At 37.7% G+C, this 72,089-nt stretch overlaps 3 protein-coding genes across 4 annotated transcripts; 2 read left to right on the plus strand and 1 right to left on the minus strand.

Annotated features, from left to right (window-relative positions):
- Positions 1-13,808: 13,808 nt before the first annotated feature.
- Positions 13,809-16,438, minus strand: LOC129923077 (uncharacterized). Its single transcript, XM_056012113.1, has 2 exons — positions 15,787-16,438; positions 13,809-15,735 (listed from the first exon to the last, which is right to left on the minus strand). Exons 1-2 carry the CDS (start codon positions 16,336-16,338, stop codon positions 15,184-15,186), a joined length of 1,104 nt encoding a protein of 367 aa, XP_055868088.1. The 5' UTR covers positions 16,339-16,438; the 3' UTR covers positions 13,809-15,183.
- A 7,757-nt stretch (positions 16,439-24,195) lies between these two features.
- Positions 24,196-58,136, plus strand: LOC106060226 (uncharacterized). Its single transcript, XM_056012114.1, has 5 exons — positions 24,196-24,610; positions 28,713-28,855; positions 46,691-46,867; positions 50,136-50,258; positions 52,178-58,136. The coding sequence occupies exons 1-5, from the start codon at positions 24,408-24,410 to the stop codon at positions 52,357-52,359; spliced, it is 828 nt and encodes a 275-aa protein (XP_055868089.1). The 5' UTR covers positions 24,196-24,407; the 3' UTR covers positions 52,360-58,136.
- A 2,990-nt stretch (positions 58,137-61,126) lies between these two features.
- Positions 61,127-70,707, plus strand: LOC106060228 (uncharacterized). Of its 2 annotated transcripts, XM_013218027.2 has the most exons (3): positions 61,127-61,351; positions 61,488-61,553; positions 67,024-70,707. In XM_013218027.2, the coding sequence occupies exons 2-3, from the start codon at positions 61,503-61,505 to the stop codon at positions 68,464-68,466; spliced, it is 1,494 nt and encodes a 497-aa protein (XP_013073481.2). In that variant the 5' UTR covers positions 61,127-61,351; positions 61,488-61,502; the 3' UTR covers positions 68,467-70,707. The 2 variants fall into 2 exon arrangements, with proteins under 2 accessions (XP_013073481.2, XP_055868801.1); XM_056012826.1 differs by having other exon boundaries at positions 61,127-61,553.
- The last annotated feature ends 1,382 nt before the right edge of the window (positions 70,708-72,089 follow it).

Raw genomic sequence — 72,089 nt, forward strand, 5'->3', positions numbered from 1 at the left:
GGGAAATAATGGGGTCGCACGACACAAATAGTGTAACGCTTAAAAAATGACATTAAAATAGCCACCAATTGGAAGATGTGGCGAAAATAAAATATACTAGGGCTACTACTTAAACCCAAAATGACTGGCTTAAAAATTCGATATATTGAACTATCTCGCGTGAGAAACCAGTCTATCTACATCAATATATATAGGCCGGTGTGACAGGTGGTATATAAGCTTATTTGCCTATGATGATGAGAGGGGGAAAAAAAAGGCAAGGGGAGGCTAATCTATCCTACACCAGTACCAAACGTGGCGGTGGGAGTGGGAACTTCAAACTAAAATGGGACACAGGAAGGCGGCCTCGTCACTCCGTCGGGCTCAGCAAATCACTTTGTTCGGTCCTGACCCCCTTGTTGTAAGCCTAGCCTGTGATGAGGCACACCACGGCCTCTGTATGTGTGTGTGTGCGTGTTTTTGCGCGCGAGCGTGTAGTATTTTGGGTAACACAGCCACGTGACACGCGAAAGTAAAACAAAAAGTTTTTCGGCTTCTCGAAGCGCAGTTGTTGTTTGTGTTGATTTCTTTTGGTGGATTACAAACGACGTGTGCCTCTTTTTGATATTTCTAACCATTTGGATGTGTTGTTACAGCTAGAGTGGCATTCTAGTCTAGATCTAAATCTCAATTATTTTGTGTAGCTATCCTACTAGCGTTTACTAGCTAGAGTCTAGTAGAGTGTGTTAAAGTTAAATTGTTATTGTTGTCAATTTCGTTTTAGGATAATAAGGCTGAGGATCTTTACCTGCACATGACATTTGTACAGAATTAGTGAGTGTAAACTACATGTTTTGGATATCAACTCTAGATCTATCAGGTAGGGATGAGTTCGAATCTAGTCTATCTTTTATTTAGATCTAGATCTAGATCTAATTTAGATTTAAAAAATTTAATCATTTAATCTAGATCTAGCATTCTAGCTAGATCTAGATCTAGAGATCTAATCTAGATTAGAATCTAGATGTAGACTCATCTAGATCGCTAGATTCTAGAGACTAGGACTAGAGTATTCTAGAGTCAAGACTAGTAAAGATTCATGGCAGTCTACTAGATTATTCTAGATTATATACTCTACGACAAAGTCTATGAGTAGATTTGACGTAGAGATTTAGATATACAATTCTAGAAGTTGTAGAACTAAATTATAAATTTTTGCTCGGATTCTAGCTCTAGATTCTATTCTCATTGTACACTTTTCTTATCTAATCTTAAATCTAAGTCTAGTTTATATCAATATAATCAGTAGATCTATAGCTAGGTTGACCACGCTAAAGCCCTTAGAGGTCTCTAAACTCGTCTCAGTTAAAGGTCTTTGTCTGTGAGGCACACGCGCCATTAGGTATCGGTTTTCTTTGTGCTTAAAAAAATTCGCCTCACAAAGTCCTGTCCTGACATTGCGTCCTTTCGTTTCGTTTGCTGCTCTAAGTGAATTATTAATGTATTTGTTGCCCTTTTCTTGTTGATGTTTTGAGGACATGAATGAACTTGATTTGTTAACCAGAAGGCGAAAGATGACTTGTTTGACTCACGTGTCCAAGTCTGAAAGCACACATTACGTCATTAAGACATAGATCTAACTTTTAATGAGATCTATAATATATAAAACCAGGGGCGGCATTTGACCGATTTCTCCAAAAAAAAAAAATTATTGTAGAAATTTAATTAGTGAATACATTTTCAGGTTATTTTATTATATTAGTATTAAATACTTTTTATTTAAAAACCTATATTTCTATGGGTTGTTCATGGAGAATGGGGGAGGGGGGGGTGGCGTCGCCAATAAAGTTTCTTGCCCCGGGCGCTTGTTTTGCTAACTACGCCTCTGCTAATAAGGATTACATTATTTAGGTAATGATTATATTATATTGAAAAAGTTCTGCGTATTCTCCAGTAACTACTTAACTAGATATGTTTATATATACCGGTATATTAATTCACTCACAAATATTATATCTATTTCAATTACATTGTCAATGTACAGTACAATAATATGAGAATACAAGCAATTAAAAAGCATATATACATGTGTATGTCATTTAATTTGCATATATTGTGTCGCGTGCTTCTCTAAAGCTATGATTTTACTTTATCCTCTCTTATGTATGACATAAGCACACACCCCTTCTCTCGAGGATCAAAGTGAACATGTTTTTGTCTGTCCGAGACTCAAGTGGGGGGGGGGGTGACTGAAACTATTTCATTTCGTTTACTTAGTGTGGGTCGACCTGACATTGAATTCTAGTTTTTGACATTTGTATTCTATTAGTTCACGTCTGCTGTTGCCGCGCAGACACGAGCAGTGCTGTTCCACTCTACTTAATTCGTGTTCGGCTATTTTCGCAGCCAACGCCCCCCCCCCCTTTTTTTTTTTTTTTTTTTGCTGTGGCCTCTTTACCGTAATACTCAGCTGGCGATACTTAACACGGTGGATAGGCTAATTAATTATTGGAGGGCGGGCACACGTAAACTATGCAACGGTCACAAAGGTCGAAGTGTATACCTCTCTGGCGAGCTGACCTCGCATGGCTTTGATTTCGGAATGTGTCAATCACCACTATTCCCGGCCCTTTATCCAGGCGAACGTTTTTTTTGGGGGGGGGGGGGGGGGGGAGTCCGGACACGTCATGAAATTTGTTTTTGATGTGTAGTCCGAACGAAGGACACTCCTTCCTCCCTCCCCCATCTTCTCGTTTTGCAGCTTCTTCATTGATGTGTTCAAACGATGGGACAAGTCAGGACCGGAGAACAAACGGTGTAAGGCTAGGCGGCCACCCAAACAGCACCTCCTCCCGAAACGGGCTCCCAACATTTCAAAAATTACATTTTAATACATATTAAATATAAGTCCATTTATGCACTGAATAGATCCACAAGGAGAGCGAGCATAAATGAAGGGTGCAGGATTGCAGATGTCATACACAACAGTAGTAGAAAGATAAGTGAAAGTACAACAATCCCAGGTGATTATAGATATCCAACCTGTGACCACAGCTTGTGTATCGAAGATTGGCCTCTTTAGTCACACGAGAAGTTGCAAAGTTAAAAGAGTATCTCTCCCAGCGTAAAATGCCACAGATATGGGAACTGAGATGAGATTACATTTACAAGTACTCTTGTTTTGTTTTTTTTTCCTCACAAATATGACATGCTTTTAGATTTACTAATATTATTATATTAAGATCATGATTTATAATGAAGCTTGAAGAAGGAATTCGCTCCACTAAATTCCTGGCCAGGGCTTCCCAATGACTAAAGTACGAAACGGGATCTAGTCTACAAGTCTAAACGTATCTTGAACCAATGTATCTCTTTCTGGGTTATCTGATCTGTACTTTGTTTAGTCTAGGTCTAATTGATCATGCTGGGACCTAACACGGTGTGCCCAGGCAGCACACACACCATCTTATCAGCGATGATAATGAAACCTGTATCTTACACAGCGTTCAGTCTAAGCCAGTGATACCCAATCTACGACCCGAGGACCATATCCGGCGATGTCCACTACCGAAACCTCTGCTCTTACTGCAAAATTAAGCCACTTAGGTCCGGTTTCATTGAACTGGTCGCTCTTTTTTGTTTTTCAGGGATGTCCATTAAGGTGGGTCGGAAATGTATTCTGGCTCCAAGGATAAAAAAAAAAGGTTGAGCACCACTGGTCTAAACTTTAAAGGCGCGTGGATCTCAAACTAAGAGTTGTGGGGAGCATCAAACATGGGTGAGAAAAACGTGGACAGTACAAAGACTTCTTTACGAGACAAAGCCTTGATTAAGAGAGAGAGATGTAAATGCGAGCTTCGTCTGGAGAAACTGTTCAAATTCATAGTACAGTGTCGAATTTATCAGTTTAGCACGTGATTAGGTCGACCATTGTTGATCCTGGTATGTCTATCTGCTTAGGTCGACCATTGTTGATCCTGGTATGTCTATCTGCTTAGGTCGACCATTGTTGATCCTGGTATGTCTATCTGCTTAGGTCGACCATTGTTGATCCTGGTATGTCTATCTGCTTAGGTCGACAATTGTTGATCCTGGTATGTCTATCTGCTTAGGTCGACCATTGTTGATTCTGGTATGTCTATCTGCTTAGGTCAACCATTGTTGATCCTGGTATGTCCATCTTTTAACTTCCACTTTCTACATTCTTATGTGGGAAAACCAAAAGGTGGGCTACGTAAAGGAATACTTGAATACCACGAATCACATTGTCTATAATGTAAAGGCGGAGAACTTAGACTTACTTCATCGCAAAGAACAGGAAGAGGTCTGAATGGTAAGATGTGTTGAAGCAGGCCAGGTTCCTCCTTGGAAAGTAGCGCCACTAGAATGGATGGGTTGTTGGAAAGTAGTGCCACTAGAATGGATGGGTTGTTGGAAAGTAGTGCCACTAGAATGGATGGGTTGTTGGAAAGTAGCGCCACTAGAATGGAGGGGTTGTTGGAAAGTAGCGCCACTAGAATGGATGGGTTGTTGGAAAGTAGCGCCACTAGAATGGAGGGGTTGTTGGAAAGTAGCGCCACTAGAATGGAGGGGTTGTTGGAAAGTAGCGCCACTAGAATGGAGGGGTTTATGGAAACTAGTGCCATTAAAATTGTCGGAAAGTGAAGAAACTATGAAGTAATGTTTTAAAGGAAACTGGAGTGCAGTGACAACAACCCCCCCCCCCCCCCCCCCCCGATGCAATGTTATCCCAGTGCCACTAATAAACAAACATTTGATGACCTTTTAATACGCCACTGCGGAGTGGATTGTCGTACTGAGTTCCCTTCTCTTTGCGTATATTTTGATTGCTTGATATCCTGTTTAGATTGAAAACAAGTTGTTGTTTTTTTAAAAGCAATATAATACTGTGAGAGATAAAGAAGAGAAAGCAGTATAGAACAGCTTGGGAACAGTGCCGTATTTAGACACTCCAGATGTCATATATCAGTGCTAAATATTAATGGGGGCCCTAAGTTTTAGCTAGTGTAGCCTGTGTCATATGTCTGTGCTAAATAGACAAAGTAAACTCTCTTGAGTAGGCTAAATTAGAATACCATTGTTCGTCATTTAAATATTGATAATTACTTAGTGCATAAGATAAATTTGGTATAACTGACATAAGATAAGCTCGGTATAACTGACATATGATGAGCAAAGTATAACTGGCGTAAGCTTGGAATAATTGACATAAGATAAGCTTGATATAACTGACAATAAGGTTTGTCTTCGAGTCCAAAGATGAATGAGGAATGCAGTATTTCCCGTGGCTAAGCAGTCCCAGATGGCATAACCATTGTCCGCCGGTGACAAAGGATAAGTTAGGTATAACTTGATATACAGATAAACTTGGTTTGACTGACATACGATAAGCATGGCATAATTATAAGATAAGCTTGACATAACTGAATAAGATAAGTTTGACATAACTGAATAAGATAAGCTTGCCACAACTGAATAAGATAATCTTGACATAACTGAATAGGATAAGCTTGCCACAACTGAATAAGATAATATTGACATAAATGAATAGGATAAGCTTGACATAACTGAATAAGATAAGCTTAACATAACTGAATAAGATAAGCTTAACATAACTGAATAAGATAAGCTTGACATAACTGAATAAGATAAGCTTGACATAACTGAATAAGATAAGCTTAACATAACTGAATAAGATAAGCTTGACATAACTGTAGCTTTGTAAAACTGACATATTAATAAGATAGGACTGTAAAAGTAAAGTTCCCCTTTCAGACATTGTGGTCTATAGGGCAGATGAAGTAAAGGTCATCTATTTCTGTGGCAGACGGTTAACGAGGGTGTCATGTGGCCAGCACAACGACCAAACGCTAAGATAATATAAGCATTGTAAAACTAACATAAGATAAGCCTGGCTAAGCTGAGACTTCCTTACGTAGAGATAGAAACCGAAACTTCCAAGCAGACAGCAGGGACATTGTTGTTGCTTTTAACTGCTCAACCGTGACAGATTGTGACGTCAGTGTCCCTATGTTCTTTCGTAGGAAGGCTTTATTCTTCTGGTAGCTTGAGTCAGAACTTTTTGAACCGATATGGTATCGCGCCACCAATTTGATCTAATCAACATACATTAAATGAACGCACTATTTTCTTTGTTTTGTCCATGCCGGGGTACCACTCGTTGTGTTGTATTTATCTGGAGATACTAGACTGTCCACGCCAGCGACACACTTGATATTCAGATATTGTTGCTGTAGCGTTTGGGTGGGTGGGTGAGAGAGGGGTCCTACCCAAATGGTAAAGTCTTGTGAGGTCTTGACAGCAAGAGAAAATAACAATGATAAAATGTATGCGTCTCTGTTGCACAGTTTCTCTTTCACTTTCTTTCTCTCTTTTATTTTTCTCTCTTCCTAATTTTTTTTCTTTTTTCTCTTACTATTTGTTCTCTTTATTTCTCAATGATTCTTTTTTCCCTCCGTTTTTCTTTAATTTTTCCCTCTCTCATTATCTACGTTTTTTTTTTCTATTAATCTTTTTCTAGCTATTCTCTTTTTTTTTCTTTTTTATTTTTCATTTATTCTCTTTCTCTGTTTCCATCTCTTTCTTTCTTTCTTACATTATTTGTTGATTTTCTTCTCATTTGCCTTTATTTTTTGGTTCTTTATTTTATTCTAGCCATCTCTCTTTCTCTCACCTCCTCTCTCCTTTTCTCTCTCCCTCTCTCTCTCTCCCCCTGCTCTCTCTTTTTCTATCTCTCTCCCCTCCTCTCTCTTTTTCTCTCTCCCTCCTCTCTCTCTCTCCCCTCGCTCTCACCCTCCTCTCTCTTTTTTTCTCTCCCTCCTCTCTCTCTTCCTCCTCTCTTTTTCTCTCCCTCCTCTCTCTCTCCCTTGTCTCTCTCTTCATCTTCTCTTTTTCTCTCTCCCTCCTCTCTTTTTTCTTTTTCTCTCTCCCTCCTCTCTTTTTCTCTCTCCCTCCTCTCTTTTTCTCTCTCCCTCCTCTCTTTTTCTCTCTCCCTCCTCTCTTTTTCTCTCTCCCTCCTCTCTTTTTCTCTCTCCCTCCTCTCTTTTTCTCTCTCCCTCCTCTCTTTTTCTCTCTCCCTCCTCTCTTTTTCTCTCTCCCTCCTCTCTTTTTCTCTCTCCCTCCTCTCTTTTTCTCTCTTCCTCCTCTCTCTTTTTCTCTCTCCCTCCTCTCTCTTTTTTTCCCTTTTTTCTCTCTCTTTCCGCTCTCTTTTTATCTCTCCCTCCTCTCTCTCTCCCTCCTCTCTCTCTCCCTTGTCTCTCTTCATCTTCTCTTTTTCTCTCTCCCTCCTCTCTTTTCTCTCTCTTTTTCTCTCTCTTTCCTCTCTCTTTTTCTCTCTCCCTCCTCTCTCTCTCCCTCCTATCTCTCCCTCCTCCCTTTTCTCTCTCCCTTGTCTCTCTCTTTCTCTTCTCTTTTTCTCTCGCCCTCCTCTATTTTTCTCTCAGTCCTATCTCTTTCCCTCTCTTCGTCTCCCTTTCCCCCTCCCTCTTTCCCTTCTCCTATCCCTCTCCACCCGCTCTCTCTCTCTTCTTTTTTTCTTTGACGTTATTTTGTTTATATCTTTCTACTTCTCTGCCTTGTTTCTCTTTTCGACTCGTTTCTCTCTCTCTCCCTCTCTCTCTCTATCTCTCTCTCAACTGCGATGTAAAATTAGGCAAGCGTGTGTTTTACTAAGTCGCTATCCTGTATGTTTATCAGTATATCAAACTTGAGTTTACCAAACAATGATCGTATCAGTAAACGGACCAGTACGAAACTCTTCAATATCAGCCACATGGTAAAATGTAGAGCCTGGTGTTTACCATAGCAGATTCCCGGAATGATAGTCACGGCAGTGTGTTGTCAACGTTTTGCTTCACTCTGTCTGGTGCAATATTTGTTCACGTTATTTCGCCCACACTCATTCTTGGATTAAGCTGAAACTTTACACAATTATTTGTTTTAATGATCAAAACATAGATCAATAAAAAAAAAACAATAACAATTCTTAAATTAATTATTGGTAATTAATTATTTTGTTTGGTATCGAAAAAGTGAAATAAATGCTACTTGTTGTGAAATGTGGCTGTATATGTTATTCCCCTTTAAAATTTTGTACACGTTTTTCTCCCACTTCCCATTCTCGGATCAAGTTGAAATTGTAATTATTTATAGTCTGATGAGAATATAGGAAAGAAACAAATTCGTTAATCGATTAGTGGTAATTAATCTTTTTCTTGTATAGAGGTTTATGGCTGTGATTTTGCAGTTCTTTTCCAATAGATACACTTTTTTTTTTTATTTAAAAAGATTTTAAAGAATAATTATGCTTGTTTTTTATTTGCACTGCGACCAAGTAGCCGCTTTAGGCCCTATCTAAACGTTTAGGGGACCACGTGACTAATTGCAAATTTGAATGTACTGGTAATTGAAATTAAATGAATTGAAACTCCAAAAAGTCATAAAGAAAACACCAACGATCAAGCAATGAAGGATACTGTTTAGGATTCCACTATGGGTAATAGTTTATCATCCACGCTGGAATTGTCTCGAACTGTTTGTCTTCTCTAGCGGGTCTGGTGGCCGAGTGGTAAAGTGAGGGATCTCAAGTTCGAATCCCGGTGAAGACTGGGGAAATTTGAATTTTGTTTGTGTTTTCGGGACGCCCATGAGTCCACCCAAGTCTAATGGATACCTGGGTGGGGGGGGGATTAAATGAAATTGGTCGTTGCGTTGGCCACATGACACCCTCGTTAACCGTAATCCACAAAAATAGAAGACCTTTACATCATCTGTCCCCCCAAAGGGGTGCATTTAATTTCCTATATCTTCTAACTCTTTTAAGTGTATCTCTGTGTCCCCCTCTGTCTCTCTCAGTCGCGTCGCTCCTTCTCTCTGTGTCTCTCTCCGTATATCCATATACACATCCACATCTCTCATTAAGTAGCAGTTATTCACCTTATTTCGATATCAAACTATAATTAATCAACAATAATTAATTTACCAATTGGTTCCTTTTTTTTTTATTGATTCATGACTTATGCAAAGTTTTTTTTTAAACTTAATTCGAGAGTGAAAATGGGAGAAAAAACATGCTCAAATATTTGACCAGACAGACAGAGTGAGTTGATATAAGCTTTGTTAAAAAAAAAACCCAACACAATTCAGTTAGCGTTATGACCAATACAATTCTCACGTCAGCATCGTACAAATAAATTTCCGTAACAGAACAAATTAAACAAATAAGATCTACACGTAACCCTTGTCAAGGTTAAACTATTCTACAAGGGAAATATTTTATTAACTGCTATGCTTCACTCCATTCGGTTTGCCCCAGGCGAATGTCTGTCGCTCATTCCAACCCGACGTAGGGGAAAAAAATGATGATGCTAATTACTCATGAATATTTTAGTTGAATTCATAGCGCTGCAGAAAATATTCCAAAGCCGACTTCATGACGTCGGAGCCCGGCTAGAGTGGGTCTCTGGAGGGTACGCATAGCTAAGATTTCATGGCGCGTTTTTTTGTTTTTTTTTCAGGTCTAGTATTGGTGCACTTAGTAGGAGGCTTAATTGTGAGTAGTGTGGGTTCATGTTTTTTTTTAGAACGAGGGGAATTCGACCAAAACATTCCCAAAACATTCTTCTTTAGTTATAGGTACGTACGGAAGGCGCGGTGGCTGAGTGGTAAAGCGTTAGGCTTCTGAACTCGGGATTGGGGTTCGTATCCTGGTGAAGACTGGGATTTTTTAATTTCGGGATCTTTAGGACGCCTCTAGTTGGAAAAAAAAGAAGTAAAAGCGGTTGGTCGTTGTGCTGGCCACATGACAACCTCGTTAACCGTGAGGCATAGAAACAGATGATGTTTACAGCATCAGCCCTATAGATCGCAAGGTCTGAAATGGGAACTTGACTTCTTTACTATAGGTACAGACAATTTATTCCTTGCAGAGAAGTGTGTAATCTGAGTTAAGCTTCAGATCTTGTCAGGGGGGAGGTATGGCGAGAATGAATATGTGACTTTGATATTTTGGTATGATAGTTATATTTCCTTGTTTGTGTACTCCCAGGTTATGAATGTAAATAGTCTGAATGATTTAGTCTTCCTTGAATGTGTGAGAGAGTGTGTTAGCAGTGAGGTCTTTTCCCCGGTTCAGGAAGGTTGGACAGTTGCTTACTGGACTGGTGTTTGTGTATATATTCTTCATGTGTATAGGGTAACATTTCTTGAGAGTTGTTATAATTGTGTGCTTTATTAAATATTAAAGCATTATCGTTATTCACGGATAGTTGGAGTTGAGGTGTGTTTAGTAATAACTGTTATTAAAAGTAATATTTAATTGTAACCCCCTAACAAGCCAAGCCAAGCAATACAAAGGAATCCGACAGATCTACACAGATACTATTGCATATGAGTGCTGTCTTGTACACAGATACTATTGCATATGAGTGTTGTCTTGTACACAGATACTATTGCATATGAGTGTTGTCTTGTACACAGATACTATTGCATATGAGTGCTGTCTTGTACACAGATACTATTGCACATGAGTGCTGTCTTGTACACAGATACTATTGCATATGAGTGATGTCTTGTACACAGATACTATTGCATATGAGTGCTGTCTTGTACACAGATACTATTGCATATGAGTGATGTCTTGTACACAGATACTATTGCATATGAGTGCTGTCTTGTACACAGATACTATTGCATGTGAGTGCTGTCTTGTACACAGATACTATTGCATATGAGTGTTGTCATGTACACAGATACTATTGCATATGAGTGTTGTCTTGTACACAGATACTATTGCATATGAGTGCTGTCTTGTACACAGATACTATTGCATATGAGTGTTGTCTTGTACACAGATACTATTGCATATGAGTGTTGTCTTGTACACAAAGATAAATTGCAAATATATGTCGAGGAGTACGGTGGCTCGGTGGTTAAGCGATAGGCTTGTAAACCTAGGGTCCTGGGTTCGAATCTTGGTGAGGACTAGGATTTTGAATTTCGGGATTTTTAGGGCGCTCCTTAGTCCACCCATCTCTAATGAGTACCTGACTTTAGTTGGGGAAAGTAAAGGCGATTGGTCGTTGTGCTGGCCACATGACACCAAACTCTTTACCCGTTGGTCATAGTAACAGATGACTTTAACATCTGACCCATAGATCGCAAGGTCTGAAATGGAAACTTTTTTTTTACATAATATAAATGTTTACTTAAAATAGTGTTACCAACTTACGGTCCTCGGGTCACACCCGTCCCGTGATGTGGATTCTTTCCTGCCATCCTTATTGCATGATGAAGTCACAGATTTCGTTTTCTTCGATTATGTGACCTGTGACATGAGTTTCGTAGATTTATACGACCCATAGGAGGATTAAGGTCGTGGACCACTGGCTTAAGGTGTGAACTGGGTTTCCCAGTGTCGAAGGTGCTACTCCGGAATTTATTGTGAAAGAATTTTCACGAATCAGTTTACAGTATCGCAACTTCATTATGAATTCTGCCCCCCCCCCCTTTTTTTTTTGTACTCAATGTTATCTCCGCTTAAAGTTACGTTTGGTTACCCAAAAGTCCTTCCTATCCGTCCTATATTTATAAGTACTTTATAAGGGAAAGAACTGCACATTTATAGATATATCTCTCTATACTATATTGTTAGAACAATTCATTAAGTACCACTAATTAATAAATTATGAGTTAGTTTTTTGTATTGATTCATTTTTTAGGGACAATGAATAATTGTGTAAACTTTCAGCTTGATCTGAGAATTTGAAGTGAGAGAATTATCATGTGAACCATAAGTACCAGACAGACGGACGGAGTAAGTTGATATAAGCTTTGTAAAAAGATGATCTAAATTTTCAAAGAAATAGAATTGTGACATATTTATTCTACATTATAGTTTTGTGTACATGTTGTAGGTGGTTGAGGAATAGAGCAGAGAGTATCACATTAAACATTAACTCTTGTTCCTCACTTGTATGCGAAGAGGCAGGAAACCATGAAATGATTACATTAACTTTGATTTGAAAGAACACAATGTACATTACAACTAATCACAGTACACTACATATGTAGAGCCAGATCCACAAACTTAAATACTAAACTTCCATGGCGTTTTCAAAGCCAGAACCACACATTTAAACACCGAACTACCATGGCGTTTTCAAAGCCAGAACCACACATTTAAACACCGAACTACCATGGCGTTTTCAAAGCCAGAACCACACATTTAAACACCGAACTACCATGGCGTTTTCAAAGCCAGAACCACACATTTAAACACCGAACTACCATGGCGTTTTCAAAGCCAGAACCACACATTTAAACACCGAACTACCATGGCGTTTTCAAAGCCAGAACCACACATTTAAACACCGAATTACCATGGCGTTTTCAAAGCCAGAACCACATATTTAAACACCGAACTACCATGGCATTTTCAAAGCCTGAACCACACATTTAAACACCGAACTTCCATGGCGCTTTCACAGCCAGAACCACACATTTAAACACCGAACTTCCATGGCGCTTTCACAGCCAGAACCACACATTTAAACACCGAACTTCCATGGCGCTTTCACAGCCAGAACCACACATTTAAACACCGATCTTCCATGGCGCTTTGAAAGCCAGAACCACACATTTAAACACCGATCTTCCATTGCGCTTTATACTTAACTACTTGACAACTCGACTCTTCCAGAACAACGAGAAGAGATCCGTATTTTTCAGCCATTTTATTTGGGATCCCATGTTCACGCAGTGGTAGAAATCACGATTTTATTTGGAAATCAAGGATTTTTCAAAACCACCCAATTTACTAGAATTAGTACTTGGGTCCTATAAAATTAATAAAATAGGGTACATATGGGCCGCTCTGCCTTCGCACCATATGGCGAAATCCTTCAAATACGCATACATTATACTTTTGCAGTTAAGTTGAATTTATTTTCTTGGACTATTTTGTGAAGTCATTCTGAAAGAGGAAACACTTCTTTTTGCACTGTTTGCGTGTAAGCGCACTCTAGCTCTAAAAACAAAAAAACAAGACTACGACTCTATTGGTCTATGAGACGCGTCTTAATTAACGCTGGGATTTACGGAAATCAGATAAAATGGATTTGTCTAAGGCCGTAGTGACAGTGTGTGGCGATAATTGGCGTTTGGGCTTAAATAAAACGTCACCAGTTTTTTTTTTTTTTTTTTGTATTATTTGACGCCGTTAGATACAACTTTTTTTACATCAGTTTTATTTTTCGAAAAATATTTTTTCATTTTTTTTTTTTTTTTGGTTCTCGTTGAAGGTCGCGAGCTAGGGGGAAAAAAAAGACATTCTAATCCAATAATTTTGTGTTGTTTTCTTTAGCTTATTGTGGGTGTATCTGAGACCATTGGTTACAGAAGGCCTCAACACTGACCTGCAACGAGGCGACCTGTGGGCAGTGGAAATCAATGGGCTCGTTACCACGTCGTACAGACCTATGGTCTCGATGTCTCTCTTACAAATGAATGTCGTTCTGTCCAGGACCATTTGTTGTAGAAAGCCTGAAACACTGACCTGCAACTTAACAACCTATGGGCATTTTAGACCTGTGACGTGGCAGCGAGCTATTGGTGTAAACTGCCCACCGGTTGTGACGTTGTAGGTAAGTGTTGTAAAAAAATGTTTTACATGCTTCGGAGTTAAAGATAATTACTTCCTAGTCCAAATGTCCCGCAGGACGACGGGGGATGGGAGCGGGCCGGGTTTGAACCATCGATAAATCTGAACGACAGAACGACCTAACCCTGACCCTATCTTTTATTGGGGAGTTTCACACTGTCACAACACACACGATGTCACAACGTGTGTTGTGGTGCCGGGGATTTTACTTGAATTAAAATAGTTGAATAAATGACGATCTAGGAATCACAATAAAAGATTCTTTGCTAAAACACAACTCTGGAACTTTATTTAAATATAAAACGTAAGTACAGCTTATGTACAAGTTACAGATCAACACGTATAAAAAACATTACAAAGGCTTTAAATCAGAGCTCTTAGAAACGTGACTATCTACTAGGACATTCTTTCATCGACTGGCCTTCTTTTTCCCTCGTCAATTCTCTGGCGCTAACACTTTTAAAAAAAATGTCTTTATTTATTTTCAAATCAACCAATAGATTTGCAACATCATAATTACGTCTTGGGTAAAACATGAGGTTCTGTCAAGGGTCTAGATTTGTGGGGTAATTCCTGAGGCTCAGTCAAGGGTTTATATTTCTATTTACACATAAGCTTTTAAATGTGAAATATACAAATAAATCTATAATGGCATCTGTGACATATTACCCCCCCCCCTCCATTTAGCATTTGTATGGTAATAGAAATGCTCATATGTATTAAAAATATTTAAATATACACAAGATACCATACATGAAATTATAGAAAAATGGTTGAGGTAACATATGACAATGCTCTGAAAAATAAAGTCAACTTGAAGATAACATTAAAAAGAAATGTAAATGCAGTGTCAGGTATATGAGAACAAAATTATTGATGACTTAGAACACCTGTTTCACTATTCAAGTGGTTATGAAAATGAGACAATATCAAAAGTTGTACAAAGCATAATACTTGAATAAATTAAATCTTGAATTGAATGAGTTACTTCTCTTCATGGTGCTTCATGATAAAATTAAAATATGACATTATAACTCATTTGGTTAGTACTAATGTGAAAATGTGTACATGGAAAAAATATATTGCATATGAAAAATTGACATAGAAAAAATTGATGTATACATGACAATCTTCTGAATAATGATACTAAATGTAATACAAATCTTAATATGTGTGAAGCAATGAAGAATTTCAATTATAAGTCATGTATCTGTACTATTATAATAGGATATATGCAATAATAACATACCTGAAATAAAATTCCTGAAATAAAATGTACATGATTTAAAAATTAAAATGACTGATGCATGTCATATGCAAAGATGCTGAAACATAATAAACAAAGTATCTTGAATGAGTGACCTTCCTCAGTGGGTTGCTTGGTGCTGAAAAAAATGCAACATAATCTGATATAGAACTCCTGTGAAAAATGAGTAGACAAATTAATTAATTAATTAAATATAACTGGATAATGTTCTTCCTTGACGAGTATGAATGATAATGGATCAAGTGACACTAAATATGGTATAGTACATATATAAAATGTAAGTGTGAAGTTCAGAACCCTTCTGAGTTGCCGATGTGTGTACGCGTTTTCTAAACTTGAAGAAAAGGTCTTTCAGTTTATGAAGCTGTTGTCTCCATGTCATATTGATCTCACAGATAATGTCTGATTGAACCGCGTTTGAGTTTGGGGAAAATAAGAACTGTCCGAAACCAAAACTCAATTTTCTGGTTGATGAACGTTGACGCTGTCGAACAATGGTAGAAGAATGCTTTGCATTAGAATGTTCAATAGAGCAATGACTGAACATGTCTGAGTTCAATCGGTCAATACAGCAATGTTGAAGAAGTTCATTTGTTCCTTTCTGAAGAAAAGTTGCCCCTTGAGTGGACGGAGGATGAAACTTGGTGTTGTCAATGTTGTTGCTCTCTGAGTTTCTTTCAAACTGCAGTACTGGAAATGTTTCAGAAACACTGGTAAAGAAATCTGCATGGTCTGGAAACACTTTAGTGTCCTTCACTTGCTGTAGTGCTATGTCATCCAGAGTGATGACCTTGGGAATGTCAAATTGATTTGATGTTGATATATCATCCAAAGTGATGACCTTTGGAATGTCAATTTGATTTGATGCTGGTAATGAAACATCTATCTCAGGAATGGGTGTTGATGATGTTTCTTCTTCTTCTTCAGGGATAGTTGCTAAGCTTGTAAAATTATCAACTTTTGCTTTGATGTCTTCATTATCTGTTTCATGGTAATGTTCAAACATATGAACATGAAATACTCTGGTAACCTTGTTGACATTGATTTCATAAAGCAGGTTGGAAATCTTTCTGATGATGTGGAAAGGACCTTGCCATTTGTAAAACAGTTTGTTACTGAAATCTGGTAACAGTAATTTGACTTGATCTCCTTGAGCAAAATGTCTTGATTTCATGTGTTCCTGTAATATTCTTTGACTTCCAATGTTCTTGGATGTAATGGCTTCTTGAGTTGACTCACATTCTTTCAAATGAGGAATACTTGTATGAGTGTTAGAGTCAAGTTGCATAGTTTTTCTTTTGTCTGGTATAGCCAAAGTTGATTGAATATAAGTATCTGCTTCTGGTTCATGAGACTTGTCTTGATTGTAGCAAAAATGTTCAATGCATATCATAGTATTGGTAGATAATGATGCAGATGTCTTGTTCAAATCTTGATGTATGAAGTCATCATCAGTGGTTAGGGATGGGAAAGTACTTGGTAGGGATGGGCTTATATTGTCAGGTAGGGATGGACATGTAGTAACAGGTAGTAATGGACATGTAGGCAATGATGTCCCTGTAGATTTGCTTGAGTCATGATGCGTAGATTCATTGTTGTCAATTCTGGCTTTGTAGTCTGGTTCATTCTTTGTTTTAGTTATGTTGCTTTTCTTTTGAGTTTGTTTCTTCTCACAATAATCATATCGACAAGTGAACAATTATTAATGTATTTCTTGACATCTTTGTTCAAGCTAGGCCAATAATATTCTTTGGCAATTCTCTTCTTAGTACTTGTTACACTCATATGTTTGGTTTCATAAAACTCATGCTTGGCTTTGATTATTTGTTGTCTGTACTTCTGTGGTACATATATTTGTTCAATTACATTGTACTTGCGGAAAATATACTTCTTGAGAAATCCATCTTCGAGATATGCTGTACGCTCTCTTAATTGAGCTTTCTGGTATATTCTTGTTAATGTTGCATCATTCTTTTGTTCAGCTTTGAATTCGGTATTTTTCAATTTTAATAATTCTCGTTTTAGTTCTTCTTGCCGTCTTTTGTCATCTTCTCTGTCTATCTCAGCTAATTTATTATCAAACCATCTTTCTCGTTCATGTGAAGGAATATTGAGTTTTTCTGCTAAAGCTATGGCTTCACCTATTATGTCTGTTGTTGAAGTCATGTTACAATGTACTTTTGCTTGATATTCTTTTTCTTCCTGTCGATGAACCCATTCATCTGGTTTAGGTACTTGTTTTTCTTTAGCTATGTCAAATAATTCTAACCATCTTTGTGTTCTTGTCTTTGGAGACATGTTGAGAAATATACCAACTTGGAATGTAGAAATATAGTAACGTTTTGAATATAACAAATCAATGTTAGTTATGCTGTAACTGGCTATGAAGTAGAACTTTGTTTTACAGTAGAAGTACTACTGGAGTCGTATGATTGAATATATAGATCTATTGAGCCGATTACTTTTTACTTGTTTAACAGTTGGTTAAATCTGGTCTTCTGTTTACTTTGTGCCAGACAAATGATTATTTACTGGTCTTCTTTATAATGCCAGTTATTTACTTTACTGGTCTTTTTTATTGCCAGTTATTTGCTTTACTGGTCTTTTTTATAATGCCAGTTATTATGTATATTGGTCTTAATCCTTTTGCCAATTACATATAATAATAGATTTCGTGAGTTAGACGTAACTCTAACGAAAATCTTTATAAAAGAATTATCGATAACCAACTGACCTGTTAAACACAGAAATTCTGTCCTCCGTTAAATAAGAATGAAGTTCCTTTGAAGAGTTTAGAAATTGGTCCTAGATCTTGAATAAATTTCGTTAGAAGTTGTCCATAAACTTTTATTAGTCGGAGAGTGCCAGATTGTCACAACACACACGATGTCACAACGTGTGTTGTGGTGCCGGGGATTTTACTTGAATTAAAATAGTTGAATAAATGACGATCTAGGAATCACAATAAAAGATTCTTTGCTAAAACACAACTCTGGAACTTTATTTAAATATAAAACGTAAGTACAGCTTATGTACAAGTTACAGATCAACACGTATAAAAAACATTACAAAGGCTTTAAATCAGAGCTCTTAGAAACGTGACTATCTATTATGGAATTCTTTCATCGACTGGCCTTCTTTTTCCCTCGTCAATTCTCTGGCGCTAACTCTTTTAAAAAAAATGTCTTTATTTATTTTCAAATCAACCAATAGATTTGCAACATCATAATTACGTCTTGGGTAAAACCTGAGGTGCTGTCAAGGGTCTAGATTTGTGGGGTAATTCCTGAGGCTCAGTCAAGGGTTTATATTTCTATTTACACATAAGCTTTTTAATGTGAAATATACAAATAAATCTATAATGGCATCTGTGACACACACCAACGTAAAGAACTTTGTGTCTGTTGTGGCTATTTAGTTGTTTTAGATCTGGTGGATATTCAATAGACATCATCTTCAGCAGTAAAACACAGTAAGAGAGATGGGGGGGGGGGGGAAGAGACAAAGCGATATGGGGAAATGTTGAGGAGATATAAGGGAAATGAAAGAAAAGCAAGGGAAAAGAGAGCTAGTGACAACAACAAACAAAAACTAAACAGTGTCAGCAATGATGACATGAAAGACGACCTTATGCGGAGGAGACTAGTGAAAGGTCAATCCATTAAAATCTGCGGCCTCTAGACATGTGGTTACAAAAAAAAAAAAAACGGTTTCCTACTTTGGTGGATTACACCTACTGGCCTTTTTTTTTTTAAATGACGATCCGATATGATCAGACCCGAGACCACCGCTTCATAAAAGTACTAGTAGGAATTGATTAAACAAAACAACTTTTAAAAAAGTATATATTTTTATATTATAGTACCTGTTTTCCTTATGCACAGCCTACTAACCTTTAACCCTATCTTCCAACGACGCCTGACCTTTTTGGCCTTGAGGCTTTATAAATTCAGTCGCCAGTCAGTCTTCACATGTGTATCCACCTTCAACAACGTTTCCTCCTCCTGGGCACCGCCCATGCAATTTAAGAAAATATACTATAACATTAATCTATAACAAGCAAAATAAAAAAGAAATCCAAAGCTTATTTGAGGGGAAGAACTCCGCACTTACAACTATATTCAATAATGTAGAAGTTATTTCTCTTACTCGATACCAAACAAAATAATTAATTACCAATGTTTAATTGAATAAATTGTTTTTTTTTTTTTAAATTGCTTCATGTTATAATAGGTACAACAAATAATTGTTTAAAGTTTCAACTTGATCCGAGAATAAAGTGTACAATTATCTAAAGGGACCAAACCTTACATATTTAGCCATATATGTGAATACTGAAGAATCAATTTCCTTTTTAGTATATTACAAATTAAATACCAATGATTAATTGAATAGTTATGCTATTTTTTTTTTATTGATTCATGCTTTGTCTATGCCAGAGAATATTTGTGCCAAGTTGTAGCTTGATCATATAACGGGTCTGGGAGAAATCACGTGTACAAACTTTTGACCAGACAGAGTGTGTCGATATAAGCTTTGTAAAAATAAGATCGCAGTTCGTGTTATTGCATCACTCCTAAAAGTCTATACAAAACACTTCATGTCAAGTACATTTGTAAACATATGTGTAAGAGTTACAACAAAAAAAAAAGTTGTCTAGTGGGTGTAAATAGTTTTACATTTTTTTTTTAATTGTTTTTAACTTTGTAGGTGGGGGAGGTGTCGGGGTGATATATCACCACACCGCATAGCATTTCTATTTTTTTTTACAAGGAAAACAAAAACAAACATGAGATACCTGTGTGTCTCTCGAGTCAGAATCAGGAGACCATCTGTTAAATAGCTATTAAGTTAGAGGTTAGTGAGTGAATCTAGTGTGAATGTTGCAATGTTGAAATGATCTCAATTTCCCAGGACATGTGTAGCTTAGTTGGAGGCTATTAGGAAGTGCAGAGAGGAAGGGTGTCCTCGGTGCGCAGGTAGATAGGTGTCCTCGGTGCGCAGGTAGATAGGTGTCCTCGGTGCGCAGGTAGATAGGTGGCAGAGAAAGATCAATTAGGTTTTCAGCGTGAATGGTGAGTTTAAACAAATTAACCATGTTGTGGATCTCTGACGAGCAAAACAAATGGTTTTGCGCACTCTCTAATAACTAAATGTTGTTCTTGTGTTGTCTGCTTGACCCATAGTTAAGTGTGACTAGTTTGCATTGTTTCTGCACAGCTCGTCTCATTCTGAAATGATACATTTTGGGTGCGTAAACGCTGTTTTAAGCTTTCACCTATCACTGTTGGGGCACCACAAACGATCTGTCGACCGTCTTTTCCCATCCCTTTCCATATTTTGTCTTGGATAGAATCTCTTTCAACGCCAGGCCCGTCCATTCTTTTATGTTGTCTTCCCATCGCTTTCTCTGTCTCATCTTCTGTATCATCGTACTGTTCCCTGAAGGAAGGTCTTTGCGAGCCCTGAGGACCTTTTCGTATGGCCGTAAGTTTTCGTTTTTTGATAGTGGTCAGCAGGTCATCCCGGGCCCCATTTGCCGTTGTAATCCTGTTTCGTATCTCATTTGTGATGCAGTCTTTGTAGGTAATACCTAGTCAAACAGTTTGGACCAATAAAATTATCCTATGTTCTATATAGCATTTCCTATTGCAAGGATCCTACCCTCTAGTTATGCGTTTAGCGTCCAAGATTTGCAAACATACAAGACTGTCTCCATCTGTTAAATAAGTTAAACTTCCATCAGATATGTCCGAATGTTGGTTCCTTTTCTTTTTAATTGGGAAAGGGGGGGGGGAGTGATCTTTTTAAACATATACATAGAGGGGAGGGGAGGTGTAGACTAAACTTAGACTATATCTGTGTACGGAAAAGAAAGTTCCCTTTTCAATTCAGACCTTTAGGGCAGAGGATGTAAAGTTTATGTTTCTGTGGTCCATGGTTAACGACGAGGCTGTCATGTGACCAACCGTTTTTACTTTTTTCCAACTAACGTCAGGTACACACAAGAGCTGGGTGGACTCAGAGGCGCTCTAATCCATCCATCTATCCCAGTGGCGCTACAGCCCATGGAGGCCTGCTTCAATTCATTCCTCCATTCAGATCTCTCCTGGGCCTTTCGTCTCCACGCCCTAGCCCCAAGCTGGTGAAAATCTGCCTCCACATTATCAATCCATCGCATTCGGGGTCTGCCTTTGGGTCGCTTGCCTTTTGGGTTTTTGCCTGTATAAAAGTTTCGCTCCTCTGTTCTCTGACATTCAGACTCATTCTTTCAAGATGACCTGTCCCAACGTAGTCTGTTTTTAATTTATTTTTTTGTCACTATCGATGGGCCTTCATACAAAGTTATATCTCGTGGTTAATGCTTGTCATCCACCTGTTTCACCATAAAGATCCCGTAATTAAAAATGCTAGTCTTCTCCAAGATGTGAACCCGGGGCGCCTCGATTCGGAAGCCAAGCCGCAGCGCCTCCGAATTTGTGAGGATGCCATTATAAATATGTGATCTACGCTTTATAATATTAGGTGGACAATTTTCCGTACGTATGAATAAGATCAATAGGTCTTGGAGATCTTCTTCACACTTCCACTGGGTAGTCATGTTTTTATTTCAGCTGTATGTAACTTGAGAGACTTGCAATCTGTCGGTTGACTCTTTCTCTCCTGATTGACGATACCATCGTTGATTTGACCCCATGAAATAAAATTAATGTTTGATTTAATAAACTTTGCTTTGTTCTATATAAAAAGAGCCCGCATTCCTCTTTATTCTATACCAAATAAAACATTTTCTGATAACAAACGACAAAACTATTGAAGCTTCATCATAACAGGGTAGTGAAATAGTAATGAGCAAAATGTAGAATTCCCTCAAAAGACTTACAGAGATAATTACGGAGAGAAAGAGTTGACAAAGCTTCCTCGAAGCACGTGACTTTCACAAAATGGAGGTATCCAGCAATGTATTAAAATGGGACAGAACTTTCTTTTCTTAAAAAAATAAGCTGAACTAACGTTATAAACTAATGACACAGAAAGCAGATTCGTGTCCGATCCAGGACTAAAACAAATCAAACATTCGAACTACTAAATGAATGTGTTTTACTGTTTTAAAATTCTGGCCGATTTATTATAACTTCTCAGCACTTTACGAAGAAAGCATTAGTTTCAGTGTTCAAAGCACTACGGGGCAAAGTTGTTATTAAACCTTAAAGTGCTGAGCTGTTTTACAATGAATGCATACAAAAGGAAATTACAATTTTGATGTTTAGAGGCCAAACTACTGCACGCATCTTAAGGGTTAAAAATAATATTTAACAAAAACAACATAAAAATACTTGTTTAAAAAAAGAAATAATTGTGCGAAATTTCAGATTAATCCAAGATTGGGTGTGAGAGAAATAACGTGTACAAACTTTTGACCAGACAGAGTGAGTTGATATAAGTTTTGTACAAAGTGAACAATTGCCTGCCCCTCATGGCTTATCAGAGAGGAAGGCCGCAACACATTCTTTTGTTTTACCATGTGTGACAACAGCCCTTCATTAAACTTCTGAATAAATCAAGTCCTCACTTTGTAGATGCCAATATGAGCCTATAACAATAAATATTTTAATCGCATACTCCGCAAACGCCGCCTTCAGATGCGGCACATCAATTAAGTGCATGCCATTAAAAAACACTGCGTGTTCCGCGCTGGGTGGGTAGGGGGCAGTAGTTACTATAACACCCGCCCCCTCCTGGCGGGCGTATTTTTGAGGAGCATTCAAAAGTTTGTGCATCCGCCGTTGACTTAAATATGTTCCAACAGGTGTTTAGGCACTAATAGTCTACTACACACTGCTATAAATGCAAGTGTCCGAGCGTTCAGTGAGTCTGGTCTGGTCATGGTTACGGTCTTGACTAGCCGGTAGGCCATGGATTCTGTATTCGTGATGTCAGTTTGTTTTTAACATGGGTCTGTAAGGTCGATATAAATACACAGACAGACAGACAGACAGACAGACAGACAGATAGATAGATAGATAGATAGATAGATAGATAGATAGATAGATAGATAGATAGATAGATAGATAGATAGATAGGTAGATAGACAGACAGACAGACAGACAGACAGACAGATAGATAAACGACCTGGTCCAATCAGACTAAAGTTGTTATTATCTGGATCAATATAAACAAACTTTTGCCTAAAAATCCAATGCCGTTGTGGGAGGGAGGTGGAAGATTTAAACCCAATCCTCAAACTGTTGCCAACATACAACATAGATGTGCAGTTACAACCTTAAATCACTTACAAGAAAAACAAAACAAAAAAACTCTCAACAACACTTGGTCTTATTACGATCACTTCCTGTTATTTGTAACTTCAGCAGCAACTGTGAAAACAGGAATAAGGGATTCTCACACATTCTTTTCATCGGGGCCTATGCTGTTGTTTTGTAATTGATTTGGTTAATTAGCACACCTAACTACGATTGTCATTCTGTCAACGAGAGACCACTCCAGACAGTAAAATACCACGACTTTTATGAGTACTTCAGCCTGTCTTATTTCGGGAAGCCGTTTTACTAACTTGAGATCAAGAAATGTTCTGCATCGTTTGTTGTTCTTAACATGTTAAGTTTTTGTTACGTGGGGCAGAACTTTGAGATGAATCTCTTTGTTCTATTTACATGTAGAGGAAGCATGGACAGTATCAGGCGAAATCTTATGTGCAGCTCATGGTGAGCTGTCTGTTCCTTAGCATTTAAGTAATGTGCCAGCTCTCTAAGAGGGTGAAGTGGTAAAGCGCTTGGATTCGAAACCAACAGGCATGGGTTCGAATGTCGGTTAAAGCTGGGATTTTTAGGACACCCATAGGTGCACCCAATTCTAATGGGTACCTAACATGAGTTGGGGAAAAGTAAAGGCGGTTGGTTGTTGACCAATACATCATCTGCTCCTTATATCGCAAGGTCTGAAAGTGGGAGCTTTGTTACTTTAATATCTATCTATCTATCTATCTATCTATCTATCTATCTATCTATCTATCTATCTATCTATCTATCTATCTATCTATCTATCTATCTATCTATCTGTCTGTCTGTCTGTCTGTCTATCTATTATCTATTAAGTCTTTGTGTATTCAGTTGTTGTTTTTGTACTCAATATTGAACAGACTTTTATATACTGTTTTTTTTTTAGATATTGACTATATATGTCTCAATTTATTTTAGGATGCTTGAAAGCAAGATGTGAAGAAATCTGGCTGGCATGCTGTTAACAAAAAATTTAGGTCATGGAGTCGTCAGTGGATAAACACTCCCCACTGTAAACTCTTGTGAACATTATGCTTCAGAGAACTATTCCCTTTAGATCGTCAAGGAAGTTTCTCAGAACCGGATTGCATCCTTTTCAGGATCTGAACCTCCTGACTACGCCTCTCCCTGCCATCCCTGAGGAAGGTGGTCGTCGCCTGACATGGCCAAGCCGCAGCACCTCGACAAGCTTGTGCTGTCCATCGCGGCCACCATCGTTGTGGTTGTAGCGTGGGGGCTGGTCATTGCCGGCTCTTTCGTGCCCAAGTGGGCCAGGCCTCTGAATTCCACAAACACCACTAATAGGACTTATAGCTTATGGGGCAGAGAGGACTGTTATGGGATTATCTGCACCACGAAATATAGGTATGACATGTTTTAATAAACTAGATCTAGATCTACTTGAGATCTAAATATAGAATTAAATATACTAGGAACTGTGACGGTGGATGTCGGCGAATAAAAATGTGTGTGTGTGTGTGTGTGTTTATAAGGTAAGTGATACTAGAATTCATGGGTCAAAAGTGTTTGTGTGTGTGTATGTGCGAGGAGGGCATTATTAATCGGGCCATTCCTATTCAGAATTCACGAGTTACAAGTCTATTAGGGGAAGCTAAATTGCGAGTATTTTTAGTGTAAAAAGAAAGGAAAGGAAAATTAACAACTTATATTCTTAAAAATAATTGAACGGCCGTGACCGGTGGGTATGTCTAGTAAATATATATATATATATATATATATATATATATATATATATATATATATATATATATATATATATATATATATATGTAATTATATATATGTAATTAATGTTCAGCCTTGTTAAAGAAGGGCATCCTAGATATTGTCATACAATTTTAAATTATATCTAAACTGGATTTTGGAAAACATAAAGGAAGATCAGTAAACAGCTAGTTCAAACAAATGTTTGAAATAAATGTAGTATTCCTGTAGTTACATAATAAACCTTTTCTTATAATCATACTAAATTAATTCGATATAGTGAAGAGTTTTGATAGTTATTGGGGTAGCTATTGTTATAGCGTGTACACAGACCCTAACTCTTATGTTATGAAGAAAAAAAAATAAAGTTCCCCTTTCAGACCTTGTGGTCTATAGTTCAGATGATGTAAAGGTCATCTGTTCCTGTGGCCTACGGTTAACAAGGGTGTCATGTGGCCATCACAGCTACCAACCGCCTTTACTTTTCCCTAATGTCAGGTACCCATTAGCGCTGGGTGAGCTCAGAGGCGCCCGAAGATCCCGAAATTAAAAATCTCAGTCTTCACCAGGATTCGAACCCCGGTCCCTGGTTCAGAAGTCAAGCGCTTTACAGCTCAGCCACCGCGCCTCCAGCTCTTATGTTATAGTCACCATTAATTTTCGGACTCAGAAAGCAAGCCTATAAAGGGATAAGGCACATCTTTCTGTCCCCTTTCTCCACGTTGCTGAGGCACGTCTTTAGGCTTTGATTATTATCCATAGTGTGATTTGAGAGTCACAAGGGCGTGTAGTATAACAAGTCACCCTGTGCTCTACCAGGGTAAAATACTGATAAGACATAAACACATTCATTAACGTAAGAGATTTAGGATAGGTGATTAATGGTAAAAAAAAAAATGTAGATCGGCAGGATAGGTCGAGTAAAGGTCACCCTTTACCAGTGGCGTAGAAGACGTTGTTGAAGTAGTAGGGTGCAGTAGGGTGCAGCGGAAAGAAAAGTTACTCTTATCATATGTAAGCCTCCACAATTAAAGGCTCCGGTTTTTTTTTTGCATTATGTCTCATCTGGTCTCTCACAGTACTTCCCACTAATCTCTTACAGTACTTACCACCTAAGACTAATCTCTCACAATACTACCTAGCTGAGGCTAATCTCTCACAGTACTTCCCATCTGAGGCTAATCTCTCACAGTACTTCCCATCTGAGGCTAATCTCTCACTGTACTTCCCAGGTGAGACTAATCTCTCACTGTACTTTCCAGCTGAGACTAATCTCTCACAGTACTTCCCAGCTGAGACTAATCTCTTACAGTACTTCCAAGCTGAGACTAATCTCTCACAGTACTTCCAAGCTGAGACTAATCTCTTACTGTACGTTCCAGCCGAGACTAATCTCTCACTGTTCTTTCAAACTGAGACTAATCTCTCACAGTACTTCCCAGCTGAGACTAATTTCTCACAGTACTTCCCAGCTGAGACTAATCTCTCACAGTACTTCTCAGCTGAGACTAATCTCTCACAGTACTTCTCAGCTGAGACTAATCTCTCACAGTACTTCTCAGCTGAGACTAATCTCTCACAGTACTGCCAAGCTGAGACTAATCTCTTACTGTACGTTCCAGCTGAGACTAATCTCTCACTATTCTTTCAAACTGAGACTAATCTCTCACAGTACTTCCCAGCTGAGACTAATTTCTCACAGTACTTCCCAGCTGAGACTATTCTCTCACAGTACTTCCAATCTGAGACTAATCTCTCACTGTACTTTCCAGCTGAGACTAATCTCTCACTGTACTTTCCAGCTGAGACTAATCTCTTACAGAACTTCCAATCTGAGACTAATCTCTCACAGTACTTCCAATCTGAGACTAATCTCTCTCAGTACTTCCCAGCTGAGACTAAATCTCTCACAGTACTTCCCAGCTGAGACTAAATCTCTCACAGTACTTCCCAACTGAGACTAATCTATCACAGTATGTCTCTTGATCCAGTCTCCTAAAGATTCATGTCAGTCTTGTCACTTTACCTAGCGTATACAAAACCTTCACCTTTAAAATAATGTTCAATCAGCCTAAGACTTCGATAGGGTGGCCAGGCACTCCCAGTTTCGTAGCCAGATATGCCACTGCTGGTTAAAGGTTCCTCTGGTCATCTTAAAGATTATGTATCTTAAATAGTACACTGCCAACTCAAACTTTTCCGGACATAACATATTTGGTTGTTCTGGTATCAAATACAAATGGAGACAATGAGACAATGAGTAGATATGTCATTTCGCGACTCGCCAGCTTCAATGAGATGGCCACACGCTGACTCTCAATAGTCTCACAAATAGACGTTGGTCTGTATTTCCATGAAATGGATTTTTTTTCGTAAAATAGCAAATGGAAAAAAAAGGTGGGGGATATGATTCATTGTTATCTTCTTGGAAATGAATAGATACACCATCAGATAAAACAGATAGTAATCTACTAGTGATGTTCAAACTACGGCCCGCGGGCTATATCCGACCCGTTTCGTGGTGCTATCTTTCTCCTAGAAACTTCTGGCCATAGGCTTTAAAAAGAAAAACGGTCCCATTGAACTGTCGACAATTTTGTTTCTACAGAAGCGGCCGTAAAAGATTTGTCTTACATTTCTGACCACTGACCCGCAGGTCTAAAAAACAAAAAAGGTTTGGAGGTACGGTGGTACATAGCTTGGCTTCCGAACCAAGTGAATCCGGTGTTATGGACGGTTGTTGACTTGTAGTAACAAACTGCTGGTAGACAACCAAACCGCTGTTGGCGTATTATATAATAACTTGTAAGACTTGAAGTAACTTGAATATCTTCTTTCTGAATAATATTATATATACATTTTATTACAATATAAACAAAAAATCAACTTGAGATGAAAAGCAATAAATATAGTAGACTTCAGTAATAACATACAAATGGCGATCTGGAGTCGTTTGTCCTACACAAGACAGCTGAGGACAATGTCGCAGTCTTGCATCATTCACACTGCATAGCCTCTTCCCAACGTCACCAATAGAAACACACACATTCCATAACACCCGGATTCGAATCCTGATGAAGACTGGGATTTTTTATTTCTGGATCTTTAGGACGCCTCTAAGTCCACCCAGCTCTAATTGGTACCTGACATGGATTGGTTGGTCATTGTGCTGGTCTCTAAGTCCACCCAGCTCTAATTGGTACCTGACATTAGTTGGTTGGTCATTGTGCTGGCCACATGACATCCTCGTTAACCGCCACCCAAACATTATTTAATCGCATTTTTACGGCAGGCAAACATTTCTTGATTAAGAAGTTTACGCTTGTAGCATGTTCGGAATAAGTAAATACAGCTCCGGATCTACGACAGCGCGTAAACCAAGGGCATTACCCTCAATAAACTTATATATGCATTATAAAATACTTTTTTTAATAGGAAAGTGAGATTAAATTTACAAGAACTCCATTTCAATCCTCTAAAATATAGCATGCTTATATTTTCTTTCCTTTCGGATCTTTATTTAAGCTTTTGAAAAATTGTAGGGGCCTCCAGATACTTAAATCCGGCACAAGTGAATTAACGTCTTTTACACCAGCCGCCCCTCCCCCCCCCCCCCAAAAAAAAAACAACTTGTATTGACAGTGTCTGTATGTGAGAGAGAAAGAGACGGACAGACAGACGGACAGACAGATAGTGTTGAATTGGTTCCCTCTCTCGAGTGACACCTATGTTTTATGTCCAGGTTGGAGAACGTGGAAACGAAACGCAGCTATTACGACGAGTTCGGCAAGAAACACGAGTCTATTGAGACCAGAACGGAAATGAACCCCGTGGTCACGTGCGTTGTTGCCAACTACTGTAACATAACATGGTTCGAAGATATAGGTAAGTGAAGTGTTGTCATTTGTTATTGCCCGCTTGTTGGTCTGTAGATCCAAACTTAGCGGCGTGTATTGCATTCCTATTGTTTAACTTGGATTAAACTCAAACTTCTCAACAAAAAAAAACCAAACAAAGCATTAACTTTTATGTATAAAAACACAGATTCAGCTTGAAATGAGATATATTGTACATTTTCACCATAAATTAATGTGAAGGAGAAAATTAAACTTCAAAATTGCCAACTAGATAACTATAAACAGAAGAGCGCGAAGACAGATTCTACACTTGCTAAAATGTGTACAAAGATTTATCTTGTAACTTTTTGAAAAAAAAAAATGACAGCTGACCAACACTCCCTTTATTTTATACACCGGAAACACCAGACAAAACTTGCTATTTATAGGTTGTTCTCCTTGTATGGAAAGCTGCAATGTAGTAATAAAATGGACATGATAAATTAAACAAGAAGATACTATTCACTTACAATATACACATACTCTCAAACCCTTTATTTTTTCCCCCCGCCCCACAAACGTTCACGCCAGTTCTTAAACATTGAAATAACGACAGAACACCTGATGGTTTCATTAAAACACCAACCCTACATTCATTTCAATCGTACCATTAACCCCCCCCCCCTATGGTATCTTTGTATCTTTTTTTTGAGCGGAAATCCCCCTTCCCTCGCCAAAAAAAAACAAAAAAAAAACAAAGGTTGAAAAATGTTGCTTTATCTTAGTTAGTGTTAGGATTAGGGTTATGGTCACTTTTTCTCTGGTGGACTTGTACCGTGGTATTGAACATGTGTACGTTTATGAAATGGTAGAGTCGAAGAAACAAGTGGATTCTGAATTTAGAGCCTACCAGGAAAAGTTGAACGGATCTTTACTTTTTTGGGAGCAACCTGATAACCATCCAACTTATTTGTTTTGTAAAGTGTGGCTGTTTAAAGGAAAAAAAACCCAGCAACATATAAACAGCATTATGAAACAAATTCTTCTTGGTTTGAGTCGCGATTGTTAAACAACGTTTAAAATTTGGAGGATCAATGGAATTATGGACAAAAAAAAAAAAGAGACCAGAAAAGTAGCTTACAATGTTGCTCGTCTTTTAAGTAGAGAAATGAAGCCAACTTCCGAGCGTAAAGAAAAATGAGATAAACTTTCAATCCCATTAATGAATGTAAGTGCTAGATCCACAAGTTTTTAATAAATTGTTTAAAATTCAATTTCATTTTATTTTTGTACATTATCGGTCATGTGGCCCGCGACATGAGTGTCGGAAATTTAAATGGCCCCTCAGGTCGAATTAGGTTGCGCATCGCTGGCTTATACTAAGGAACAATCATTCATGAGAATTGTAATGCCGGTAATATGTACTACCAATTCCATAACAAACTTTTTCCTCATAATTGATTAGTGTACATATATTCTTTTAATTCGTCGTCGTTCATTAATTTTACTCTAACTCTCTTTCAATACCAATCGTTTAATTCTCCACATAAGGCGTATCTCATAGTACATTTTACTTACGAAAGCAATCATTTACGTTTAATTAATTAACTAATTGTTGTTGTTTTTTGTTATTGATTGATATGTTTCCATCTGGCCTGAGCTTGTATGTAAAATTGGATGAAGATTTGTCGAGTAGAAGTGGTCGAAATGTCGAATGCGAAAAATTAAACATACCAGAAAGATGCAAAGTGAATTGATATAAGTTAATACAAGCGTTGTAAACAGCTTCGATATCTTAATAATAATAAAGATTGTCTTCGAGTCCGAAGATTAATGAGGAATGGAGTATTTTCTGTGGCTACGCATCCCCAGATGTGACCTATATATTTTGCCACACCCAACATTGTCCGCCGGTGGTCGATTTAGATTTTCTTATCGCCGTCTGCGTCTGTACTGGGCAGCGGATTTTCTATTGGTCTCAAATGTGTATCCCGCGGCCTTTGTGGGTGACCTCCAGCTGTCTCGTTCTGAGGCCGCATGCAACCAGGTGCTCTCTTTTATGTCAGCTAAGGCAAGTTGGAGCCTAAGCTGGTCTTTAAAGCGTTTCCGTGGAGCGCCACTGTTACGTCGACCACCTTTTAGCTCACCAAAAAAAAAAAAAGACTGCTTTTGGCATGCGTTCGTCCCCCATACGGGATACGTGCCCTAAAATTAACAAACGTGTTTGTATGTTTGAGTGCATGTGTCTTTTAAAAATTGATCATTACTTTATCTTGCATTTTTACTGAAACACAAACACACACACACCCACTCTAACACACACGCTCACACACACTTTCACACACACACACACTCTCACACACACATTAGCAGCCAAACTTGGTTTTCTTGTTTCAAACTGCCATAAAATCATGTTTGTAAAACAGACGGAAACGCTGACGTATCAACGTACTGCCGTGAAAAGGTTTTTTGTTTTAGAACGAGAATCTGCGTGTCAGAAGTGAGCCATAAATTACTCTCAAGAAACATTTCTGTCATGACTATTTCCTGTTCAAGCTAGGTTTAAGACTGTGTCGCCCTTGCATCTATGCCCCCCCCCCCCCCAAGGTTGTCAAATATCCACGCACGCACGCACAACCAAACACACGAAATGAATGTAAGCTGACTATCTGGAATGTGTTGATACCTAGGATTTTATAATATATATGTATATAAATATCTTTATATATCTATATAACTATCCACATCTCTATGCTGCTATATAAAACAAAGTTAATTAATAAGTACTAATTGATTAACTAATTGTTACTTTTTGGATTGATTCGTGCATTGTTATCGACCATTAATAATAACGCAAAATCTCAACTTGATCCGAGAATGGGAGTTGAAAGAAAAAAACAACAACATAAAAAACGCAGTAAGGGGATTAAATTCATATATACATCCACATCTCTCATTAAGTGGCAGTTGTTTCCCTTATTTTGATATTTAAAAAAAATATCACCAATTATTAATTTATTAATTTTTGATTATTTTCTTGTCAGGTACTACGAATAATTGTGCAAAGTCTCAACTAGATCCGATAATGGGAAATGGGAGAGAAAAAAAACAACATGTTCAAACGTTTTACCAGACAGACAGACAGACATATAAGCTTTGCAAAGACAACCCATTATAACTTGTGTATATCTTTCATTGTCTATCTCTTTTATCTCGCCTTGTTCATCTTCAAGAGTTGTGTCCCCTTATCTTAATGAGTCGTTTGGTTGAACCTTCTGATCTGTCAACACCTAAACCATAGCCCCACTTCTGACACCTTTGTTACGTCCAATTACCTTGCTCAAATCATTATCTACTTCTGTATCCCCTTCAGTAGTCCAGGATTTGACAATGTTGTTTTCGACTACTTATCACAGGGACCTTTTTAGATCGCATCCCCCCCCCCCACCCCCGTCAGCTACACACACACCTGGGTTATTTTTAGACGTATTGTCGGATTAAGTTAGTGATAGCTGAGATCTCAAGGATTAAATTTAGAGTGTTGTGTTGGGTTAAGACAGGGGTTCTCCATCTGTGGGTCGCGATCCCTTTGGGGGTCGATTGACGATTTGGCAGGGGTCGCAATCGAAAAAAATGATTTTTTTTGTCCATTCTTCTATTGCTGGGTCTGTGTGTGTGTGTGTGGGGGGAATCGCGGCAGAGTTGGGGATCGTAAAAATGGGTTGCCGAGCTTAAAAGGTTGAGAACCGCTGGGTTAAGAGTTGTTGTTAAGGGGTTTTGTTGTTTTTGTTGTTTCATACTACAAGTGTGTCGTTTTTATTTATGACATAGACACGCTTTTTTTTTAAAAATATATTATGATTAAGTGGCACATATGCTCTGTATATAAACTATAGATCAACCATTTCTAAGGAATCTTCCCAAATCATTGTTACCCGAGATGGTTCGAGATTTGTTTAGATCACTGATGATGATTTTTTAACAAGAAAAAAATAAAGTTCCCCTTTCAGACCTTTCGATCTATAGGGAAGATGTTGTTTAAGGTCATCTGTTTCTCTGACCAACGCTTAACGAGCAGGATGTCACGTGGCCAGCACAACGACCAACTGCCTTTACTTTCCCCAACCAACGCCGGGTAACCATTAGAGTTGGGTGGACTCAAGGGCGCCCTAAAAATCCCGATTTTCAAAATCCCAGCCTTCAACGAGATACTAACCCAGAACCCGGAAGCCAAGTGCTTAACCACTCAGCTACCGCGCTGTATAAATTCTTAGGGATATTTACTGTTGTTTCTAGAAAAGTAAACATACTGTTTATTGTTTATTCAATTAAACAAAACTTATCATTACCTGTAGTCACACGATGTTCGGTATTTCTCAATTCTTATTTAGTATAACTTCTCAATTCTATTTAGTAAAATTAATTAAGTCTAGTGGGCAGTCTCTCATTTTAAAGAATTAATGCTATTCATTATTTCGTTTAGAACCGAAGTAGCTAGAAGCACAATTGTGGTAGAATTGAACCGAATGTACCAATTAACCAGTTAACACGCACTCTAAAGACCTGCTTGCTATATTAGATTTGACTAAAAATCTTTCTCCCATGGGCCATTATGTTCAGGTCTGAACACAAGCACCCACACACACACACACCCCACAAGACGACATTTCCGCGGAACCCTTGTCAAACCAAGTTTCTACATTACCGAAAAGCCCCGCCCGAATACTTGAAATCCATGGCGGTGTCCTATGTTCCTGTAAATATTGATTTGATTTGCTCGTTAGGGCGACATGCCCGGGCGCCAGTGTTTCCATTGTGAGCCGGGCCTTCCCGCCCTGGTCAGCCAATACTTGAGCACACACGGCAGATATGAATTAGCCGTTTGCTGCTAAGGGGGGCGAGAAGCGAGGATTAATGCCCTTGCAAGTGGTTCAAGACTGCCGAGGAAATATGAACATTTATTGACGCGGCGACTTGTGTCGAGGAGAATGAAGTGAAGGAATGGAGCAGTTTGCCGTTATGTCTTGGGCCGCATAAACGATTGATTTCGGACCCCGAGCAAAAGAGTTTGCTTTGAAGATTAATGCAGTGTGTGTCTGTCTGTCTAGGTAGAGATAATCCAGAACATTGAACGGTAAAGGCGGTGGCGTGTGACTTTTGAAAGATGGTACGATACTTAAACCTATTTTCTTTTGGCACTCAGCCCCCCCCCCCCAATTAAGTGCGCTATCACCCGTGCTCGCCAGCGTTTAGCTCCGGCCCTGCTTCCAGTTAGTGTAATTTAAATCTCAAAATCGTATTCCCACGTTTGTTTTGTTTCTCAAAAAAAAAAAAGTCAAATTAATTCCCTTTATTTTTAAAGTATTCTGAAAATATTGTACATCATAAGATTGTCCAATGTTTCCTTACATGAATATTCATAGACGAACAGTCTTAAATACTTATTTTTTTATATCATAATATGCAAATTAATAAACTCAAATTTATTATCAATATCCAATATGTCTGCTTCTTCAGTTCCGTTCTTACTATTGCCCAAAATTTACATACTGAAAAAAAACACACGGTATTGACAAGGATATTACGGACCAAGTGAAATATTACAATTTAGTTTGTGGGAAAGAGTTGGTCTATGATTTACAGAATTTCAACAATAAAAATATTTGTGGGTTATCGTGACGTTCAGTTCGTTTGGGTCTCTTAACCTTTGGCAAGCGTACGACTGGGGTTCACTCATTTCAAATTATGTATAATAATGTTCACATTTTTTTCAAGCGAATTCAATAATTTAAAATCCAAACAGGAGTTGGCAATCATTACATTATCATGTCTATGTCCAAGCACGAAAATAAGAACTTTTTGGTAATGTGAGTGTTTTGTCTCCCTTAGACTGTGAATTCATGTATTCGTGTGAAGAAAAAGTCGGCTGTGTAAAGGGAGAGAATCAAAACGGTCATGTTGAGATATCTAGATTTGCATAAAATCAACAGGTCTTTTTTATTTATTTATTATTATTATATTATTATTTATTATTATTATAATTTTTTTTTTGGAATAAAAGAAAGAAGTCTTTTTCCTTGTCCATCAAATTGTAACCTCGTTTAGTTGACTATTTCCACCAATCAGGGACCTCCTTACAAAGCTCCCCTCCAATCAAACCGGCTTTGCCAGAAAGAGTCGGCCACTTGAGCAGACGAGTCGCACGTGAGGTGAAAAGTTGACGAGATAATTAGAAGATGCTTTCCCATTAAATCGCGCTCGGAGAGGCTACCGACGGCACAAGCTTATTAGGACCTTCCACCGCCACCATCATGTCCAGAAGACGAAACATTTCCGGTTTGGTCTCCCCCTCTAGTGGAAATGTTTCTTGCATACTAAAGTATTCAGAATTTAGGATGTCCTTTTTTTTTTAGCATAATGGGCGAGATTCTTCTTTTATACGAGAGAGCTGGGGGGAGAAAGGATGGTTACATATTGAAGTTAAATCTAGCTGAGCATGTTTTTTAGCCTTCAAATTTAAATTTCTTTTTCTTTTTTTTAACTTTAAAAAATTATAAAGGTCAAACTAGAGTTTTTCATGTGTGGCCCATGAGCTAGTAATTCTTTACTCAGCGATTGACAAAAGCAGTCAAATTTCTAGGAAGATCGTTATAGACATTTTTGAAATCCTCGTCCAGGTTCCATTTTCCCAGCCACCCAGGGTCACCCAGGAAGTTCTGATTTAAATAGAGGTATTGTAATTTAAAAAGACAACCTTGATTTAGAAGACGATGCGCAAAGTTTTCCTGAACATTAATTGATTAAAATCTTCAAGGAATGTGGAAATACCCGAAGACGTTCAGTCCGTTCATAATAAATATGTTCTCGTACGCAAGCCAAATTTTAGAACGGTCAAACTAAGGTTTTCCCCGTCTGGCCAACGAGCTGGTAATTCTTATCGCAGCGATATACATCAACTGATAAACTTCTAGGAAAATCGTTAGAGCTGTTTTTGACATCCGCGTCCATGTCACATGAAGTTTTGACTTGAATATAGAGGTATGGTTATTACGTCCTAGCCCAGACCACTGGCAGGCAGCGGGTAGGATTCGTACTTAGAACCAACTTGACGATAGTCCAGAGCGCATGCCTCACGACCTGTCAACCATTCACTATTTTGTACAGAGTCTAGTGTCTATGTTAATCAAATAAACAAGAAACACAACAGCACTCAAGACGATACCAGCATTTATTTTTCTTTGGAACATTCTGTCCTGACTGGAGTGGCTCTTTTGTTAGCTTCTCAACTGAAATCAAACGGGAAGTTCCATTCTTAAAGCGATACAATGTCAGTCGAGATCTTCTCAGTGATTGGCGGAATATGAGCAGACGTAAAGTTGCAATTTTGTTTTTATACATTTTGGTGAAACTCTTCTTGTTACAATAGTGAAGGGTGAGGTCACTTCTGCTGAGTGACCCACTTAATGTAGTGGAGTCCACGGAACAAAGTTTCGAGACGCATTTTAAAAAAAAAAGCTCTCGACGTAATACGGTAATTGTTGACATTGTCAATTAGTCACAACGTCGAACGAATTGGGAGACAATCTCCAATCTAGAGTTTTGCTATCCAATCCTAGCTTCTCTCCCCCTATACATTTTAAAAATAAGCGTTACTGTTGTCCTTTTTTTTTTTTGTCTGACAAGCCACAAGAGCGGCGAGTCTCAATTTTTATTTCTTTCTCCAAGTACCTCAGTGCGTCTTCCAAGTACCTCAGTGCGTCTTCCAAGTACCTCAGTGCGTCTTCCAAGTACCTCAGTGCGTCTTCCAAGTACCTCAGTGCGTCTTCCAAGTACCTCAGTGCGTCTTCCAAGTACCTCAGTGCGTCTTCCAAGTACCTCAGTGCGTCTTCCAAGTACCTCAGTGCGTCTTCCAAGTACCTCAGTGCGTCTTCCAAGTACCTCAGTGCGTCTTCCAAGTACCTCAGTGCGTCTTCCAAGTACCTCAGTGCGTCTTCCAAGTACCTCAGTGCGTCTTCCAAGTACCTCAGTGCGTCTTCCAAGTACCTCAGTGCGTCTTCCAAGTACCTCAGTGCGTCTTCCAAGTACCTCAGTGCGTCTTCCAAGTACCTCAGTGCGTCTTCCAAGTACCTCAGTGCGTCTTCCAAGTACCTCAGTGCGTCTTCCAAGTATCACTGTGCATTTTTTGTTAAAAGAACCCAAGTGTGTATCCTAGATAGTTTTTTTTAGAGAACCCCAGTAAGTATTCCAAGTACTTCTGTGCGTTTTTCAAGTATCTCAGTGAGTTTTCCGAGAATTTCAGTGTGTCTTGCAAGTACGTCAGTGCATCTTTCATTCACAACAGAGCGTTTTCAAATTGCCACTTTGCATGTTCCAGGTATATAAGGAATTTGTTCAAGTACCCCGTTGCGTTTTCCAAATCCAGCAGAGTGATTTCCCAGTATTACAGGGTGTCTTTCAAGTATACCATCGAGTAGAGTTCTCGTTTCCTTTTTCCCATTCACATTTCAAAACAATAATAATAATAGAACTGACACTGTGTCCTCTATTGTGTGTCTTGCTGTAAACTTCACCCACCCTCCTAGTATCCCCATAAGATAGTTAAAGTGCTGTAAAAAGAGGTGGCAAGCTACCCAGGTTGAGAAGCTCTGCTATACGAAGGAAAGAGGAAGGGTATGTGAGGGGGGGGGTGGCTGTTAGAAGGAGGGGGGTGGGAAATCAGTGAAAGCAGGCAGTGAAATGTTGGACGAACGTGCGCATTGCCTTGCGTCCAGCTATTTCGGCCCAGGGCCCCGTGTTTGTTAAGCCGCTGACCTGTTGAGGTACTCCCCCCTGCGGTCAGCGCCCCCCCCCCCCACACCTCTTTCCCTGCCCATGTCTCCATATCGTTCGTAAAGCGAGTTCAGTTTTTGAACGAGCGCTTTCATAACTTGAGCCTATTAGTGGGTCTCTGTAGATGGAGGCAACTCTTGCTTGTCCAATTGATTGCAGTCAGCTCCCCCTTTTTTTTTTCTTTCTCGCTAAGATCATTTTGCGTGCTTTTTGTGTGTTTCTTGCGGTAGGAGCTCTTCACTGAATGGAGGCGTTTAAATGAGTTCTATTCTCTGAATTGGCGCCCCACCCCACCGCCCGTATTTTATTTTTTCTCAAACAGAATTATTTTAACAAGTAGATCAAATATTTCTCTATTGCTTTGAATGACGCAGTTTTATATTGAGGTACACAGAGGAACTTTAAAGCACGTAGAATACCAAGTGGAAATATACGTGGATAAAATAGCAGACACAGAGAGAGAGAGAACTCTTCTACATTTGACGGATGTACCTATGGCTTATATAGATCATTGATACTCGAGCCAGAGTTGTTGTTTTTTTTGGCATAGCTTATATCAACTCAGTCTGTCTGTCTGTCTGTCTGGTTAAAAAAGTTTGGTCACGTTATTTCTCCCCATACCCATTCTCGGATCAAGTTGAAACTTTAAACAATTATTTTATTCAACTTAACAAAACACGAATCGATCCGAAAAAACAACAACACAACAACAACAACAAACAGTTAGTCAATTAATAATTGGTAATTAATTATTTTGTTTGATATCGAAAAGGGGAAATAGCTTCTAAATTCTTGAGAGATATAGTTGTAGGCGCGAAGTTGTCCCCCTTAGATCAGCTTTGTTTTCTTGTGTAAAGTATTAACGTACAGGTCTTACCTCCTTGCACTTCACGTGGCCAGTCTCGAACTAAGATATAAAAAAAAGTGTGAACAAATTATTAGACGGAAGTGGAATTCGATCCCACTCCAAGAAAGAGACCAGTGCAGGCAACTAACTCCATTTATCACTCGGTCAGGTTTTCATTGCGTTTCTTTTTTTTTTTTTTTTATAAATTAATCTATTTAATGTATCATGTACTATCCAGTTCAACGCAGATATATTATTATATTATTTGTTAGCTCTATTAACCTTGGTCAGGCCAATAATAGAATATGCATCCTCTGTTTGGGACACCTCAACTCAAGAAAACATTCAGAAACTGGAACAGACAAGAAATAGAGCAGTGAGATTCATATGTTAGGACAAATTTGTACAAATGCTCCTTCTTCCCTAGCGCTATTAGAGCATGGAATGGGTTGCCCTGAGCTAGCCAGGAAAACCAGTGACTTGGCGGAGTTTAGGTCATTGGTTAATATGCATGACTAAATGCATGACGCGAAGAACGTAATCATCTTCTTTTTTGAAGTAAAGTCTGTATCATATAAGATAAGATCTAGGACTACTTCTGAACTCTCCTACACTATTCAAACGAGAAAGAAGAAGACGCGAGACGAAGTAGTTAGATGATATTCATTTGTTTCCAGTTTCTTAGTGAGACTCATTCTCTGTATTATGTCACGCTTGTCATCATACAATCAGTGAGTTGACCAGCAGGAAGTCAACTGACCTTATACAATTAGTTTACCAGCAAGAAGTCACCTGACAACGTCACCTTATGCAAAATATTCCAGAAAACAATTGATTTTCATAGACTAGATTTGGGGTAAAAAAAGTGAATCCTGGGAAGGTGATAGTACGTTCTACCAGTGTCGGAAACTATCTAGAAAGACCGATGGACCACTATTATATAAATGTGAATTCAAAACAATCTGGAGGGACAAAGGCGTAGCCCTCGACACTAAAATCAGACTGATACGACGCTCCTTTGCCATGGCCACATTCTTATATTCCTGCGAGTCCTGGACACGGATTTCAGAACTAGAAAGGAGGATCATGGCAATGGATTTAAGATGCGAGGCATCACACTTGAAGACTTAGGAGGCAAGGTTACTACAGCGATTGGACCCCCCTAAGTCTCCATCTATGAAACACCCAATAACTTGAAATCCTTCCCTCAAAGCCGTGAATTCCCTCCTTTTTCTGTATTTTGTAGTGAAGCTTAATGTATTTGCTAATTATAATGTCAACTAGTTTACATATTGTCACATCATTCCAACGCAGTCTTGCTTATTAAATAAGTAAAAATAGATATTAATTGATACGTTTTTTTTTTTATTATATCTATTCACTCCCTTTATTCCTTTTGCCAAGGTTGACAATGTCTAGATCTTACTGACATTTCAAAGAAAGATGCTGTAGAACGAATAATTGTGTATATGCTTCTATAAGTTTCCGGTCCTACTTTCATCTATAATTATGGTTCATTTTATTTATTTTGTTATCTCCCTTTTTCTTAACGCACGACAAGTTGCTTCGGATTCTACAATGAAAGAAAAATATCACACCAGTTAATAGAAAGGCTTGGTGCTGATGGCATTAAAATATGAAAGTTAACAAAAAAACAAAAAAAAAGAAAATTATTTTTCATTAAATTTTGGATTGAGCTCGTGATATTAATTAAACTTGTCGCTGATTGTTATGATTGGGTTGATTGGGTGAATTGAAACTGTCAGCCATGACACGGCGTAGAGTGGGTTGCGATGTTCTCAAGAGATTTTAAAACAACAGACTTGACATCCGAGAAGGCGTTGGGTCCAAACTGATGTCAAAACAAATGGACAGGAAATCTCGGGGCGGCCCGACACAGTCTACTTCTTGAGAGATATCAGTTAATGTCTTCAGTAGCCTCCTTCCACCGTCGCTGTCCCTCCTCTTTTCCTCTTTATTTCCTCACTAGCTCTTCTTTATCTCCGCACTCCAAGTTTATTCCCTATTTATCTCCTCCCTAGCTCTTCTTTATCTCCGCACTCCAAGTTTATTCCCTATTTATCTCCTCTCTAGCTCTTCTTTATCTCCGCACTCCAAGTTTATTCCCTATTTATCTCCTCCCTATCTCTTCTTTATCTCCGCACTCCAAGTTTATTCCCTATTTATCTCCTCCCTATCTCTTCTTTATCCCCGCACTCCAAGTTTATTCCCTATTTATCTCCTCCCTAGCTCTTCTTTATCTCCGCACTCCAAGTTTATTCCCTATTTATCTCCTTCCTGTATCTTCTTTATCTCCGCACTCCAAGTTTATTCCCTATTTATCTCCTTCCGTTCTCCATTCATTCCCTGTTTTTATCTTCATTTTCCTTGCTCATTTTAATTCCTTGGTCTCTTTATCTCTTCCCTCAGTTTATTACCCCTCTTTGTCTCTTTATCTCTTCCCTCAGTTTATTCTCTCTTTGTCTCTTTATCTCTTCCCTCAGTTTATTCTCTCACTTTGTCTCTTTATCTCTTCCCTCAATTTATTCTCTCCCTTTGTCTCTTTATCTCTTCCCTCAGTTTATTCTCTCTCTCTTTGTCTCTTTATCTCTTCCCTCAGTTTATTCCCCCTCTTTGTCTCTTTATCTCTTCCCTCAATTTATTCTATCCCTTTGTCTCTTTATCTCTTCCCTCAGTTTATTCTCTCTCTTTCTAGATTTATCTTTTCTCTCTTTTTGTATTTCATGGGCGCCACGTATTATTCTCTGCGCCACAGATTATATTTTCCTGAGCGCCAGAGGTTATATTAGTCATGGGCATCTGAGATCATATTTCCAAGGCGCAAGAGATTATATTGTCCTGGGCGCCAGAGATTATATTGTCCTGGGCGCCAGAGATTATATTGTCCTGGGCGCCAGAGATTATATTGTCCTAGGTGCCAGAGATTATATTGTCCTGGGCGCCAGAGATTATATTGTCCTGGGCGCCAGATATTATATTGTCACGGGCATATGAGATCATATTTCCAAGGCGCCAGAGATTATATTTTCCTTGGTGTTTAAGATCATATTTTCTGGGCCCCAGAGATTATATTGTCCTAGGCGCCTGATATAATATTTCCTGGGCGCAAGAGATGTATGTAGTCTTGGGCGTCAGAAGCCACGTACCGAAATCCCAGCATCCGATAGCCTCGAACAGATAGCCGTATCCGTAGCTATGGCTACCCGATGGATGTGTGTAGTAAACGAATTAAAAGGATTACACCAAAAAGGTTGTGCGGGTCGATTGTTTCGGTGCAGTAATAATTCCTTGAACCCTCCTGGTCCATGAAATGGGGACAAGATTATCCTTGTGTCGCTGTAATCTGGTCCGGAAGTTCCGTCCCGGGAAAAGGGAGATAAGAAAGATTATGCCGAGGGAAGCCGCGGGAACGAAGCCAAGCGTCAGCCCAGCGGAAGGGACAGAATTGATGGTGGTGTTTGTCCTTTGATTGGCTGTTTGGTCAGGGTTATCGATCTTCTAACCAAAAGGAATTGAAAGGTTACCTCCCCACTTTTTGTTCAGATCACAGTTTAAATTTGCCTTATTATTAAAAACTGAGAATTTGTCTTGAAAAATGAGAACAACATCTAGGTGTGAGTAGTGTCGTACGTTTAAATTTTAAAAGTTTGAAATTCAGCTTATAATTTAAAAAAAAATAATTTTGATCTAATTAAAGTATGTCTAATTATAAAACACATTTACAAGTTGTTTATGCTTGTGGGAAGCGTGGTCGAGAGGCCAATGGCTTGGCTTGGCTACCTAGAAGGGGGCTCGAGGTTCTACACCCGACTCCGGCAGATTTGTGTTTACTGAGCGCATTAAGGCAGCACGGAAAACCAACTCCTAGATTGGACCAAAAGCGCTCTGAGCATGCTATAAGCATGAAAGTAGCGCTATATAAAAGCTATAATAATAATGCTTGGACTTAGGTAAGAGCGTGTCCTTTATGACTAAACAGAAAGTAAACTTCTCGGAAAGAAAAAGAAATGCACCCCTCCCACTCGACAATGTTGGACGCTGCTTCCCTGTACCTGCATGTTTGTATCTTTTTATTGGTGCAGCCAGCCATTGGTGTTCAGATTTCATCACGAGGCAGGACATGGCTTCATGAAACGTTGGCATTTCCTCTCCGAACAGCTCAGTGAGACATTTTCTTTTCTGGGTTTTTTTCCCTCGGGCGGCTTTAGCTTTGTTTAGAGCTTATCCCGTCACACTATCAATGATAATTGATACTTAATCACCCCTCCCCACCTCCCCCTTGCCCCTGCACCCATACACTCGAGCTTGTGTGAGTTTCACACCTAAGTTGGACACCTGGAAGTACATTGTCTTTGGTTCAATGTTACCTGGTTTTAAGGTCAGGGATAATATATCCTAGATTATAGGGTCCTGGCTAATGTTACCCGGTTTTAAGGTCAGGGATAATATATCCTAGATTTTAGGGTCCTGGCTAATGTTACCCGGTTTTAAGGTCAGGGATAATATATCCTAGATTTTAGGGTCCTGACTAATGTTACCTGGTTTTAAGGTCAGGGATAATATATCCTAGATTTTAGGGTCCTGGCTAATGTTACCTGGTTTTAAGGTCAGGGATAATATATCCTAAATTTTAGGGTCCTGGCTAATGTAACCCGGTTTTAAGGTCAGGGATAATATATCCTAGATTTTAGGGTCCTGGCTAATGTTACCCGGTTTTAAGGTCAGGGATAATATATCCTTGATTTTAGGGTCCTGGCTAATGTTACCCGGTTTTAAGGTCAGGGATAATATATCCTAGATTTTAGGGTCCTGGCTAATGTTACCTGGTTTTAAGGTCAGGGATAATATATCCTAGATTTTAGGGTCCTGGCTAATGTTACCTGGTTTTAAGGTCAGGGATAATATATCCTAGATTTTAGGGTCCTGACTAATGTTACCTGGTTTTAAGGTCAGGGATAATATATCCTAGATTTTAGGGTCCTGGCTAATGTTACCTGGTTTTAAGGTCAGGGATAATATATCCTAGATTTTAGGGTCCTGGCTAATGTTACCTGGTTTTAAGGTCAGGGATAATATATCCTAGATTTTAGGGTCCTGGCTAATGTTACCTAGTGTTAAGATATGGATAATATCACCTAGGTTTTAGGATCGTGGCTAATGTTACCTAGTTTTAAGATAAGGGATAATATCACCTAGGTTTTAGGGTCGTGGCTAATGTTACCTAGTTTTAAGATCAGGAATAATATCACCTAGGTTTTAGGATCGTGGCTAATGTTACCTAGTTTTAAGGTCAGGGATAATTTTACCTCGCTCTAAAAGTAAAGTAAAGTTCCCCTTTTTAGACCTTGTGGTCTATAGGGCAGATGATGTAAAGGTCATCTGTTTCTGTGGCCTACTGTTTACGAGGGTGTCATGTGGCCAGCACAACGACCAACCGCCTTTACTTTTCCCCAACTAACGTTAGGTACCCATTAGAGCTGGGTGGACTCAGAGGCGCCCGAAGATCCTAAAGTTAAAAATCCCAGTCTTCACCAGGATTCGAACCCAGGACCCCGGTTCGGGGTCCAAGGGCTTTACCGCTCAGCCAAGCGCCTCCACCCCGCTCTAAGGTGAAGGTAAATTACATATTCTTGTCATGCATCTCATTATCGCTGACCATATGCAAGCAAAAGCTCTCCTTTCAAACCAATTAACGAGGGTGTCATGTGGCCAGCATAACGACCAACCGCCTTTACTTTAGAGCTGGGTGGACTCAGAGGCAACCTAAAGATCCCGACATTAAAAATCCCACTCTTCACCAGGATTTGAACCCGGGACCATCCGGTTCGGAAGCCAAGTGTTTTACCACTCAGCCACCGCTGGTCATATACTGTCTTTATATCAGTGAATGTACTGATTCGCTTGCCTCATAATCCAAGCCGTCTTCTTTGTCCGCCTTGCAGGGAAACGTGTAAGAAGCTCAACTCTAAATGAACCTTTAACAACACAGTCCTGACCTTGTTATTTTTCTTAAAAAATTTTTTCTCTCTAAAGAAACAAAACATTAAAACACTAAATGGACTTCACTGACGGATGGACGGGAAGGGTCGGGTGGTCAGGAAGTACCGGCTAACGTGCCAGACCCGGCTTGTCCTGCCAACTGTCCGCAATTATCGTTAGTCAAAGTGGCCATTACAGGCGAGATACACAACGGGAGGCCTCGGTCCCCGATAACGAATGATGGAGTACACGCTTGCAGACGACAAGAAGCCAAAGAAAAAAAAAAACTTAATTCACTTTATTTTTCCGGGATGGGCTGGTGACTTCCTCTGATTAGATCGGAGACAACCCCCCCCCCACCACCCCCCGCCACTTTTTTCCTTTTTTTTGAAAGAGAGATTTTTGTTGCAAGGTGAATTAAGATTTATTTTAAAAGTCGTCGATTCTTTGATTTCTAAACGTGAGGTCCAAGTGGTTCCTAAACGATTTTTGCTCTCTTGAGTTGTTTGTCATTAAGTATTGACCGGCCAGAGCTGCGGTGTGAGAGCCACTCTGAAAACAACAAACAAGCACTTTAACTCATTTCTGGTCGCTCTCTTGTCCTGATGGAATAGAGGTCGCCGTAGTCCTATGTCGTGCCCCATTCATTACAACTGGTTTCAGGTGCAATTAATGCTTCCGAAATCCAGATCAGGGGTGGACAATGCCCGGTGGGCCGATGTCAAAAGTGCCACTTCGAATAGCTTTAAGGACCATAATACACCACTAGCGGATCCTAAACTTTGGAGTGGGGGGTAGCGATTTTTAAAAAAAAAAACCTAACCCTAACGCCCAGTAAACCCTAACAGTAAGCATAAACGCGCGTACAGCATATATATATATTGTTGTAACTCCAGTGGCGATCTGAAAGGGTTAATGTGTGTGCGGCCTACTGATACACACGACTCAGGCCAATCACACAGGTCAACGGCTGTTGATAGACAAGGGACAGTACTGCTAATAACCGTAAGTATGACCTATGTTGTGGTCATATGATCAAGAGCCTTCACGGACGAGAGACAGTGTATTTAAAAATAGACAGTCGAGTCCAGAACAGCAAGGTAGTAAGGACTGTGGTACCTTTGAGTCCTCGAAAATGTAGCTGTGCGAGCTAGAGAGAGTAGTAATGTTTCGTTAGGCAGTTCTGTTAAGTTCAAGAAAGCATTTGAATTTGATGTAGCCAATTGTGTTGAATTGGCTGTCGATGTATTTGTAATTAAATCGCCACTTTGTTACTTGAAGCTCTTGTTGTCAAGTTCTTGAGTTAGATGTGCTGTGTTGTGTTGTTAAGTAGTGTTTGCAGAAGACCTGATTGAGAAGTTCGTAACAATATATATATATATATATATATGGTAATGTCAGGGCCAATTTTGAGACCTAGTCCGCTCCTGCCCCAAATCTTGTCAATTGATTCTGGGAATAAGTTTTCATCTAGAGCTGTGCACTTAATTATCTTAGGCCCTTATGAGTTTTTGGTCACCTATGTTAATCGACGTCATTTTGGGTTAGGCTCATTTTATTTTTTTACAAAGCTCTTATCAACTCCCTCTTGTCTGTCTGTCTGTCTAGGTGGAATCTTGTACACCTTTTTTTCTTCCACTTCTCATTTTTGGATCAAGTTGAAACTTTGCACAATTATTCATTGTCGTTGGGAACTCATGAATCCATTAAAAAATGTTAATAAGTTATTAATAAGTGGTAATTACTTTTAAACATTTGTTTTATATAGAAAATGGAGATAAATCTTGCAGTATTAAGGGTCTCTGTAGTAAGTGTGCGATTCTTCCCTAAATATGAGTTGTTGTTTTTTTTAAGCAATTTTTTTTTATTTTGCTTGTTTATTTATTCAATTTAAACAAACTATATTTTAAATGAATTTTTTGTCAGTCGTGTTTAAGCTAGGTTGTTTATGATACATGCCGATTGCATAAATATGTCTATCCCTGTATAGGTGTGGTTTTATATCATAAATATATTATAACACACATCTTTGTGTATTAATTTAAGTATATCCCGAACTCGTTTTTCCATGTTTTTCTGTCTGAGACTTGCGTGCAACATTTTGAGAAGCCCTTAGCCACTTTATGCTTGAAATAGTGATATGAAATAACAACGAAACAAATAATTTTACAACTTTTTTTTTTGTTTTTCGTTTCGTTTCTTTTTCAGACTTTGCAGAAGTGCCGTCCTTACTGTTTGTAGTTAGAGCCTTCATCATCCCGTCGTTTGCCGCGGGCTTCATCTGTATCATCATCTACATCATCAAGATCGTCCTGATCGTGTTGCATCCCACCTGGAGGAGAATCCACGTCAAGGCAGCGTACCTGACCTTTGCAGCAGTTGCAGGTAATGAAGTTCCCCCCCCCCCTTTTTTTTTAGACCTTTGAGATATACGGGGCTGATGATGTAAAGGTTAACTGTGTTTCTGTGGCCCACGGGTGTCACTTGGCCAGCACAAGGACCAGCCGCTTTAAAATTTTACCCTAGTAATGTTTGGGGCTCGCAAAGACGTTCCTCCAGGGAACAGTACCAGGAAAAAGATGAAGAGACAAAGAAAGGGATGGGAGGACTACATAAAAGAATGGACGAGCCTGCCATTGAAAGAAATTCTATCCAAGGCAAAAAGACAGAGAGGAAGGAGAAAGATGGTTGACAGATCTTGTGTGGTGCCCCAAACGGTCCGACAGATTAAGAATAGGTGAAGGTCAGGTAGCCATGAGAGCTGGGTGTACTTTGAGGTGCCCTGAAGATCCCGAAATTAAAAATCCATGTCTTTATTTGGATTGGAACCCGAGACCCCATCGATTCAGAAGGCAAGCGCTTTACCACTCAGCCACCGCACCTCCCCAGGCAATGCTTGCACTTAAAAGGCGGGGTAACCCAAGGCCGACTCAATCATGAAGGTCACGGGTGATCTCCGCTAGTGGTAGAAGTAATTGGGGTTAATCTTAATGCCCTAGGATCAAAGCTTTGTCTGGTTTAGCTCAGTTCCTAGAACTGAATGATCAAGAGGTCATCTCGTATCATTGGGAGTTTAATTGCAGGTAGTCTTCACGCAGTCACACCGCAGCATCCGCGTAGTGCTGGGGGTTCAAGGGGGTGCATCATACCCCAGGGCGTCACACGTAGAGGTGCTCCAAAAATTTTTTGAAGACTTGATTTTAATGGATTTTTTTTTTAAATCAAGTTTTGGAAAATATGCGTGCCAGTGTAAGAGGTTCTATCCAAGGCAAAAGAGAAATGGAGGAAGACGGTTGACAAATCTTGTGTGGTGCCCCAAACTGTCCAACAGGCTAAGGGATAGGTGAAGATGACAAGAGGCTTCCACTTGGGTTTTATCTTATGAAACCACCCCGCTGGAAACAATGCGCTGTGTTTATCACCATTGCTTTGATCATGAGTAAAATACATTTCGTCAAGCCTGCACATTTGTATTGCCCGGCACAGCTGCCATTCATTGGTTTAACCCGCGCGTGTTTTATCCGCGAAAATACGGAAGCTCGAGTTACTTAATGGACACCACAATGACTGGCGCTGTTTTTATGTATAAAAGAGAGAGAGGGAGGGAGAGAGAGAAAGAAAGAGAGAGCGAAAGAAAGAGAGGTAGAGAAAGAAAGAGAGGGAGGGAGAGAGAGAGGGAGAGAGAAAGAGAGGGAGAGAAAGAAAAAGAAAGAGAGAGGGAGAGAAAGAGAGAGAGAGATTTGTTGTATTACGTATGCAATTCCACTAAGTACCTGACCACACTTCATCACCACTGGCATTGCCGCTCTTTTCTGATCGGCCTGGCTTAGAGAGCCCTGATTTCTTTGGACATTCCCTCAGCCTCTAGTGCCTGTCGGGTCTAGTGACAACGGGAGAAGTTGACTCATAGATTTATGTCGTAAAGCGAGACGATTCCTGGAATATTAGCTTTTTTTCTAGGAAGTAGCTCCAGGATCTAGTGGCTCCATCTAGATTAAGTAAGGATGGTAAACATATCGCAGAGGCTTGCCTTATTACAAACTAGGGAAGAGAGAGAGGGAGGGGGAGAAAGCAGGATGCTAGAGGGAGGGGAACGAGGGAAGGGAAGAGAAAGAAATGAAAAGAACGAGGATGTAAAAAGTTGATTTAACGAGAGAGAGAGAGAGAGAGAGAGTGAGGAGATAGAGAGAGGTTTTATACACACAAAAAATGATTATAAGTTTCAAAGAAAATCTTGATGCACTTTTTTTTTTTAAACACCTACAATGTACATACACTATACAATACTTATTATATCTTAGCTAGTCGGCCGGCGGCGTAGCATACGCCGCTATTTTGAGGGGGCGGCCTAAGGCCACTGCAACCTATGTGACCGCAGTGGGCCCCACACTTTCATAGGACCCGCTCTTTCATAGAACCCGCGTTAATTCAAGTTGTATAAATTATTAAAATTAAACCAGAAATAAGAGAGTGATCTTTCCTTTACTTCTTCATCTCGTCCAAACTCTTGAGCGAAGAAGAGAATTATATATATAGATGCCACTGAGCTATATCATACTATTTTACACTGTACTGTTTTATATTTGAGGGAGCCGAATAGCTGAGTGGTTAAGCACTTGGCTTCAGAACCTAAGTTCCTCGGTTCGAATGGGTACCTGGCTTTAGTGGGTAAAGTAAAGGCGGTTGGTCGTTGTGTTGGTCACATGACACCCTGCTCGTTAACCGCTGACCAGAGAAACAGATGACCTTAACTTCATCTGCCCTGTAGATCGCAAGGTCTGAAAAAAGGAATTTTACATACTTTTTATTACTATTTTATAAAGATATATACATATTTTATAAAAATAATATTGATATATATATAAATCTGTTTATGTGGTGCCCGAGTGAGAAAGTGCTTTGCTTTTCAACCGAAGGTTCATAAAGTTGAAATCTCAGTGAAGACACTGAGACTACTTAGGGGTGCACCCAACTCTACTGTGCACCAGGTAATAAGGTGGTTGGCTGTAGTGCTACATCTGATCTTAGAAACAGATTAGCTTTACATTATCCGACCCATATAAAGAGAGGAAAAAGTGATATATAGATATATTTAATATTGAGAAAATCCAGGCACAACCCCCAATTTTTTTTTTTTCTAGTGAAGGGGGCTTTACAGATCTGCTACAGAACGCTCCTAGGTAGACAGCATCACATAACGAAAAGATTCGAGACAGGATTAGTTCAGCGATCAGACCCTGTGATGTTCTGCTAACTACTGTCAATAGACGCGAAATAAAACTCTATGGTCATATCTGACGTTTTGTCAGGGCTAGCAAAAACTTTCCTTCAAGGAACAGTACCAGGAAAAGAAGTAGAGGCAGACCTAAAAAAAAGCGATGCGAAGATAACATGAAAGTGATTTTTTAGCTTAGGCAAAAGACAGAGAGGAATGGAGAAGAATGGTCAACTGATTGTGTGTGTTTCCCCTACGGTCTAACACAATCATACATAAGTGAAGGTAAAAATGATATATGAAGTTATGCCCTGATTATTGTTCTCCGATTCAGTCTCGGAATCTGTACATATGTTTAAATGTATACATTAGATTGAGTTCCTGTTTATCAGGAATGAGTATAGTCATTGTCTGAATTTAAAATGTTGTTTTCCACAGGTGTGTCTGCAGGTGTGGGTGTCATTGTGTTCGTCACAATGCTTGAGGAAGACGTCTACGAGCTGTTATGGGCCCCCGCTCTTCCTGGCGTCGGGGGCTTTCTTTTCATCTGTATAGCAATAGGTAAATTACAGTATTATTCATTTATTCCTAAAGCTCTTTTATTTCGATGTCTGCCTACTCAAGTTGTACGTGTTCTGAACTTTTGGGTCGAAATAGAATATTTTCAAGCACTAGCCAGCACCATCCACCCTCCCCAATTCTTCTGGTGGTTTGTACCAAGGTGATGTAGGAACATCTGAAACATGTAAACCAAATATATTCCTGATGGTTTCTTGTTGTCGCTAGTAAAAGAAAAAAAGAAAAGGTGAGGCTTCCGTGCTAGCGCTGTTTGAGCTTTGGGCGACTCTATTCTTTGAGCTTAAATCTAGCAGGACTCGTTTGTAGCGAGACTTTAAGTCCACTCACCAACCAGACCTTGTAATCCCCTCCAGACTGCCCCATATACTAATATGAATTGCATGTATTTATCACTATTTAAAACTAGTTCTTCAAGTTGCAACAACTTATTATTGAATATCTTACTCTATAAGCAAAGCAAATAAATAAACCATTCTATATATTTTATTACGAGATGGTCTGAAAGGGGACATAACAATGAAAAACATAATTTCTTGTTTTATTTCTCTAGTGCTCTCCCCTTTCATTTGATTAAAATGGGCACGTTCATTGAGTGTACACACACACACAAATATATATATATATATATATATATATATATATATATATATATATATATATATATATATCAATAATTTTAAGTATATTTTAGTATTTACCAATAGATTTATTCCTAAAAATATATATATTAAAAATGTGAACAGGTATGTTGGATCAGTTACATTAAGTAATAATTTTGTAATTGACTTGTTGGTAAAATAAAATGACTTTCATTTTTTTACACTCTTTCATTTGTACTAAAATTACCAGATGAAGTAATGTATTATGTATAGTAGGCTTACAACTTTTTTTCAAATCTTAGCGTGTATTGGACGGTTCTAATTGTTTTAAATGGCTCTGCATCAGGGGTTCTCAACCTGTGGGTCGTGACCCCCTTGGGGGTCGATTGACGATTTGACAGGGGTCGCCTAAGACAATCAAAAATAAGGATTGTTATTGTCTATTCTTCTATTGCTGTATGTGTCTATGGGGGGGGGGGGTCGCGGCAGAGTGGGAGATTGTAAAAAGGGGTCACCGAGCTTAAAAGGTTAAGAACCGCTGCTCTACATGAACATAAAAAAAGCCATTGCCAGTATGGTTGTGATGGACACAACCACCTGCTCCAGCCTTCCAACCATGGGTGGTGATATGGGAAACTTGCTAGAAGAGGCATTTGGTAGTACAGATAGCATCAAACTCTTTATTTAAACTCTATACAGGAAACCCTTTTGACTTGTGGAAAATATAAAAAAATCATTTTTAATTTTCTTAGATATATAAAATTGGAACATCACAAATGTAAAAAAAAATATCCCTTTGGCACAAAAAGACTAAACATTATTATTATCATATATTATATTATTATTATTATATAGAAGCACAATAATTTAACATTATTATTATCATATATTATATTATTATTATATAGAAGCACAAACATTTAACATTATTATTATCATAAATTATATTATTATTATTATAACATAGAAGCGCTTGGCTCTTTAGCTGAGGGGTCCCGGGTTCAAGTCCTGATGAAAATTGGGATTTTTAATTTCGGGATCTTAAGGGCGCCTCTGAGTCCAACCAGCTTTAATGGCTACCTGACATTAGTTGGGGGAAAAGTAAAAGCAGTTAGTCGTTGTGCTGGCCTATCTTCTGCCCCATAGATCACATGGTCTAAAAGTAAACTTTATTATTATTGTAGAATTTTTTTAATTAATAAAAAAAAAAAAAATTCTTTTGCATTACTTAGACACCTATTTGTGATTTTATGCTATTTCGTTTCCACTAAGCTTATACAAGTTTCTTCTTATTTATTGCAGGAGGTTACTTGAGTTGGAGGAGCCATTCCACTGATGAAGATTTCGACACAAGGTCAGAGTTCAGTGATAGAACTTCCGCAGTCTATGAATTCTCTGCTTCCAAAAATCAAGGCCACAAAATAAACGGGAAAGTTTATCATCAGAGCTACTCACAACATTCTGGCAAAACAGAATACCTTTGACCACTCAGTGTGAAGTGATTACTGTTTGGGTGCTTTTGATTCTTTTGATTAACATTGGAGCAGCAGGAGTGTGAGCGAAGCACTGTACATAAATATATATCTCCGACAATGGATTCCGATGTTGAGTTTTGCAGGGCACAATCCACCTAACTGAATGGGTTGAAAGAGATTATGTTTAATGTTGACGTCAGTGTTATATTTGATTGTTTTTCTTTGCTAGGAATCAATTGTTTTGTATATATCATGAAATGAGGGGCACTGTTTTAATGCCATGTCAAGCATGCACTCATTTCCATAAATACAAGGACAGATGTGATCCATGTTTTTACATTGCTAGAACATTTACACATGTGCGTTTTCGAAAGTATTACAAATGGTTGTGTTTTGTAATAGGCATACTATTTCCAAATGCTTACTAGCCCTCAAGTCGTCACACTTGGGGGCAAAAAGGGCAATAAGACTTCAGGTGCGTGAGAGTTGTACTGTTGCCCAAAACTCACTGGAAGAATGGTGTACAAAAAAATTAAATTTGAACTTGTCTCTACTGTCGAAACAAACTGGACATGATACTATGGCAAGCGTTAAATTTACTGATGTTTTCTATTCTAGAACATTCTAGAGTATATTTTTTCATTTGTTTTTTTTCATTATAAATAAAACATTGCTAAGTAACAAATGGGTGAGCCTGTATAGATGAGTTTGTTCTATGTTTTCGATGTTATAGTGACTTGTTCATGCAATGCATAGGCTTTGGAAATTTAATCAGTATTTTTTGTTAATTTATATTGATTTGTGTTCTTTATCACATCCTAGTTGTCTGTCCTTATATGTATAGATTTAGATTTTATACATTTATAATTTATGTTTGTTTTCAGAACCATAGGAAAAAGGAAAATCTTACTCTAAAGAGTAAATATAAAATGTATAGTATTTAACTTCAATATTTTTTTTAATGTTTGGTTTGTTTTTTAGGTTTTAATTTAAGGTAAAATAACAGTGTCATTAATCCTGATTATAGACAAATGTACAAATTACAATGATTTTTTTTTTAGTATTAATTAGAATACTATATTTGACTATCTGCTGTTATGAAGATTGTATTCACTAGATTTTATTGAAAGCAAAAAATGCTAGAAATTCTATTAGGCTAACTGTTGCATTTTTTTAGTTTAACAAATGTAAGGAAATTTGTATTTTCCATATCTATAACATTGCAAGTTTATATCTTATGTTGTCTTATTTAGTTTACTTCTAAGAGTTTCAAAGATGACACGAAGTCATTTGTGTTCTGCCAGCCAAACTAAATCACAGGTTGTTTTTTTTTAATCTCTTTGAGCAGTGGCATAGCTAGGAATTTTTCATCATTTGGGAGAGCCTTGGGGGCTTGACCTTTTTAGAGTACAAAATTACTCATTTGGCCCCCCCCCCCCCCCTCAAATAAGGGCCCGGGGGGGGATTTTCAAATTCTCCCCCTCCCTCCACCACCCTAGCTACCCCTCTGTCATTGATATCCCATAAAATAGTTTGGGTAATACAGTATTTATAAACATTCAGAGCAGATGCACTCTAGAGATCTTAGGTTGAGGATTGCAAAGACACAAAGTCAGTAAAAATGTGTTACTCTGTACTTTTTTGTTTTCTTTAAAAAGACCAAAACTTTGGTCCAATGCTTCTCTTATACTTGATTTTGGTTTTGTTGGTATTCTTATAGCGGTTTTACAAATGTTAGGATGAAAAGGAAATGAGATGCTGTGGAGAGACGGTGGATTTGATTTTTCTTTTCTTAAAATGTACAACATGTTTACTTTTAAGTTGTTTTTGTTTAAGAAAGTCTAGTCTTGTTTTGTGTTCAAAATTGTAAGAATTTCTTGAGTCCATTTTGATTTCATATTTTTTCTGCTGTATTGATGATTTTTTTCTTTACTTGTATATTTTAAACAAAAATTGCATTTGCATTTTCTTTATACAGTTTTTCTCGTTTGCATTAATTTGACTAGTCTGGGTTGTTGTTTTTTTTTTGTTTTTTTTCAGTTTATTTGTTTAGAGGGTAAGTTATGTTGTGAAATAAAAGTTGTTTCTATCACACAAGAGTTGATTTTCTCACTCGGCATCTATGGCCATGTCCCTAGAGTTTGCTGGAATAAATATTTGTTTATATTAATCTACTTTCAACTGTCTAGTGTTTTCATTGATAAATTTAACAGCCACTGTATTTTTTTTTTCTTTATTGTTGGTGGCTGAGAAATACAGCACTTTGTTTTTGAACCAAGGGGTCTAGAGTTCTAATTTTGGTTAAGCCGAAAATTTTTAAGTTCAGGATTTTTAGGATGCCCAAACTTTAATGAGTGCCTGACATATGTTAGGTCGCTGTGCTGGCCACATGACACCCCATTTACTATTAGTCATAAACACAGATGAGCTTTACATCATCTGACCCCACAGCAAAGTCTGCAAGCGATACTTTTACTATACTATTTGTTTTATAATAGTAGGTAAATGTTTGGAACTAAAAAAGTTTTATAGTCTTGAAGTTAGCAATTAACAATAGGTGCTAAAAAGTTTTTTGTAAACTAAAATTGATTGAATTGCATTTTTTACTTTCTTTACAGAACTTAGTCAGTCATTTTTACGGATGTTATATTTTAAAACTACACAAACTAATTTATGCCAATAATTAAGTTTTTTTCAGTTTCTGTACCATGTCAATGAATTGTTTAAAAAGTGTTACTTTGTAAATTGAATGAAACTATTCCAAGAGAACTCAATGTTTTACCCTACTGAAATTATTATGACAAAATTTTTCTATCGACTCCTTCAGTTGTGGAGCGAGTATTGGTTATCTCATACAATTGAGATGCAAGCCCGGGCATTAGCTGTGAATGATGCCCCCTCTCCATGCAGCTGATGTTTCAAATGGAGCGGCATATTTGTCCAAAAGTAGCAGATAACTCTGCTAGACACCCTATTTTTAGCATTGCCGTTTGATTGCTGCATTCCACATAGTTGTTTGTTAGTGACTTGTACAATGTTTCCTAGATGCTCTTGCTGAATGCAGACTCTTTTTTTTTCTCTTTATTTTCTTCTAATAATTGAAAATGTAAACACTTATTTATTTCCAATCTATTAACTGCTGACAATGAAGCTAAACTTAGACAAATTTGATATCTTGTTGGCAATTTATTTATTATTCTATTTCATTTGATTGCATTTATTTTGTTATGAAGTTTGTTAAACAGAATTTTCACAAGTGTGTGTGTGCTAAGTTAAATTAATTGATTTGTTTGTCAATCTGCAAATAATTAATATTTTAGTTACACAAAAGTAATTTATTAAAACAACATTTGGTTGCCAACTGAAATGAGTCGGCCGAGTATAAAGAAATAAATATTCTAAATCAGTGATGTCCCTAGTATGGTGCTTTCTGGGCCCCCAGAACTCTACCCACATGGCTTAGATTGAGATCTAATTATTATGAAGGAACTCCTCAATACTGAGAAGAGACAAAACCTGAGCTGGTTTGGTCATATTGTAAGACATGACTCACTATCAAATGTCATTCTTCAAGGTACAGTAGCATGAAAAAAAATGTCCAGAGAAAAGCTGGCTGGATAACATAAAAGAATGGATCTCTTGATATCTTGCTTAGAACAGCTGCTAACTGGGAAAAGTGGAGGGATTTGGTTCACGTCAACTGTGACAGAACCACTATGACGTAAGTCAAGGGACAGATAATAATGATTATGAAATCTAAGATGTCAGTCCACAGTAATCTAGACTTAATCTTATATCTAATCTTTGGCTGCCTGGTCTAGTAGCATGGACTGTGGACTGTTGTCCTGATGGCCCTGGGTTAAAACCCTGCCCGCCACCAATCCTTGATTTCCTTCAGGAAATTTGGGCAAGAATGTAATCTTCAAATTTGAAGGAACATCCGAAACCTGTCAAACAAAGAAAACAAGTCGCAAAGGTTAGGCTCATTTGGGCTAAGAGGATTTGTTTCAATTGAGCCCATGACACATATAAGTTAGGATTAGGCTGAAAGAGGTTAGGCACCACTGTTTGAAAGCTTCCTAATTTTTTTAAGGGCATTGAAATTTCTTTGTGCAAAAACTTTCTTGAAAATCCACAGTCAAATATCTACTGACCTTAAAGTTTATTGGTTATTGTACTTCCATTGACTTTGTTCTCTCCCCCCCCCCCCTCCAGCCTCTCTGGCCCACCCCCTCACCCCCAGTCACTTACGTTGCGGAAATGTCAAAATGTCTGGCAAACAAAAGTTTTCATTCAAAGTTTTTTTTCTCCTCATTATGTTTTCCTAAACAGCTTTCTAGTAGCTTTTTGTTCATCTAAATACTTGATATATGCGCAACCTTGTTTACCACATTAATGGCATGCATGGAGGATATTTAGTGTTAGCAAAGAAAATAAAATAGAATATATCAATGTGCCAAAAAATCACATACCAAAAAAAATAAAGAACAATAATTGCAGACCAAATAATATTGTTGTAGTATTTGGGTTCAAAAATATATTTTATAGGAATTTTTTTAAAAATTGACCATGATGCGTTTAAAAATATGACTTCCTTTATTTGTTTCAGTTTATTTCCTTTCTTTTGTTTTTGCATTTATTCAATTACTTTTATAATTATATTGTTTTTATGATAATTAAAACAAGCAGTGGACATTGTTTGTTTCAGCTGCAGTTTCATACTAAAATAATACTATTCTATAATTATCCTTTTAGGAAAGAGTGGTACCATTGTGCATTATACATCACTATACAATTAGAAGCATACAAAACATACTTTCATTCCATAGTTTCACTTTAACATCATATGTGAAGTTCACATCAGAATGTTGCATTTTAAATACTCGTCATAACTGATGCTATTGACGGAGTTTTTGTTGTTGAAGAAATTAAACTGATATGGTTTAAGCTTTAAAAAATAATGAGGTTAGATTGAATAGAGCGAATTGTTTTTTAATAAAACTTCACGAAAATTGAAAATAGAGGATAAAAATTAACATTCAAGATACTTCATTTTTAAGATTATCATCTCAGAATTCTGAACCTGAAATTTTATAAAAAAAAAAACAACTAGAAACTAGAAATTTTAATGTTTTAAGTTTTGATTGCAACTTTATAAAGTAGTTGAAGACAATAACTCAGTTATGTCCCTTTTCTGTTTTCATTATGTTTCCACTTCCATTCCCTGTTCCTCTTATTGAGCTAGCAGAGTGAAGTCCCTTGGATTTCTTCTGACCTTCAACCTTTTCATGAGTGACATTTCCCCACAAAAACATCTCATCTGTTGGACTGTCTCATGTGCTGCTCAAGGACAGCAGCAAAACATTCCACTGGCTAGTTGTTGATGTTGGTTTCATTTTTCATTGTCTTCTAATGCATTTCATTTAAAACTTATGTTGTTGTTTTCCAGTAAGCAGATAAATAATGTAATTGACAACAAAATTTGAAGTTGGCAACATGATTTTTCAGTTTTTTTTTTAATACAACTTGCATTCTGGGTAATTTAATTTTTTTTTTCAAATTTAAAAAAAAATGTTTAGAATATATATCGGTCTGTGGTGTAGAGTGTATAGCAGACATACACAGAAATGTCAATGCATGCTTGATACTGTATGAAACCAAATCTTGATAATTTTATGGATGATTATAATTGCTAATTAAATCTTTTATTTTGTATGCCTTGCCTTATAATATTTTATCAAATAAAACTTCTTCAATAAAATGAATGGTATTTTAATCAAACTTGATATTGTGTGTTATTTTAGTTCTTGCTGATTGGATCATTTCCTATGGCAACTTTAATTTCATTTTTTTTATATAATAGGTAATAGCATGTTGCTCATGGTTATTCTAAATCAGGGATTCCCAAAATGTTCTATAGAGATCCCCAGTGTTTCCACGTCTTCTTCCAAGTGGTCTACTAGTGTGAACAATTTTGGGGTTTCTATGATAGTGGATTTCATTTAAGCAGGCTGAGAGTTAAAATTTTACCATTAATTGAATTAACTCATACACACAAGAACGAAATAGCGTCGAAGAAAAAAATCATTTTGGTATTAAACTCTTCAGATATCGTATAATGTGAATATGCCAATGTAACAGAATAAGAAAAAATGAATAATTGCAATACATATTATGTTTATTTAAGTTCCAAAACAAAAATTGCACTTCAAAAACACACAAGCAAACTTCCGTACTTTCTGATTCACAAACAAGAACTTTCACGAAGTTAAATGGTCTGCCAAAGTCACGTAGAATTTCCTTCAGTATATCCCCACTTTACACACCAAGAAGCATACGTGAAGAAAACGCATGTGCAACTAAAGTAGAGATTGGGGTAATGTCACAGCATTGTTTGAGAATCACTGTGACATGCAGTGTTCACGAAGAATAGACGTGTTATGCTTGATGCCATGTCTCCCCTCAATAGTCAGTTCGTTGCAGATTGCCCAATAAAAGTAAGCCTCTTTACTTTTCCTCAACTATTTTCAGGTACCCATTAGAGCTGGGTGGACTCAGGAGAGGCACCCAAAGATCCCGAAATTAAAAATAACATCGTATAAAGTTGAAATTACATAATTATTCATAGGCCAAGACAAGACATGAATCAACGTTTAAAAATTAACCAATTAGTCCATTAATTACTTTGTAATTAATATTTTTTATACCATCAAGGGAAATTAATCATTCAGTATTAACATATATGGCTAAATATTTGTGATTCAGTCCCCTTAGATAATATTTCTCGTTATTTCTCGTATACCCATTCTAGGAACAAGCTAAAATTTTGCACAATTATTTATAGCAAAAAAAAAAAAAAAAAAAAAAACTTTAATAGATAAGATAAGATAAGATAATTCTTTATTGGTCCAATCAAATGGAGATTCAGTTTGAATACAATTTGACCACCTCAGCGTAACTACTGTAAAAATAACAATATAGATGCAAATACAAAATTAGCATATTAGATATCAAAGTATTGGTAACAAAGTGTTTTGTTTGATATCGATTAGGTAAATAGCTTCTACATTATTGAGAGATACAATTGTAAGTGTGGTGTGTGGAATTCTTTCCCTTAGAAAAGCTTTATTTTTTTTCAGGATTTTTATATTTTAGTTTGTTTTTCGTAATAGACTGAACTGGTTTGTCATAGAAACATGAGAACCTCTGGTCTTGACTCCAGCGCTTTCCTAAGTTTAGAATCAAGAGACAGTAGCACGGCCTTAACTCCGTTCATCTCGAGAAATTCTCAACCCATCAGTGACATCCACTGATGTGTGACCTCGATTCAGGTCAGGTTACTAGTGGACCAGGAACCAACCTCTATGGAACTTGACCAGCATTCGTCCAACCAGAACTAGACTATCAGTTTTACGTACCGCGGATTGGGACCCCTGCTCCGTTTTTCTTGTGAAAGCATTAACCGTGACGACTCCGACTTGAGCGGATTTTGTAACTACTTACGTGTGCATTATAGCATCATAGCTGACCGAATAGTTAAACATTTGAGTCCAAAAAGACCTGGCAACGAAAAGGGGGGGGGGGAACAAATAAATACAAACAGCTTCGGTTCGCTCCCTTCCCCCTTTTCGGTCTTTGTAGGAACTCTTCGTAGCAGTCAGTGGAATGGCTGTCTTTAAAAAGAACTTTATTAAACACAGCGGGTATGGAAGACTAAGTCGTGAGCTCGGGTTCCGGCCTCGCCTGATAAGGTTGCTTATGTGTGACTCAAGAAGACGTGTCTCATGGATGTGTTTAATTGATCATCTAATTGATGAGAGACCTCCGGAGAAAAGAGTCGATGAAAAGTCAACCTCTCATTCCTTGCATTATTGTTAAAATCCTTCCCTTTGGTCAAGGGTCATAAGCTGGACACTTGTTTATGGACACTATAAAGTAAAGTAAATTTCTCTTTTCAGACCTTGCGATCTATAGGGCACATGATGTAAAGGTCATCTGTTTCTGTGGACTACGGTTTACTGGTTTCATCTGGCCAGCACAACGACCAACCATCTTTACTTTTCCCCAACTAATGTCAGGTACCCATTAGAGCTGGCTGGACTCAAAGATCCCGAAATTAAAAATCCCAGTCGTCACCAGGATTCGAACCAGGAAGCCACAGCTCCTCGGTCTCATAATAAATGGATGTGTTTAAATGATCATCTAGTTGATGGGAGACCACCGGACAGACATCTGGACAGACATCCGGACAGAATAGTCGATGAAAAGTCAGTCTCTCATTCCGTGCATATGGGTAAAATCATTCCCTTCGGTCAAGGGTCATAAACTCGACACCTATGGACACTATACACAGGACTAACGCTCCCACCCTTAAGGTCAGCTATTCCATTAATTCATATGTATATAGATAGATATAGATATAGATATATGCATCTATTGAAAATATGTGTAAAAGCGTATCCTTTATTAAAATGCATAAGTTTTGTAGCTGTAAACAATCTATTAGTTGTCTTTTCTTTTAAAGAAAATTACAAGAAACTGTAGGTAACTGCTTTAAGGTGCATCTAATGTTTACTGTACTAATACTATATCTACATGTTGTAAAGGATTTTTTTAAAAATACAAACGGATCCGGACTTAGTCGAGTTGGTATGTAACAAATCTTTTTTCACCTCGACCCCTATCACGTGTATGGAGTCTAGCACGAGAGAAGGACCGCACCGGGTGCAATGCCGCTGTCTGACTCCCTTAGTTTTTGCAAGCCTAAAAACAAAAAAAAACGCAAAACAAAGCATTGTGTTCCGTTGAAGTCAAGATATGGAACTCCTAACATAGTGTCACTACGTGTTTGCCTACACACTACTGTTAGGATTGGGCCTTAGTTGAAACAAATCTATATGTATATGTTCTACCATTCTAATTCGAGTATTTTTTATACATAGGTTTTATAGGTGGATATTGAAGTCAATATTTGATATATGATACTTGGATATAGAGTTCGGTACTTTGATTTTAAAAACAATAGATATATACTTGTGGAAAATAACGTGAATTTTTGAAGTTTCATAGAAATTTGCCGAGGTGAATTCCTCAAATCCTGTCATTAATAAAGAACTGTGTTTGCATTTTTTTTCTAGAAATCCAATTTAAAAATGCCAAAAGTAAACAGTGGAATTCCTACAAAACCAGACAGTTGTGAAGAAGTAAGTACGTTTTGTATTTTTGTCTGTGACGTGTGCAATGTCGCATTGAGTTGAACTAAATTAATCCATACTGGTCGTGTAGTACGCTCTCTGTAATATAGTCTCACTGGCTAAGGGTTTGAACTCTACCCGCCACACTCCGCCAAAATCCTGCAGGAGGACTAGCCTAGCGCCGCCTGTAATAATCTTTAATTTTAAAGGAACATACCAAAAATTTAAAACAAACTTTCTCCCCAACCTATAAGCCTCGTCCAGGCGAAGAACAATAATCTGTTTTTTTTATAGCATACTAGCCGACCGGCGGCGTACCATATGACGCTATTTTGCAGGGCCGGCCTTAGGTAGTGGGCTCCGCACTTTCATAGGACCCGCATTTTCATAGGACCCGCGCTTATTCTAGGTGTGTAAATGATTGAATTAAACCATTTTATAACTTATAACAGATTTCCCGCGTTCTCCTGTCGATTTACCCGGAGCTGCTGGAAATCTCCTAAAATTTCAAAATATACGAAAACGTCCTGTAAATATCCAGAAATTATTAAAATCTTTTGAAAACTCTTTCAAATCTCCCGAAATATATAGACAAAATTGTCATTTTGGGTGTCATTCAATATGGAAAACGCCCATCCTAAGCGTGATAAAAAAAAAACGGCATTATGTAGTACCCGTAATTGTGGAATCTGGGGAAAGAAGCTTCTCGCGCCTCAAACTAATGAAGAATTACTTGAGATCAACAATTCTTGTAGATAGATTGAAACATTCGGTAATTCTTGCTATTGAGCGTGATGTATGTAGGAAATAGAATTATTACCATATAGGCCTACTGTATGACTTTGCTACACGCAAGACTCGTAAAGTAATTCTGTACGTAGTAAGGAAATAACTCTGCACGTAGTAAAGTATGAATAAAATGCAAAGACGAATTAATTTTCACTTACTATCCGTATCCCTACCCAAACTTGACGCCGCAAAATCCGTTTCGCATAGTCCGGCACTGCTATTTAGTGACGGGTTAATACAGAGTAGATTACTTTTTCTCTTTCCATGACTTCTTGGTCACAATGGTTAATTCCGAATACTACTTGTTCTCCCCCCCCCCCCCCAATCTTTAAAATTACGTAGGGTAACTCTAGTCTGTCCGACTTGCAGAAATAAAAGAGTGATCTTTCCATTACTTGGTGTCCAAACTCTTAAACCATGAAAAGAATTATATATATAGATTGCTCTTTAGAGACATTAAAAAAAAGTAATGTTACTCTTTGAGACCTTGTGGTCTATAGGGCAGATGATGTAAACGCCATCTGTTTGCGTGGCTCACGGTTAACAATGGTGTCATGTGGCCTGCACAACGACCAACCGCCTTTACTTTTCCCCAACTAATGTCAGGTACCCATTAGAGCTGGGTGGACTCAGAGGCGCCCAAGGATCCCACAATGTAAAATCCCAGTCTTCACCAGGATTCGAACCCGGGACAGCCGTTTCGGAAGCCAAGCGCCTTACCGCTCAGCCACCGCGCCTTCTCTTAAGAGAAATCGTTTATATTTTGCTTATAGGGGGAGATTTCTACAGAGGGTAAATTTGAAATCTTCACTTATTTTAAGGACTGCTTAGCCATGACATAATTAAAAAAAAATCAGCCACTTTGCCATGATATCCGTTTTCTTTTTGAAATCTAAAGTCTTCAATACTGGCATTAGTTTTAGTATTCATTTTTATAAGCCTTTTAAAAGAAAACTATTCTAGGGTACAATAAACGTCTTCCGAAAGAATGAAGGGATTAATTATTTACACACACGCACACAAACATATATGATTTTTTTTTTGCGAGGGGGGTGAGAAAGATTCCCCACAACCCCCCCCCCACCCGAAAAAAAATCCAGGCTACGCCCATGAGTTCGAGGTAAATATCTTTCCCAAGTAATTCAACTCGACCACCTAGTACTATACATTTTTTTTTCTATACATCCAGTCCCTTCATTTTTCCAGACATCTTTTGAACCGTAGAATAAATTCTTAATGGAGTTAGTGGAACGACAGGAAACACCCCATCCTTGCCAGACAGAGGGTCTGGGGAGAAGGGTCCAAGCATTATTACCTGTATTAGAAACTTTAAAAAAAAATGCATATTCAGAGGTGTTTACATACATGATAATAAAAACACAATACTAAAATATCGTAGGTCAGATATCCAAGCTGCTATTCAAAGCAGTTTTATATCGAAGAGGGTCTTTTTTTTAACATCACTCTCCCCTTTTGAAAATGCTTAGGCAAGTGATGGTTTAAGATTTAAACGGTGATTCTATTTTTCTAGCCTCGCTTTTTCCCGGAGATAAAATTTGTAAAACTTCTGTAGTGACAGTGTTTCAATAAAATCGACTTCAACCAATGTTTGTATATAAGCAAGTATCCAATACTAAAAAAAAAAAATTTACATTTTGTTAAATCCTTTTTGGCAAATGTAAAAACACAAAACGTTTGGGCCATGAAGCCTTCGTCAGCCTCAAACAGAACAAAGAACGAACACAATGAGATAGAGACAAACTTTCGCCTTTAGCCATAAGTTTCTTGGACCCACTCGACATCCTTTCAACTTTCCCGCGCCTTTACATCTACAGAGACGTTCATACCTGCCTCGATAGCCAACAACAAAATTGGACAAATACGTCTGTATTGTTTGTCTTTGTTGTTTCATGTAACTGATAAGTTTGAATTGATAGTCTTTGTTGTTTGGTGTAACTGATAAGTTTGTATTGTTTGTCTTTGTTGTTTGTAACTGATAGGTTTGTATTGTTTGTAACTGATAAGTTTGTATTGTTTGTCTTTGCTGCTTGTTTTGTTTGTTTTACATGTTTCGGATGTTCCTTCAGAGTTGAAGATAATTACTTCCTAGTCCAAACCTCCCGCAGGACGACGGGGGATGGGAGCGGGCAGGGTTTGAACCCTGGACCATCGATAAATCTGAATGACAGTCCAGCGCGCAAACCGTACGACCAGGCAGCCATCCAGCTGCTTGTTTGTAACTGATAAGTTTGCATTGTTCGTCTTTGTTAGTAACTGATACGTTTGTATTCTTCGTCTTTGTCGTTTGTTTGTAGCTGATTAAGGCTGACTCGAACGTCTTTTGTTAATACTTGGCTCCCTGCAGGGCTTGCAGGTTTTAGTGTATGTATCGTTATTGTATTTTCTATTCTGTTTTTCAAGAAAGTAAATCGTTTGTTTTTTTTTTGTTTATATCTACTTTCTAAAGTAGAAAGTAAGACGTATGTATGTATGTATGTATGTATGTATGTGACGAATAGACATCAAAACCGCTTGACCAATCTTGATAAAACTTGGCAGAAATGTTCCTTCGGTACTAACTTACACCGTAGTGTATGTATTGTAGCCCTAAAATAAAATTAAGACCCTCAAAAAAAAGTTGTCCGACTCTATTACAGCTATAGTATTTATGGATCTAGGCTTTGTTTACAATGTTGACATGTGAAAAGATCAAAAAGATTTAGACGAGTAAAGTGCGAAGTTCGAGCAGTCCCGATTTGACAAGAGGTTCGAACAGTTCACTTTTTATTGCTATAACTTTTTTATTTGAATGTTTACCAAATTACTATTATATTGCTACTGCGCATGCACCTTTTTTCTTTACTTCCGACACATACTATTTCCTTTTCCTTGTAAAGGCTAAGTTCATGGTGAGGTCCAACTCAGGAGGTGTGGAATTATTCTTTTTTACTACCCGGTAGTGAAGGAAATGGGTAATGGGATTAAGGCTATTTTTAAGTCTGATGGTTCATCAGCTCAAAGAGACTATTTGAAGTTGTGGAGGGTCGGAAATGGTGCAATGGATAGTGTTCTTGCGCTGGAGTAAAAAGAAAATGACTTTATAGTAAAAATTAAATATTAAAACATGTTTTTAGATATATATTTTCTTTGATCTGCTCGAACCTTCCATCAACCCGATCGAGCTTACTAACTGGGGAAAAATCCGCTCGAGGAAAAGTACGCTTGGCGATACTTACCCTACACCTCTTTGACTTCGTATTTAATTTTAACTTAACCTAGTGATACATTAAATCCAATCTATTTTTATAGAAAAAAGGACGAGGAATTCAGAGATACCATCAGTTTTTTCATAGGTTAGACCGTTACGGTGCTATAAAAATACAAATTTGAAAATTGCTGCCAGCGGGCTTAATGCGCTCGAACTTCGCACTTTACAATATAGATCTAATTTTAAGAAATACACTTTGCGCAGATAGTTTTTTTACTTTGACACATGAATACAGACAATATAGTCTATTGATTTCTTTACTTAATAAAATTAAGCTTCAAATTTGTGTTTCAAAAACATTTTTACATAAATTCGTTCTTTATATCTGCGAATTTAGAATTCCTGAAGTACATTTATTCATTGGACATTACCCGAAAGGTTACACATCTCTCTATTCCTAGGTCAAAAAATCTAATTCAACTCTAAGATGATAGAACTTCTCTTCGCAAAAATAGTTTTATACTTTAATACATTACTAATTCATTTCATATTTTAATCAAATTAACATTCAAATTTGTTTTTCTAAAGCATTTTTACATAAGTGTAACTCTATTCTTAATATTGCGTGCTTCTAAATATAGATCTATACACAAGCCAATGTTTTCATATAAACATTGAATTCAGGTCAATTAGCTATTTTTAGCTTCATTCATAATATTTTTTTATTTATGAATTCATGCATTCGCTTTACTTATTACATTAATATTTTCTTTTTGTTTCTAATGCACTATATCAGTGACCACATCATCCATACATAAGTTAAGACCCGCGGGCAGCGGGTAATATCTGTCTAGTATATATAAATATATATATACTGTGTATATCATGGCGTAGCCAGGGGTTTTGGGGTTCAACCCCCCCCCCCCTCTAAATAAAATCACCCAGCTCAGCCATAGGAGTTTGGAGTTTAAAACTACTAGGGGGTTTTGCAGTTAAAAACAAAACCCAAAAAATAATGCGACAACAATTTTCATACTCCAAGAGCAAAGCTAAGGAAGATTTTGATTTTAAAACCCCCTCCGAAATTAACGATAAAACCCGCTCTTCAATATAAGACTAGCCATTCATCAGTCACCAGATACTATGAGCGTAGCCAAGAGGGGTTTTTGTGTTTAGAACTCCACACCAGCGGGGTTTGCTATTAAAAAAATACTCCTTCTATAAACAAAAAAGCGAATGACACACACAAAATTCTATGAGAGGCCCATGATATATAAAATGCAACATCTAATCTACATTGTTAATGCACTCTGATCAATAGGTGTTCATTAAAAATTACTTTCTTAAATCCCAAAGAAACCTTCCGAGAATTTCCTTTATAAATTAATAAATAATATTTTTACAAATAAAAAGATGATGAGAATACTAGATCTAGTATAAATATAATCCCATTAACATTTATACTTTATTTTCTATTTATAGAGTCCATTTCGAGATATCGATCTGTTGCTGGTTGGTAAAACTGGTCATGGGAAAAGCTCGACAGGTAATACCATCATTGGTCAAACGGTTTTTGAATCTTCCTCCAGCATGGCATCTGTGACCAAGAAACCTGAACTTAAAGTTGGTATGTTCAAGAACTATGTCCTTAAAGTCATGGATACACCAGGTGTTATGGATACCTCAAAAATAGCAGATCCAATCGCAGCCTTGAATCTTATTATAAAACAAATGAAGGACGCTGTGATATTGAATCCGAAAGGTTACCATGCTTTCTTGGTGGTATTGAAATTCGGTATTAGACTCACGGAAGAAGAAGTCCATTCCGTAAAGATATTGAAACAAATATTTGGTGTTAACTTTTTACAAAAGTATTGCATCATTATACTAACCTGTGGAGATAATTTTCACAGAGAAGTTAAAGTAAAAGGCATCAGTTTTAAAAAATGGAGACACGAGCAAGACGGCTTTTTTAAACAGCTTAGACTCGAATGTCAAGACCGCGTAGTCCTATTTGATAATGTCACTCAACGTGATACAAAAGTTTACAAGAAACAAATGAGAAAACTCATACATTTTGTAGAAAAATTAAACACAGACGGCCATCGTTACACTGACAAGCGTTTCGAGCTAGCGAAACAAAGTCGCGACGCGCTATTGCGTGCGAATCACTTGGACAAGGTTGCTGTAGGATTAGAGGAAGTCAGCGATATCTTAATGATCTATAGGTTTATAGCTGATAATGACCTCAATGAGCCGAATGAAAAATTTTTAGAAATACTGGATAAATGTGACACCCTATCTAAGCGGTTTTCAAACAACGAATCCGAATTGCCAGCAGTCATACATTTTTTGAAACTGGTTGAGGAAATTAAAAATACCTGCATTAGATTTGTCTGTAAATATGAAGATATTCAAAAGAAAATTAAAACAAATAAAGAGAGCCTGAAGCGAGAGTCTCAACGAATCAAAGACGTGTTTAATGCATTCACGGGTAATGAAGAAGATTTCGACCCTGATACTGAAACTGAGGAAAACAGACGCTCAGCAGGCGCTTGGTACCCATACAAGGACGATCCAGTTTTGGCAGACGATCAATGCGACGTAGAGTCAAAGGCCAAAGATGACAGTGATGAAATTATCACAACATTTGAGGGAGTGACTTTGAGAAAAAGAAGAAACACAAGGAAAAGCGAAAAGAGTGATGCTGACGTTAGAGGATTGGGAGATTCACTGAAAAGCGAATTTGAAGTCAATAATGTCATGCAGCAATTGATAGATGAGGAGAAGAAGTTGGAAGTTGAGCTTAAAACCATTAAAACTGAGCTGGGCTTAGAGGTACAAAAACATTGGAACAGTCACAATGTACTCAAAGACAAATGTGACGATATAGTGAGGTCCAAGGGCTCGTGTCAAATATTATAAAATATTCTTTGTTTTGGCACATTGATTGATTGTTTGATCATCAGATTTTTTTTGCACATTGATTGATTGTTTGATCATCAGATTTTTTTTTGCACATTGATTGATTGTTTGAACATCAGATTTTTCTTATCTTATCTTAACTTATATAGTACATACGTTACTTCAAAAAAAAAAAAAAAAGAAGATGATTAAGTCCTACGTATTTCATGTGTCACGTCATGCATGTTAATCAATGACGTAAACTCTGCCAAGTCAATGGTTTTCCTGGCTGATTCAGGCAACCCATTCCATTTTCTAATGGCACTAGGGAAAAAGGAGCACTTGTAGTACGAATTTGTTATAGCGTATGGAAGAAATGTGTCTCTATCTCTGTGTCTTTCTGAGTATTTCATTAGGTATTAGTTGCTGTTTTCTCTATTTGTAAATTATGTTATATGTATTATAGCTACTTTGCTTTTTATTATTCTGTCCTGAAGTGTCTGTAAGTTTAGTGATTTTACAGTTTTTACTAGTGGTGTTACTCTTGTGAGCAGGTCAGGCAGGCGCGAGTGGTAGAGGACCTGTTCTCTGCTCAACATTAAAATTTACCAACAGTAGGCAGATGTTTGCGCTACTGGGTGGGCTCAATCTGTGACACCTCAGTCTACGACCAAGGGGCTAGAGTCGCCTAAGTAACCAGACATACTAATCTAAACTAAATGAAAGCAAGAAGACGAAACTTTAGTTTAGGATAAATAAAACAAAAAGATACTTTATTTACATAAAAATAAATGAATCAATAATAAAATATAATATATAACTAACTAACCACTACTACTGAACCCATCAACTAACTAAAACCCTCTAAATCTACACCACTACAAACACTAACAAACTGATCAAACCAACTATCTAACTAAATCACTACAAATACTACCCTAGACCTAGATCTACACAAACACACTAGAATAAACTAGTCTAGATCTACAATATCGTACTACTACAATCAACCCATAACACTAACACTAAAACAAGAACATAATATATAACTTATAACTAAGTTTACTAAGGCGATAATAAAGAAACAAATAACACTAGTCTAGATCTACAGCAACAATAACAATACAAGATCTATCAATAGCTGTTTATAGCAGAAACAAAATTAGAAAATAACACTAGATTCCCTAGAATTAGAATAGATCTACAACAGCAATTATAGCAGCAATATTAGATACAGCAGCATGTATTTCAGCAGTACTATTCATCAGTAACACAGCAGTAATAATAGCCTGCAAAACAAATGCAAAACTATATTATATTCTATTTAGGACTGATGGATGCCGCCATCTTTAATACAGCCTGTTGCCAACTATTATGACAAATAGTCCAAGTAGAAAAAAAAATAACTACCTTACACATAGCGTGACATAGATCTAGTAAAAAAAAATAGTTAAACTTACAGGCCGTCCCAGGTACAGAATAATAAAATAATTAGACGACAGACCACAAAGATCTTCGGCTGTCACACAGACATACTATACTGACCACTGGTCAACTGTACACTGAACTGTTTCAAGACAGCATGTAGTACATCACTTTTATACTATCCCGCACTAACCTATATAAATATGCGGAAGTACAATTATAAAATCTGACACTAACCTATAAAAATAAAATATATAAAAATAGATCTAACCTATACAACAAAAATACATATAAAACTAGCTTAGGGGGCGCAAGCTCACACTCTAATCAAATCGGAAAATTCGTTTGTTATAAATTTGTTTGTTATAAATCTAACTGCTCTATTTTGTTTTTGTTCAAGTTTCTTTATGTTTTCTTAAATTTAAGTGATCCCAAACAAAGGATGCATATTCCAATGTTGGCCAACTAAAGTTAAATAGCATTTTAATTTTATGTTTTTGTTAGGTTTGTAAAAAAAATTCTTTTAGTAAAATCTAATGTTTTGCTTGATTTTTTAAAATAATTTCATCACTATAGGAATTCCTTGATAACCTAGATATTTTTGCTTTTTAGTCTGTGTGACTGTTTACCATGAATAAAGTAATTAGTTTTTATTTGATTTTGTTTTGTTGTTTTTTTTTTGTTTTTTTTTTATTGTTCTGTATATTATGTATTAGTTGAAGTTATACTAGTTCAAGTTTAAGTTTCATTTTACGAATTAATTCAAGTTATTATTCAATTGAGAAGTTCTATGTAAATATGTCAAAGTTAAGGAAGTTTATTAAAGAAGTTTTGAGAGATGTTTCTTCATTGAATTATAAAGTTATTAATATAATCCCCGGCTTATTCGTCACAATTATCGATGTAGATCAGGGGTGGGCAACATTTTTGTATTGAGGGCCGCATTAAAAAAAGTTTGAGAATGGCGGGCCGCATATAATATATATATATATATATATATATATATATATATATATATATATATATATATATATATATATTAGAAAGATAAGCTTGCTGTGTAGAATGTCTTTTAATTCATATATACACATTATTACGATTTTTTTAAAATTGCTGTTGTCTTTTTATCACAATATCCCCACAAATATACAGTTGTACTTAATGTGCAGTATTTTACTTCTTTCACTCGTGCATAATGTTACGGAACTGTGAAACTTTCTTACTAGCTGTTACCTCTGTGTGTGACTGCTGTCAAGTTACAGTCAGTTAACATTGACCAGTGATTATACTTGTTTAGTTTCCACAAAATATATACTTGCTCACTGAATGACACAATATATGTTTCGGAAGTTAAATGTCGGGACGAGCGAAGCCTGCCCTTGTTGAGCATCACCAGAGAATGCTGACCATGTCCTTCAATGGTGCATACTAAATCAAGGGACCCGAACAAGTCTCTCCAAAGACTATTCGGAGAACTGCCGGATCTGGAAACCACTACACGGTTCATCTCAGATGTAGGATTACTGATCTGAAACCTCCAACATGTAAAATGAGAACGAAGAAGAAGAACTGATGTAAGTCTACCCAAATAGTGTGAACAGCAGCAAGTTTTTTAAAGTGTGGAAATACAGCTTCTGGCACCCATAATACTCCCGTGGTAGTGCTGACTGGAACTTCTCTTTGCTCTGGAGCTGAATCGGCTTCTCTTAATAAGTGTTGTACTTTTCATTTCACTAAGGATAGTTTCACCTTTCAGCAAAAGAAAATGACAAAACTATTTTTTTTTTTTGATTGCCTGTAAAAATGGGAAAGCTTTGTTTGAAAAGATTTAACATGCATTTACATTTCATACGTAAACGATCAATTAAAGCAGCGATGATAGAAAACATGAAATTTAGTCTTCCACTCTTCATTAGAAATATTGGTAACAAAGTCACAGTCATTGTCCTTCAAGTAACATAATAATTTCTTCCTTGAGTTTTACATTCTTCTCCTTTGCCTTGCCATGCTAAGCTCGCGGTTACATTGGATTATTTATCAGAACTACCCGTGGTTAGCTCCCCTAGCTCTAATTGGTTCTATTCCTCTTTATGTGCTTTTCACATAAACAAAATTTGTATGCAGCTTTGTGCAAACTTTCCTGTTTCAAATTTATGGTTCTCAGTTAAAGATCGAGATCCATCAGTTGTCACAATTGCCATCTTGTTCCAAGCCTACCC

This window comes from Biomphalaria glabrata, chromosome 15, assembly GCF_947242115.1.
Source record: "Biomphalaria glabrata chromosome 15, xgBioGlab47.1, whole genome shotgun sequence".
Taxonomy (NCBI): Eukaryota; Metazoa; Mollusca; class Gastropoda; family Planorbidae; genus Biomphalaria; species Biomphalaria glabrata.

Bases quoted from the DNA above. Each gene is read 5' to 3' on its own strand.
- LOC129923077 (XM_056012113.1), bottom strand. From the start codon at position 16,338: ATGATATGCATTGAACATTTTTGCTACAATCAAGACAAGTCTCATGAA. The intron at 15,736-15,786 runs GTCATCACTTTG...GACATTCCCAAG, and splicing joins ATCAAATTGACATTCCAAAG to GTCATCACTCTGGATGACAT.
- LOC106060226 (XM_056012114.1), top strand. From the start codon at position 24,408: ATGGCCAAGCCGCAGCACCTCGACAAGCTTGTGCTGTCCATCGCGGCC. The intron at 28,856-46,690 runs GTAAGTGAAGTG...TTTCTTTTTCAG, and splicing joins AACATGGTTCGAAGATATAG to ACTTTGCAGAAGTGCCGTCC. The intron at 46,868-50,135 runs GTAATGAAGTTC...TGTTTTCCACAG, and splicing joins GACCTTTGCAGCAGTTGCAG to GTGTGTCTGCAGGTGTGGGT.
- LOC106060228 (XM_056012826.1), top strand. From the start codon at position 61,503: ATGCCAAAAGTAAACAGTGGAATTCCTACAAAACCAGACAGTTGTGAA. The intron at 61,554-67,023 runs GTAAGTACGTTT...TTCTATTTATAG, and splicing joins AACCAGACAGTTGTGAAGAA to AGTCCATTTCGAGATATCGA.